The 64,802-nt window shown below is 55.9% G+C and overlaps 7 protein-coding genes and 1 non-coding gene across 14 annotated transcripts in view; 4 read left to right on the top strand and 4 right to left on the bottom strand.

Annotated features, from left to right (window-relative positions):
• Positions 1-14,846, top strand: part of LZTS1 (leucine zipper tumor suppressor 1) — a 16,070-nt gene extending 1,224 nt beyond the window's left edge. The window contains exons 2-4 of the mRNA XM_035562840.2: positions 9,787-10,277; positions 10,492-11,313; positions 12,358-14,846. Of these exons, the coding sequence (XP_035418733.1) occupies positions 9,927-10,277; positions 10,492-11,313; positions 12,358-13,026 (1,842 nt within the window). The 5' untranslated portion in view covers positions 9,787-9,926 and the 3' untranslated portion in view covers positions 13,027-14,846. The remainder of the gene's footprint in view (positions 1-9,786; positions 10,278-10,491; positions 11,314-12,357) is intronic.
• A 5,125-nt stretch (positions 14,847-19,971) lies between these two features.
• ATP6V1B2 (ATPase H+ transporting V1 subunit B2) lies at positions 19,972-28,999 on the bottom strand. Its single transcript, XM_035562787.2, has 14 exons — positions 28,851-28,999; positions 26,745-26,800; positions 26,257-26,355; positions 25,505-25,598; positions 25,327-25,404; positions 24,681-24,820; positions 24,458-24,559; positions 23,997-24,094; positions 23,627-23,750; positions 23,048-23,198; positions 22,596-22,678; positions 22,391-22,495; positions 21,781-21,910; positions 19,972-21,658 (listed from the first exon to the last, which is right to left on the bottom strand). Exons 1-14 carry the CDS (start codon positions 28,966-28,968, stop codon positions 21,516-21,518), a joined length of 1,521 nt encoding a protein of 506 aa, XP_035418680.1. The 5' UTR covers positions 28,969-28,999; the 3' UTR covers positions 19,972-21,515.
• A 4,783-nt stretch (positions 29,000-33,782) lies between these two features.
• Positions 33,783-39,911, top strand: SLC18A1 (solute carrier family 18 member A1). Its single transcript, XM_035562691.2, has 15 exons — positions 33,783-33,906; positions 34,106-34,466; positions 34,646-34,704; positions 34,996-35,079; positions 35,188-35,280; positions 35,438-35,527; positions 36,481-36,524; positions 36,644-36,704; positions 36,824-36,919; positions 38,438-38,516; positions 38,615-38,666; positions 38,896-38,959; positions 39,037-39,156; positions 39,357-39,490; positions 39,798-39,911. Exons 1-15 carry the CDS (start codon positions 33,783-33,785, stop codon positions 39,909-39,911), a joined length of 1,575 nt encoding a protein of 524 aa, XP_035418584.2.
• A 1,559-nt stretch (positions 39,912-41,470) lies between these two features.
• Positions 41,471-44,776, top strand: MAK16 (MAK16 homolog). Of its 2 annotated transcripts, none has more exons than XM_035562837.2 (10): positions 41,471-41,543; positions 41,939-41,988; positions 42,236-42,345; positions 42,498-42,562; positions 42,731-42,882; positions 43,184-43,238; positions 43,322-43,396; positions 43,789-43,908; positions 44,126-44,182; positions 44,445-44,776. In XM_035562837.2, exons 1-10 carry the CDS (start codon positions 41,529-41,531, stop codon positions 44,628-44,630), a joined length of 885 nt encoding a protein of 294 aa, XP_035418730.1. In that variant the 5' UTR covers positions 41,471-41,528; the 3' UTR covers positions 44,631-44,776. The 2 variants fall into 2 exon arrangements, with proteins under 2 accessions (XP_035418730.1, XP_035418731.1); XM_035562838.2 differs by having other exon boundaries at positions 41,485-41,543; positions 43,789-43,902.
• A 279-nt stretch (positions 44,777-45,055) lies between these two features.
• On the bottom strand, positions 45,056-48,333 carry TTI2 (TELO2 interacting protein 2). 3 transcript variants are annotated; one of them, XM_035562835.2, is made up of 7 exons: positions 47,602-48,333; positions 47,136-47,322; positions 46,846-46,938; positions 46,339-46,514; positions 46,138-46,254; positions 45,483-45,645; positions 45,056-45,193 (listed from the first exon to the last, which is right to left on the bottom strand). In XM_035562835.2, the coding sequence occupies exons 1-7, from the start codon at positions 48,213-48,215 to the stop codon at positions 45,113-45,115; spliced, it is 1,431 nt and encodes a 476-aa protein (XP_035418728.1). In that variant the 5' UTR covers positions 48,216-48,333; the 3' UTR covers positions 45,056-45,112. The 3 variants fall into 3 exon arrangements, with proteins under 3 accessions (XP_035418728.1, XP_035418726.1, XP_035418729.1); XM_035562833.2 differs by having other exon boundaries at positions 46,111-46,254; positions 47,602-48,329; XM_035562836.2 differs by lacking the exons at positions 45,056-45,193; positions 45,483-45,645 and adding an exon at positions 46,012-46,048 and having other exon boundaries at positions 47,602-48,331.
• Positions 48,334-48,634: 301 nt separating this feature from the next.
• On the top strand, positions 48,635-48,729 carry LOC118256127 (small nucleolar RNA U13). Its single transcript, XR_004781148.1, has one exon. It is a non-coding gene; the product is annotated as a small nucleolar RNA U13 (small nucleolar RNA).
• Positions 48,730-48,883: 154 nt separating this feature from the next.
• RNF122 (ring finger protein 122) lies at positions 48,884-55,909 on the bottom strand. 3 transcript variants are annotated; one of them, XM_035562731.1, is made up of 6 exons: positions 55,801-55,909; positions 51,203-51,359; positions 50,242-50,287; positions 49,818-49,859; positions 49,444-49,526; positions 48,884-49,369 (listed from the first exon to the last, which is right to left on the bottom strand). In XM_035562731.1, the coding sequence occupies exons 1-6, from the start codon at positions 55,823-55,825 to the stop codon at positions 49,255-49,257; spliced, it is 468 nt and encodes a 155-aa protein (XP_035418624.1). In that variant the 5' UTR covers positions 55,826-55,909; the 3' UTR covers positions 48,884-49,254. The 3 variants fall into 3 exon arrangements, with proteins under 3 accessions (XP_035418624.1, XP_035418625.1, XP_035418626.1); XM_035562732.1 differs by having other exon boundaries at positions 49,444-49,523; XM_035562733.1 differs by lacking the exon at positions 55,801-55,909 and adding an exon at positions 54,478-54,604.
• Positions 55,910-57,533: 1,624 nt separating this feature from the next.
• On the bottom strand, positions 57,534-63,181 carry DUSP26 (dual specificity phosphatase 26). Of its 2 annotated transcripts, XM_035562739.2 has the most exons (5): positions 63,075-63,181; positions 61,532-61,704; positions 59,325-59,600; positions 58,756-58,964; positions 57,565-58,311 (listed from the first exon to the last, which is right to left on the bottom strand). In XM_035562739.2, exons 3-5 carry the CDS (start codon positions 59,501-59,503, stop codon positions 58,112-58,114), a joined length of 588 nt encoding a protein of 195 aa, XP_035418632.1. In that variant the 5' UTR covers positions 59,504-59,600; positions 61,532-61,704; positions 63,075-63,181; the 3' UTR covers positions 57,565-58,111. The 2 variants fall into 2 exon arrangements, with proteins under 2 accessions (XP_050571728.1, XP_035418632.1); XM_050715771.1 differs by lacking the exon at positions 63,075-63,181 and having other exon boundaries at positions 57,534-58,311; positions 61,532-61,827.
• Between the last annotated feature and the right edge of the window lie 1,621 nt (positions 63,182-64,802).

The raw sequence follows: 64,802 nt of genomic DNA, 5'->3' as shown, positions 1-64,802 counted from the left end.
GCCACGGGTGCAGCTTCCCAGCGGGGTCCAACACGCGCAGCTTGGCCCAGGCTGGTGGAGGAGCCCCCGACAGCTCCCACCCGGCCCCACCAAGCACGGCCGTGCCCACACACCCCAGTCCCAGCTGCATCACTGCTACGAGCCCCTTTTCCCCTGGGTGTTCGCAGTTGATCTCCTGTCGTCCCCTTCTGCCAACACCCCCAGCGCTGGTGTCAGCCCCTTCCAGCTGTGCCATGCCCTGGGCACCTTCTCTCCTGAGGCTGCCGGAGCACCCCGGTGCCAGGAGTTCCTCTTTGCAGTGCTCACAAGTGAGCCGAGGCCTGTGCACCCCTCAGGGTGCTCGCAGCGACGGGAGCAGCACCCGGCCCATCTCCCTGAGCAGCTCCCGCGCCTGGCCGCATTCCTCCGGAGAGCCCGGAGAGCTTGTTTTCCTCTCCGAAGGCTGCGGCGAGTGCAGTGCAAGCAGGAAAAAGAGTCCTCGCGAGTCTCCGCTATCAGCCCTCCCGATAGCATCGCTCCAGACGCTGATTAACCTCCCTTTGAAATAATTGCCGGGGGAGAGCCTGCCCGGCTGCTCCCCGCCTGGACCCAGCCTCTCACACCGGCCCCGCAGCACCGACCTGCCCGGCTCGCGCCTATCGAGGGCTGGGCTCCTCCGAGGGTTTGCGGAGCCCCCCAGTACCCGTTTTGCAGTATCCCCTGTGCAATTAATCACCAGGGCCGTTAATCAGTGGGACAACGGCTTATAAGCGCGAAATCATCAGAGTGGGGGCAATAAATGGCAGCTGCAAGAGTGCACTCGGGAGAAAAACCGTGTGCTGGGGGGGGTTGGCAGCCCCTGCCGTGCCCCCAGCTGTGTCCGTGCCCCTCCCGCTCCCCGGTGACCCCCTCCTCCTGGCACCGTGGGCTGCTAAATTGGTCCCGAGTCGTTCCTTGCCACCCACCCCTTAGTCACTCTTCCCTGGCAGGCAGCGCTGCGGAGCGGTGGGAGGCAAACGAATGCGAGACTCGGGCAGGGAAAGGAGGTTTCAAGCAAAGCCGTGCGGGTGCAGGGACTTCCAGGGCAGGCGTCCCGTGCTGAGGGTGCAGGGGACAGACCCCGGTGGGGGTCACATCGGGCGCACGAGGAAGGAAAAGGGGGAGCCCAGCCCGTGCAGGTGCGGGGCAGAGGCAGGGATGCTGCCCCAGCCAGCCGCTGCTGCTCTCCCGTCCCGTGCCTCTCTCTGATGATATTGTTAGCCCTAAATCGTCGTTCTCCCCTCTTTGGAAGCCTTTCTCTTGCCACGGGCAGGTACAGTCCCGCTCAGCGCCCGCTCAGGTGAGGCATCCGCGGCACGCGGCGAGGTGGGCAGCTCTCAGCGCCACCGGGAGCAGAACCCAGCCGAGAGCTGGATCGCGTTCCCACCTTCCTCGAGACCATTCAGAAACCCGTCCCCGCCTGCGGCAGCGAGAGCCCAGCTCCAGGCACGCTCCGCAGGACGTTCGGTCACCCCCAGACACCCCGCGGTGCGAGGAGCTGCGTGGCCAAGTGTGAAGTGATAGTAGCACTGCTCCAAGCTGCTGCTACCGCCGCTTCCCAACCTCCTGAGCACCGTGTGTGCTTATAAATATTTTTCCTGGAGGTGGCCAAGCCTCTCCTTGCCTGATTTACCTCCCGGTGCGTGCTCACGGGGCTGCCCTGGGTGCGTGGTGGGCTGGCAGCAGCTGCAGCAGGGCGCACGGAGCGGGGCACGGCGAGCAGCGGTGCGGCAGGAGTGGGCAGGACCTGCGTGGATGGTTGCCATTAGGGATTAGTTAAAAATAGCAGGGAATGCACAAAGATTTGGCACGTGGGTCACCGAGGCTTTCCTGCACGGATTGTTCGCCGGCGGTGGGTTTTTGCGCGCGCTGACGTTAAGAGAAGCCCCCCCTCGGGCACGGTGCTCAGCGGGCTGGTGCTGGGGAGTGCCGGACGTGCGGACGCGTGGCCACTGCCTGGTTTTGGAGAGCAAAATCCAGGGCGGGGGGCACCCCGTGGCACTAGTAGGGCTGGGATTACACCAGAGCTGTGGCAGCGAGCCCCATCCCTGCTCCGCTGTGCAGCTGGGGGGGGGGGGCCTCAGGGCAGCAGCAGCGCCGTGGTTCGGACCTTCCTCTTCCTCTTCCTCACACGCCGAGTTCTCCTCCTGGGCTGGACGGGGATCTCGTTCACCTCCTCAGGCCTCCGAGCAAGCCGGCTCCTTCCAGCAGAGGGTAGCAATGCGTGTGCCTGCTCCCCTCCTTGCAAAAGGGGCTTCCTAATTATTTATCCTCCCCTGCTGAACCTCTCGCCCTGGACAAGTGGAGTTCCTCTCCCCCACCGCTGTTTTCTAAGGCGTTTATTGAGTTTTCCTACATGCAGAAGGGATAAACGTGGCCACTGGCCATATTGCACAAGCAAAGAAAAGGATGTCAGAGGTTGGAGCTCAGAAGTTGGAAGGAGCGTTTCGGTTTTTAATCGCCTTTTAGCGAGACTCCAGTGGTAACGGCAGCAAAAGCCAGAACCGCGCCAACAGAGAAACTGCCCTGAAATGCCAGCACCTGTGTTTATTTTTTTAAACAATTAAACGACATCTCCATAAACCAGTTATGGGCGATCTCGTTTAAAGGTTAATTGAGTATTCCTCGCAACTTTGAAGCGCATTTCTCTTTGGAGAGACTCGCTCCGTTTGGCAGCCAGGCATTAAAGGGGTGGTGTTCACAATGGGCCAAGGCTGAAAAAAAGAGGAGGAGGGAAATAGGAAGCGAGAACTGAATTTGCCTTTTTGTTTTCTTCCCCCTTCTGTGGTTGCTGCGCTGAAGCCTGGCTGAGCAGAGCAGGGCTGAGGACTTGTAACACTCTGGAGAGCAAGAGAAGGAGGTGAGGGAGGAGGAGAAGGCAGCGGCAGCACAGCAGATGCTTTGCACGGCAGGGACCGAGCCTGGCTTTTCATCAACAGGCAGAAGTTGCCTTTTCTCAGCTCCCTCTTGGCTGAGCATCACGCAGGGTACAAAAATACCCGGCATTTAGGCACATCACAGCACAACTGGTACCTCAAACAGGGAAGGACAGCGCCGAAATATTGCGTGGCTCCCTTCTGGAGCTCGGGCGCTGTGAAGCCGGGCACGGACCTGACCCGGAGAGGTTCAGCTCGGTGGCAGATCTCAATCGAGGTCCTACCTCGAGGCCAGGAGCAACGAGGGCCGTGCTCCTGGCTGCTTCTCAGCCGCCTGGGAGAGGGGGGGAGGCAGTAAGAGGCGAGAAGATTGCCAGCGGAGCCCCGTCTCCATGGCAGCCCGCAGCTCCACTTCTAAATTTTCCCCTGTGCACGGAGAGGATGCTTCTCCTCCGTGTGCTCCGGGGGGGCTGCGGCAGAAAGAGCCTCACTTGGGGTGTTTTCTGGCAGCCGGGGAGGGACTGGCTCGTGGAAGAAACCTGTGGCATCACCACCTTGTCATCACCTGGGGGGAACAGGCTCCCCATCCCTCGTTACTGCCCTATCCATAATTCGGGGACAGAGGGAGGGACGTGCAAAGCCCGTGGAAGCAGAAAGCTGGGAGGAGAAGTATCTAGGGCACATCTCGAGTTACGTGAAGTTCTTGCTATTTTGGGCTGGACCCTTTGCATCGACTAGACCCCGACGAAAGCACGTGGGAGATGTATAGGGCACCGGGGTCTGCAGCCCCTCGACGAGCTCGGGCATCCCGCAGGCATTAGGGGACGGTGCCTGCAGCTCCCAGCCCCGCTCGGAGGCACCTGCACGATGCACGGAGCCACTGAAGCTGCCTCGGGCACGCCAGCCCCTCACAACCATCCTTTTTGGCTGCCCCCCCACCCCCCCCCCAAATCTTCACACCCTGGCAGATTGTGTTTTACAGGGTCGGAAATAGATGCGCGAGAAGGGGCCTCGCAGATCCCAAGTGAAAGCCGGGCTCAGCTGTCACCCACCCCGGCACCAGCTGCCAGCCCCAGACGGTTCCCAAAATAAGCAGCACCGTGGCGGGGAGGCGAGGGCCCCCCCTCCCCGAGGCACGGAGCGGCCGCTTCCCACCTGCCAGCCTGGCGGGGACGGGCGGCGAGGGATGCGATCGCCTGCACGGTCCTCCCGGGACTGCGAGCTCCCGGGGACGCAAAAACCCTTCCCAAAAAGTTGCCCCGTTAGCAGAAGGGTGCTGCCAGGAGCCTCGGTGCGGAGCTGGTCCTGTCGCGGGCAGGGTGCTGATCCCCGGGCTGCAGGAGGTGGCCGTGCCCAGGTGTGCCCCAGCGAGCAGCAAACCTGCAGGAGACAACCCCCCGAGCTTTTCCGAGTTTCCAATTAGCAGGGCTTTAATTGCAGTATTAGTTGCTCATTAATGGGAAAAGCCAGATGCTCTGAAGTAAGCTGAAAAGATCTTTCTCCCCAGCCCGGGAATATTTAACCACGTCTCGTACAAGTGTTCCCTTTGTACCGGGAGCATGACTGAGCTGACTTGCGTGGGTGCTGCTGAATCACTGACGGGTGCCGAAATCTGCGCGAGGCTGCTGGCAGGAGCGGGATGGAGCCGCGAGGAGCTCCGGGTAGCTCCGGGGCCACAGGTGGTTTTCCTTCGCATGGAGGCAGGCGAAGGTTGGGAACTGGTTCCCTGCCATAAGCTCATGTAGAAAGGCAGCGCAGCCCTGAGCTGGAGGGCTCTGGGTTTAACCTAAACCAGGCTGAGAAACGTTCGGGCGCTGGTCTGAGCTGAGGGATGGGGACCTTGGGGCAGACCTGAGGTCACCGGCAGAAATAGGTGGCACAAGGAGCTCAGAGAAGAGCGACAGACCAGCCCCGGGTGGCAAGAGCAGGGCCAGCAGAGGATCAGGATCCTGGAGCGGCATGGGGACGTCCCAATGTCCCAATACCCCGATGTCCTGCTGTCCCCGTGCCCCGATGTCCTGCTGTCCCCGTGCCCTGATGTCCCGATGTCCCCATGCCCCGATGTCCCCATGCCTGGTTTGTCTCACTTCTCAGTCCCTCTCGGGCTAGGGAGGCAGCAAGAATAACGCACCGCTTTTTGCAGCCCGCGTGTTTGCTTGTGCTGTTACTTTGTGCTCGGGCCAACCGTCCGGTAAGCATTTGCTGCGAGGGAAGCACAAGGCTCTGCAGGAATGCGGACACTTGAAGTCGCGGGGCTTTGCTGACTCGCCCCGAATTTCTGCAGGTTGTGCAATCGTCCCCGGGCAGGGCCAGGAGCCTCCCTGCCTGGCCGGGGCTCCCGCTCAGGGAAACGCGGCGGTTTCCCCGCGCAGCGTGAAAGGAAGCTCTGCACAGCGGGCGTTGAGTCAATATCCTCTAAAGCTCGCTCTGCCAATATGATTCATTGTCGATTTGAGAAATTCCTCTTATCCTAGCACTGGTTTCCCCAAACGTAGCTTAAGCCAGGCGCCTACAACCTCACAGCGCCGCTTTGCCCTGCTCACCCACGAAGGCCACTTGTCGGCTCGCCCCAGCTCAGGACCGGGCTCTCCCTCTCCAGATGCCTTGCCCAGATGGGACACGGGTGCATGAAGCTCCTTTGAGCTCTTCTCAAAGCAGATGAAGAGTTCAGCAATGATATTTTGGCTTTCCCAGCAAGGCTGGCAGGAGCAAGTGGTGGGGAATAAGTGACACCCGAGCCGTTCTCCTGCAGGAGCTGGGTGCAAGGAGGCGACGCTTGGTGCTGCTGCTGGGTTTCAAGACGGGTACAGATTCCCTTTTGTTGCTTTTCTCCCCGTTGAGCAATCGAACCTTCACCTCCAGGGCCCGAGCGGGATCCCGGTAAGAGCCCAGCTGCCAGGGGACGCTGGCAGGCACGGCACAGCCTCCGACTGCCGCACTGGCACCGAGCCCACCCAAACCTCTGCCAAACCCTCTGCTGGCTCCTCTAACAAGCCCCAGCCAGGGGGTGTGAATTCTCTCAGTGTTCATTGAAATAACATTAAGTGTGATGGACTCCCGGGCTATTAGAGTGGATGTAACATGTAATTGAGGCTGGTTATTCTTCATCTGGAGTGTCCCCCTCCGCTAATGGCAAATCAGGGCAGAACACATGGTGCGTGCTTTGTGAGCCCCAATTCAATTCACCCGCTGCCTCCGATCAAAATGATCCCAATGAATGTCAGTGAATGAGCGGGGGACAATGAATCGGAGTGAATGAAAGCCTTGTAATGGGGCCCTGCGCCGGCACCGAGCCACAATTGAGCACCGCAAGGACGGCGGCTGCCTGGGCGGCGTTCGAATGCATTCCCATTAGCGCCATTAGGGCGAAGATTACGGGGTGGGGGCAAGGTCGGTGCCGCCGGTGGGGCTCTCCAAACCTCATTGCTTCCATTTCTTTGGAGACTGAACTGAGCAGGGCTGGAGGAGGGCACTGGGAGAGAGGGCTGAGCGGGAGAGCCCGAGCAGAGGAGCAGAGGCAGAGGGATGCTCACACAGCCCGGGGCAGCCCCTCTGTCACCAGCCTGGTGTTCGCCAGCATTGAGGACGCGGGGTCCTGTTTAATCCAGCAAATCCCGGTTTTGATTCCAGATCCCAAACCCGGCTCAGTGGGACTGCTGCTCTCCAAGTTTTGGATTAAGCCGCCTCTTCATAAAATCATTTAGTCAGATGCTCCAGGTAGCACGTGCATGGCTTTTCACCATGGAAATGCCCACATTTTTCCCCTGGGGCCACATTCTTAGCGTCTCAAAGACCCAAATCGTTGAGCGAAACAAGGGCACATCACCTGGCAGCGATCGAGGGAAAGAGGAAGGAGACTGCTCCTGGATCCAGCTCTTGGCAGCTGCTGCTGCTGCTTCTGTGTTATCTGTGCATCTCCCAACAAACACCCAAATGTGTGGGTGCATCTGCACAGAAACGATGAATAATAATGCAAGAGGGAAAAGGAGTAGGCGAGAGGGTGCAGGGGAGAAGGAAGCTCTCCCATACCAGGGGGAGAAGAACAGGATCAGCAGGGAGGGAGTTAGGCTGCAAAGCCCGTAGAGAAAACGAAGGCTCCCACTAAGGTGACCTGGCTGGGGAGAGCAGAGAGAGAGGAACTGCCTGTGAAAACTTCGCGAGGAAAAGGGAAAGGCTTCAAAGAAGCTGTGCTGCGAGGAGATAAGATTAAATTCCTGCAACAAGGGCAGCAACGGGAGAGTTGTTCTCCTGCGCATGATTGCAGGGCAGGCATGATTGGATTTGGGAAGGAATGTGGGACGCCGCTCGTTTTTTCTCCTCTTGCTGAAAAAGCAAGAGTGGGGCCAGCCCCGATCCCCCCTGCCCAGACAGCCTGGACCTGCTTTTGTCAGCAGCCTGTGCCCGGGGGGCTGCGTGGTGCTGTGCTGCCTCCAGCCCCCTGCCCACAGCTGCACGCTTGCACCCAGGGGTGCACAAGGCAGGGCACCCACCGCTGCTGGGGCGCTTGCATCACTCCTGTTTTTGTTTTTCCACCCCCATTTTACACTTTGCAGTATGCCTAACCTCGCTGAACCGTGGGGCTGCTGCCAAGCACGCAACCCCCGCCTTGATATCTCTCTCTCTATGCATATGCATACACACACATGCATATATATATGCTTATACGTATATAACGAGTAGTTTTCGGTCGGCTCAGCAAACCAATCTGGCTCCCTGTAGCATCACACGGTCACTAGATTTGACGCAGGGGAAGCCACAAGCACACAGGGAGGCTGAGCAAGGCAGGGGACAAATTCAGTCCCCCCTGGGAGCACCAGCCCGTGCCCTCTGCTCGCCCGGCACGCTGCTGTGCTCCCAGCCCCGCTGCCTCCAGCACCTTTTGCTTTCTGCTAACGCTGTACGGTTGAATGCCAACTCCTCCACGGCTTTCAAAGTGCTCATTTTTAAATCGAAAGAGGGAAGGAGAAGAAAAAGACGTGCCCGGCCCTCCCAGGCATGCGTAGGAGGGCTGGGATTGATTGAAACGCCTCCTGCCAAGAGACTGGAAAGTCCCAGCTCTCCCTCCCCAGCGTTTCTCCCATCTTCTGCAGGCACCCAAAAAAAAAAAAAAAAAAAAAAATATTAAAAAAATCAAGGCGGCAGCAGCCCAAGGGACACCCACAAGGTGCTCAGGAGCTGCGGACCTGCTCCGTAGGGCACCAAAGCTCCCCGACACCTCTGCCATCGGTGTGCGTGAATAGACCGCTGCCTTCCCCTCGCTGGCTCACACATGTTGAACGCTGTCTCCGAGATGCCACAGCGAGAGCTGGCAGCTTTTGTGCTGTGACACTGCCTTTTTTCTTCGGCAGGCAGATACACACAGGTGCCGTGTCGGGAACACGCCGGCGGAGCAGCCTTCTGTGCCAATTATCCTGTTCCCTGCAGCGCTTCCTCCCCCCTCCGCGCACATTATGCCTCTTACCCTGTAAAAATGAATGAATCCGAAGTCATCGATCACTTTTAACATAGCAGCAGCCAGGCAGCAGCTCAGACCCCGCTCCTCGCTTACTTCTTTAATCTTTCGAAAATGGATTTAGGGATTAAAGCGGATATTCTGTCTTTCTGGGACTTTTGGTTGATACTTAATCAATCTGGGTCCTCAGGGCACGGAGGAAAAGAAAACAAATAAAGCTGAGGGAAGAGCACAGGTTGTAGTTGTCCTGCCCAGGGTGCAGAGGAGCCAGCACAGGATCCCGGCGGAAGGTCAGGACAGGAGGAAACTGGGGGAAACGTGGGAGCAGCTCCCTAGGGCTGTCAGGATGTGGCTGCATGGTACAAGCAGGCAGCACCCAACCCATGCCATTGACCCCATCCTGTGGGTGCTGAGCACCCCGGCGCAGAGCCCAGCAGCATTGAGCAGTTTGCAGGCAGCGGGGAGGTTTCCGATTGTTCACGCTCCCCAAGTGACTCAGCCACCAAACAATTCCCCTTTTCTCTCCCGGCTTCCTATGCAACCTGGATTTAGCTCACTTTGATTGTGCTCTAATTTCTGCCTACCAGCAGCTCATCCCCCTTCTCCCCACCTCACCCTTTAATTACCCAGCTGGAAGGTGCATCTCCATTATCTTCCTGACACGGGGAGCCAAGCACTGCACAGGCCACCAGGAGCTGGGATTTTTTCTCTCCCCCCGCTAACAAAGAGAATTAATGCAGAGCCCTGCATACCTCCGAACCGTAATCACAGCGCTCAGCACACACACACAACGCCTCTCGCCGTCTTAAGTGCTGCACTGGCATTAAGCGTAATTAAGCCTCACAGCATCCCTTTTCAGGCAGGTTAAGAGGAGCACTGGAAATTGGAGAGAAATCCGGGAGCCAGAGGCTGCTGCAGGAGTGGCGCTGAGCGTGGCTGTCGGGAGACCAGATCCATCCTGCAGGGCACAAGCGAGTGTTGAAATCGGGGCCTAACAGGCACCGAAGATCTCTCTAAATCCTTATTTTCAGAGCTTGCCATGCAGCCCCATGAGGCTCCTCGTGTGCCCCTGCACCTGGCAGCCCCCTTCCAGCACCCAGGCATGGGGCAGGAGGCACCCAGCCGTGCCGTGGTGGGTGCCAGCCAGCCTCGGGGAGGCAGAGAGGCTTCTGGAGCTGTCCCCATGTGCTGGGGAAAGCCTTGCTCCTCCCTTAGCCCTACTGTGAGCATCCCTATCCCTTTGCACACACCCAAGGAGCACACATGCCCGTTGCACAAGCCCTTCCAGCTGCCCGTGCCAGCTTGCACCCGAACACGCATGCACTCGCGTCGGCACCAATCCAGCTCGGCCCATGGGTGCAGGATTGGCCTGGGGGTGCAGAATCCCACCCGTCTTCCCCCCCCCCCCCGCCTTGCTCACCCCTCTCTTTACCCCCGCAGGACCTCAGCTCCGGGGCGCAGCGAGATCTTTGCTATGATTGCAGCAGCGGCCGGCTCTGCCTGCCGCCTGGACGCCCCCCCAGCGCGCCGCCCCGCCGGGCCCCGCTCCCCCCGCCGCGTGCCCCCCGCCCGGGAGCAGCATGGGCAGCGTCAGTAGCCTCATCTCCGGCCACAGCTTCCACAGCAAGCACTGCCGAGCCTCCCAGTACAAGCTCCGCAAGTCGTCCCACCTGAAGAAGCTCAACAGGTACTCGGACGGGCTGCTCCGCTTCGGCTTCTCGCAGGACTCCAGCCACAAATCCGGCTCCAAAAGCAGCAAGAATGAGGACTTCTTTTACATCAAGGTCAGCCAGAAGGCGCACGGCTCCCACCGCCCGGACTACACCTCGCTCGCCGGCGGGGAGCTGGGCGGCCAAGCCGGCACCAGCGGCGTGGACTTCGGGACGCCCACGCCGCAGAAGCTGATGCCCTTCCCCGGTCAGCTGGACGTGGTCAGTAGGGGACAGGGTGCCCCAGATGTGTGGGTCCCTGCCCCATGGTGGCAGCAATTACGGGGTGGGGAAGTGTGTGGGGCTGGTTGCTGATGGGTTTTATCACAAGGCTGCAGCTGGGGGGGTTTCTGTGCTTTGGGGGGAGGCAGAAGGGATGAGGGAAAGATGCTTACGTGGTGTGGGTTTGTGCTGACGGGATCTGCTCTTCCCACAGGGCGCAGAGAAGCCCGCTGCGCGACCCACCGCCTTCAAGCCGGTGCTGCCCCGCTCCGGCGCCATCCTCCACTCCTCCCCGGAGAACGGGGGGCACCTTCCCCAGCAGCTGCACCCCCCGGACAAAGGCAAGGAGCAAGAGCTGAAGCCGGTGCCGTGCTCGGGGGGGCTGTCCGACTCGGGCAGGAACTCCATGTCCAGCCTCCCGACGCACAGCACCAGCAGCAGCTACCAGCTCGACCCCCTCGTCGCCCCCCTGGGGCCCATCAGCCGTTTCGGGGGCTCGGCGCACAACATCATGCAGTGCGCCGTCATCCAGGACAGCAACATGATGAGCCTCAAGGCCATGTCCTTCTCTGACGGGGGCAACAAGATCATCAACCCCAGCAAAGCCCCCCACCACCACGCCGCCGAGAAGACCACTTGCATCCGATCGCCCATCTCCACGGACGAGTCCACCATCCAGGAGCTGGAGCAGAAGCTTCTGGAGAGGGAGGGAGAGCTGCAGGAGCTGCAGCTGAGCTTCGAGGAGAAGGAAATCAGCTCCTGCCAGGCCTACGAGGAGAAGCAGCGGCGCTGCAAGGAGGAGCTGGAGGGCCTCAAGCAGAAATGCAACAGCAAGCTCAAGCAAACCTCGCAGAAAACCCAGCGGACGCAGCAGGTCCTCCACCTCCAGGTGTTCCAGCTGCAGCAGGAGAAGAAGCAGCTCCGGGAGGAGCTGGAGAACCTGATGAAAGAGCAAAACCTGCTGGAGACCAAGCTGAGGTCCTACGAGAAGGAGAAGACCAGCTTCGCCCCGGCGCTGGAGGAGACTCAATGGGAGGTAAGTGGCAGTGGGACAGGGCCGAAAGCAGAGGCTGCACGGGGGAGGAGATGGCTCCAGCACCGGCAGCAAACCAGCAGCTCTTCCCCATTTTATACCCACACCTTTAGCAGCACGGGGGGGCTGAGCAGTGCGGGGGGGGCATGCACCCAGCCCATGCACCCTCCATACCCAGGAGGTAGATATTTAAGCCAAGGGGAGCCCCAGTCTGTCACCTGGCGGCTCTAAGCTGTGGCTCACTGACCCTTTAACCCCTCAGCACTTCACATCGTATGAGGAAAAAACTTCCACATTAAATAATAATTAAATAATATTAAAATAATATTTAAAATAATTTAAATTATTTAAATTTAAAATTATTTAAATAATTTTAAAAAATAATGTTTAAAATAATATTAAAATAATTAAATAATAAACTCAGTCATTAAAATAACTCAGTGCTTCCAACCTCCAGCGCAGGGACTTCCAGGCTGCCTGCCCCAAGGGAGCAGTAAGGGGCTGCCTTCCCATGGAGTCTTGGCCTTGCTGTGGTCATTTATTGAAAAGCAGTAAAACCTCTCACCCCATGCCAAAGCTTAATTGTCTTACTGATTGGGTGTCGCTGAGCAAAGACTGTTAAACAGCTGAAAAGTCAGATCACCCATTGAATAAAATTCACCAATACACGTTCCCTGTGACTGCGCAGGGAGGCGTGCAGCTCTTGCCCGCTGTGCTTCGAGGAGCTTGGTGTTCTCCTTGGCTCCCTTTCAGGCAAGGGTTTACCATACAGCTTGCAAAGACACCACAAGTTATAGGATATGATCACCATCCCCTCCCCGTAAGCCCCGCCGCTGTCCCACCCACAGGGTCCCACCAAGAGTAGCTGATGCTGATACCCAAAAGCCATCCCCGGGATCATCAGTCCCAGCCCTGATGGGGCAGAGGGGGGGAGCTCAGTGGGATTTCCCTGCCCTGCTCCCATGGGTGCCCCAATCCCATGGGGTTCAGCCCCACCGTGGGTGCTCCCCGAGCACCCTAACCCGGGTGCTGCCTCCCTGCCCGCAGGTGTGCCAGAAGTCGGGGGAGATCTCCCTGCTGAAGCAGCAGCTGAAGGAGTCCCAGACTGAGCTCAACACCAAGACCTCCGAGATCCTCAGCCTGAAGGCTCAGCTGAAGGAGGTGAGGGCCAAGATGGACGGGCTGGAGATGAAGACCCAGGACCTGGAGGGCTCCCTGCGCACCAAAGCCATGGAGCTGGAGGTGTGCGAGAACGAGCTCCAGCGCAAGAAGAACGAGTCCGAGCTGCTGAGGGAGAAGGTGAACCTGCTGGAGCAGGAGATCGTGGACCTGCGGACGGAGCTGGCCGTCCTCAAGGAGCAGCTGAACGAGGCCCGGGACGGGGCCAGGCCCTGCCAGGCCATGGCGGACGATGCGCAGGCCCTGCAGGGAGAGGTGGAGAGGCTGAGGGCCGAGCTGAAGGCGGAGCGGGACAACAACGAGCAGATGACCTCCGGCTTCCAGCACGAGCGGCAGACGTGGAAGGAGGAGAAGGAGAAGGTGATTCACTACCAGAAGCAGTTGCAGCAGAGCTACCTGCACATGTACAAGAGGAACCAGAACCTGGAGAAGATGCTCCAGCAGCTCGCTGCAGGGGACGACGGCAAGGAGCCCATCGAGCTGGACATACCCGGCGCCGACGTCCCCTACGAGGACATCATCGCCACCGAGATCTGACCCAGGTCTGCCTTCTCCTCCTTGTACAGTTGAGATGAGCCATGTATTTATTAGCGGAGCTGGCGGCCTGGCCAGCTCCTCTCCCTCCCCGCGTCGCCCCGCGGCGTGCCCGTCGCTGCCTGTCGTGTTGCAGAGGTGAAGAAGCCACTCGTGCCAATGGTGACGTGCCAGCAGCCCCCCTCACCTCCCCCCTGCCCCCCGGTAGGACCGAGAAGCTGGTGATGGGGGCAGGCAGGGCAGCAAACGCTCGGGTAACGGAATGATGCAAAATTCCCAGGACCCCCGTGGTGGCACGGCTCTGGGGACGGGGACATCACCAGCTTCAAGAGGAGAAAGCCCCCAGCACATCGCTGCCACAGCCTGGGGAAAGCACGGAGCTGCTCTTGTGTTATTTCTCTTTTACCAGCTGATGTTGGGCACACCAGGAGCCACGGAGCCAGCCCATGTGCCCCAGCTCAGGCTGGAAGCCCCGACCCCCTCCTCCTGTCCTCCAGCTCCTGCAGTGCCTCGGGAAGGACCCTGCACACACACACACACACTGATTTGCACCCATGGACGGGAGCGACCCTCGGTGTGCCCCATGCACAGGGGGAAGCACCAGCTCCCAGAGGGACTCACGGCCGTCAGCTCGCCCGAGGCACCTGCCAAGAGGTGCCCGGTCTCCAGAGGTGCCTCTCGGGAAGCAAAACGCCTTCCAGCTTCAGGGAGCAGAAGGTGGAAGTAGCCAGAAATCAGCAGGGATTTCTATTTTTAAAGAAAATCCAGAGTTAAATGCTTCCCGCCTTCTCTGTATCTTTTTAGAGTTGCAGCAACCAAAAATGCAGATTTTTCCCCCTATTCTCCCATCACAGCAGTCACTCCTGCCCCATGCTGAGCCAGCACCCAGCACCAAGCCCCTTACACCCAACACCCACATCAGCATCACCTCCCACCCATGACCACCGTACCCCTGCACGTCCCTTGTCCCCATATCCTCACCCTAAGCCCCGCAGTCCCTGCTGTGGAGCGCAGGGACCCTCTGGCATGCCCACAACACAGCTCAGTGCCCCTCGCCCTGCTCCAGCCAGCCGGCACACACAACACACAGAAACCAGTCTGTGCCTTCTGTACCACCCCAGCACCCCGGCACGTCCCTGCTGAGCCCAAGCCACGGCTTGCTGGAGAAGAGCAAACCCCAGACTCCAAATCTGGCCCTCGAGATGCAGGGCAGGGATGGCCACCGCGTTGGGATGGCCACCGCATCGGGACGGCCACCCTGTGCCCAGTTTAGGAGAGCCAAAAGAGCAGGGGACAAGGGATGGCTCCCAGTGCCTAATGCACCGGCTCCGCACCCAGCCCCTCTCCAGCTGGGATTTTCTGCATCACCCAAGCCATATCCTTGCCCCGAGCGGGTCTGTCCCCCCCGCACACCCCGCGTCCGAGCCGGAGCCCCTCTCCCACGAGCTTTTTCCGTGCCAAACGCGCAGGCGGGAGCGGAGAGCCCTGCCCAGCCTCCCAGCCCCGTTCCTGCCCGTCCCCGTCCCCGTCACCCCATCCCCGCGTCCTCAGCAGCCAGCGCTGTACGATGTGATCGCCCGGAGGCGTCGCCGTGCTGCCTTTGCACAACGCTGTGTGTGACCGTATGCATCGCAGATGTGTCGCTCCCCGGTGTGAGTAGCGGCTGCCCTGCCCCACGGCCGCAGCCTGTACATATAATTATTTTTCTGCAGGTTTTTCTGTTTTTCTTTTTTTTTTTTTTTTTTTGGATGTTATTTCTGGTGACTGATGTAAACTACTGGTAATTTTATGGTTTTATTTATAAATAAATTTTTTAAAACTTACCTCGTGCTCTCCGAGTGCCTGCTTCGGCGGCGGTCAGAGCGCTTCTGCCGCCGGTGAGCACCCGAATTTCTCCCTGCCCCTCTCCAGGGCACATCACCCCCCGATCAATGCACCATCTATCACGGCAGGCACCACGGTCCCCTTTGGGGACATCCTTCCACCTGGCCCTGCTCCTTTCCAGCCCTGCCAGTGCTTTCCTGCATGGGCAAGCGGCGTTATCTCTGCTTTGCAGCTGGGATAACCCATGCATGGCAAAACAGCGAGCGAGCGCGGGGGTGCTGGAAATGAGGAGATAATCCCCCCACGTGCTGCCGTCCTTGCCCTCCCAGCGCTGCAGACGGGTCGATTTTTGTCCCTCCCCAGCGATGGAGCCAGAGAAAACAATTACAGAGAGATACAGGGAAAACACCTTGGCAAAAGCCGGCACATGTTTTGACTATTTAACACTGTTTTCCCCCAAAACTGGGAGCACAAAACAAGGGGAGCACTCCAACTGCAGACAGCACCACTCGTCCCAACCCACCAGGCTGCTCCCACGGGGCCCGAGCCACGCACGGGCTGCTCCGTGCCCCAAAACCTTGGTCGGTACCAGCCCCAGCCCCGCTTTCCAGGGAAACCTTGGCATCGCCGGCGCTGCCTGGGGCGCGAGGCAGGTTTATTTTTAGAGCCTTTGAAAACTGCCGAGGAGAAAGGAGATAGAAAGCCGTGCGTGCGAGCCCGCTCTTCCCCGAGCGGCACCTTCTGCTGCAAAACACCTCCGGGTGCCGCCAGCTCAGCCGGGCTTATCCCGTGTTTGGGTTTAGGGCAGCAGCAGGGAGGAGCCCCCGGGCCGGCTGCTGTCCCATCTCGTCCCAAGTTATCCCAGGGAACGTCCCCAGCCCACGGAGGACACAACAACAGGGCAGCACAGCGGGGACTTAACGGGGCCACCTTTGTCCCAAAGCAGTGCTGTGTCCCCGCTGTGGTGACAGCCCAGCAGCCAGGGCAGGGAGAGGGGAAATGGGAGAGAGATGGAGGGAGCGGAGATCTCAAACGTCCAGGGCAGCCCTAAGGAAGCTGCTGGTGAGAAAAAAGCTGTGCCAACCCCGCAGGAGGGCTGGGAGCATCCCCTGCCTCAGGTGGCAGCAGGAGCAGGGCAGCGGCACCCACCAGGACCCCGAGGGGTTGTGTTAGGGTGCTGTGGGACTGCAGGGAGAGCCAAATAGCAGAAAGAGCCACGGCCAGGACACCGCTGTTGCTGCACGCCCAGGAGGAGTGCAGGAAGGAGCACAAAGCCCCGGTGATATGGGTAAAGCCATTTCCCAACCCTTTCTGCTGGACATGAGCGGGGCAGCATCGGGGTGTCGAGCACCAAGCACGGGGTGCAGCTGGCTTGGGAGATGGGGGCATAGGGAGAGAAGCACCAATAGCTCCTGCATCGCCCCACAGGCGCTCGGGTTCCCTGCTCTACGTTAGCGCTGCTCCAGCTGCCCCAGCCTAACCATCAACAGAAGGAGTTTGAATTAGCTGTTGAACTAATCAGCGGATGCAAATAAGCTTGGAGACAGAGGAAAGCTGATTTGCATCTTCTCTTAACACCCCGGTGCCACTGCACCAGTTTCTGGCTGGGGGGGGGGGGGGGCCTGAGTCAGTCCCAAAATCTCAGCAGGGACAGGACCAGAGCTGCCTTTGAAAGAGCAATTAAAGCGAGCCACCTTGCGCGGGCAGGGCGATGGAGGGTCGGAGGCAAAGCTGCTTTTGATGTGCAAATAACCTGCAGCAGCTCTCCCCACCAGCCCCTGCCTTGCATCTGCCAGGCGGGCTGAAAACCCGAGGGCCAGGGTGGGGGAAACGCGTCCAATGTTTGCTCTCCTCCCTTCCTGAACCAGACGACAGCTGTCGTGTGCTGCTCGAGCTGTCGTGTGCTTCTCCGAGGGACCCAACTGGCTGAAATCAGGCGGTGAAGGGGGGATAAGACCCCCAGGCAGTCCTCATTAGTCATTACTCAGAAAACAAAACAAAAAAAAAAAAAAAAGAAAAGAAAAACACTGTGTAAACGCACTAGGGCGGCAGCTGTGAGATCAGCACGTCCCATTTAGCACGGTACCTGCTGTCTCCATGCGGTGAAATATTGCTGTTTGCTCAGCACCCGGCTAAGCGCCGTGTCGGGGGATGTGGCCTCACGGCAGAGCGTCCCTCGCCTGCAGACGGCCCAAACCCGGGTTCCCTCTGTGGGGTTTCTAAAGCTCTCACCCCCCGGGGATGTGTTGATCCTAGACCATCACCTCGTGCCCGGGTCTCCTTTGCTGCCTGGCCCTTGGTGGGGCGGGCAGGAGGAGAGCTGGCAGAGAGCATCGCTTTGGGGACGAGCGAAGCTCCAGGGCCGGCCAGGCTGGGGGACACCCCCATTTCTATGCACATTTCTGTGGCTGGTGCCACCAACTGCAGCCCCTCGTCCCCATTTGTCTTGGGGTCAGGGTGCCCAGAGAGGCTTTGCCCACACTCAGACAGGAGCCCGCTGCCGGCTCGCAGAGGGACGCCCCATCCAAATGCCCTTTGGCTTTCCCTTCCCTTTGAGCTGGAGGAAGGGCCACGTTCCCAGCGCCGTGCTAAAATAGCCGAGCTGCAAGCCCCAGCCTGCTCCCGGGGCCTCTGGCTGATGCTAGCTGAAGCTATTTTTGTCCTTCCCCTCTCGCAGGGCCCCGCCACAGGCTCGGGCTGTTCGCTACCTGCAGGACAGGCTGTCGTAAGCCAGGGGACCTGCTGGTGAGCACAGGTCGCAGCGATGCTGTGCCCGCGCTGGCAGCTGCATTTCCTCTAGCACCGGGAGTCGGGAGGAAGACAGAGTCTCCTCTGCCTGGACTCGTGCCTCCAGAGCCAGCTCAGGTGTGCTTGGCCAGGAGCAGCACAACCTGGGTGCTCACCTGCACGAATCTGGGGCAGATCAGAGCTGGACGCTGCCACCAAACGTGCCTCGTTAAACCAGAGTTCGTAGCGGTTCGAACAGCAAACGAACCTGAATTAGCTCCCCCAGGTAGGAGCTGGAGAGCCCCAGCAGGCTGGTTTTGTGTCTGAAAGCACAACCCTCGACCTTACAAAACCAGAACCAGCCCTGATACACGCATGCCCCGTTCAGAAGCTCTGCATTTACAGTCAGTGGCTGGCCAAGAAGCATCACCGCTTCAGCGCTGCTTCCAGCAGGTCTTGTAATTTCTGAAGCACTTCTTGCACTGCTAAATATTTAATAGAAAAAAAAAAAAGCATCATTTCCAGGTGGCGCAGGACCCAAAGCAGCCCTGCCTTGGGAAGTGCAGTAACAGGGCTGGTGCAGGAGCTGCAGGCAGCAGCTGGCTCCGTCCCCTCTCCACTCGCCCAGGCAGGGCAGGCAGTGCCGCTGCGTGGCTGCCGCGCTCCACCGCAGCCTCTCCCAGCGAGCAGAGTGCTCCGGCATGCTGCAGGCAGCGGCTACTTCATCCCCAGCACAGAGCCTCCTTGGCGTTTACATCCAACCCAAACCTCCGTCTGGCCCAAAGGAGCCACGGGCAGGGCAGGCTCGCCCGCGTGGCTGAGCCTTTTGCTTCTCCTTCTTTCCCCCGTGCTCCCACCGGCTGCGAGTTAGCAGGGCGTAATCGCAGGGGATATTAACATAATGGCAAAATTCCTTTCATTTCGCTCTGAATGCTTGCGAGGGCCAGGAGCCCCGTTACTGGTGCACGCGTACTTGCAGGTATCTTGTGAGAGGCAGCTGCCTGCTGCGCCGCGCTTACCCGCCCTCGGGAATGCCTGCGCAACCTTTGTCCCCCGCACACGCCGCCCACCGAAGGATTTCAGGACTCCACTGGACTTTGGAATTTCTCCTCTTCCTCCTGTTCTCAAAACCTGGGCTAAGCGCTCAGAGTGCTGCCCCCTGCTAATGAAGTTACTCACATGCCTCAACCACAGGGCTCCCTCAAGAGAGGGCTGTAAGCTGAGCTGGTGAGTGGGTAGAAAGCATCAAGGCTTTGCCCTGATTTTTTTTGGAAGCCATCACATGTGCTTAGTATACTACATCCTCCTTCCTCCTCCTCCACAGCTTTAAACAAACACCATCTTCCAAGCTGCGGGACGATCACAAGGCCATTATTAATGCTGAGGACATGGGATTTGTAACTGAGCATCGCTCTTGGTGAAAAACCTACTGTCAGAACCAGCTTGGACATTTAAATGAATTTTTAAAAAAAGAGGTAACGTCTTCATCTACCCCCAAGGACTTCTTGTACTGCCACACAAGCAACAGCTTGAGCTGTAGCATAGCAGAATAGTTAATAAGCGAAGACCCAAGACAGCCTCAGGCTTTTATCAGTCAGAACAAACTCTTGTTTACAGAGCCAGTGTCAGAACAGCTCAGGAAGCCGGGGCACAACTCTTGAAAGATGAACGGCAACATCAGCAGAAAGGAAAGGCACTCCTGCCTCATTTCTTAAGCGACCAGATGCAGACCGTTTTCGATGTGCGTGCGTTCAGCAAAGGAAGGGATGCTTGGGTTAACCCCAGCTCTCTGGGTTACATCAGGAAGAATCCCAGATCTCCCCGTTTCACACTGCTCTCAACACCTCTCACCTTCGCCAGCCTCCAGCAGGGAAATACTTAGGGCGGTTAATTCATGTAAAGGGACTTGCACCAGGGATTTTTGCACCAGGGATTTACGCAGTCATGCCCCAAGCTGTCTGTGCACAATGCCAGAACAAAACTACCCAGGCCACAGCTCCCCCTCACCCTTAAAGTCAACACGCCCCCTAAGATCACTTCCAAGAAGCCTTTTAAGGTTTCTTTTAAGGTTTCCCAGCCTCCCGCAGCACAAACTGCCAATTGAGATTCGTGTGGAAACTCCGGGATCACGTTGTGATTGCAACAGCCACCCACTCAGCCAGCACAAAGCATTCAGTCGCGAAGCTGAAGGCCAAATCCTGCTCACCAGAAGCCACCAGCTCCAGTAATAACATGGCACGTGGCTCAAGCGGCCTTCGCTGCAGACAGAATTGAAAAGTGTTGGGTTTCAGCAGATTATCTATTTCTGTTTGTGTAAAGAGGAACCTCAGCGACAAAGGACATCTTAGCCACTGCAGAAAGACCCCAGGTTGTTTTTAATCACAGAACCACAAAAACTTGTGTTTTGTTCAACACCTTTCATATTTAATTTATTTAGATATTCTCTACATTAAAGTATTCTCATGCCAACACTTCCAACCTCCCATCCCTACCTCAAGAAAAATAGACTTGACACAGCTTTAGAGTGGAATGCACTGGAATAAAGTTGCTATTGCGTCCAAGTTACAGAGAACACTGAACAAATCATAGGAAGAACTGCACATAGGAAACAACAGGGAAAGCTGGAATTAGCACACTATCATTCAAGTCATGTTAGCACCTTCCCAGACAAGCACCGAAGGCATTTAGAGAGGTGCAACATGCTTTGGTTAGCTAGACCAGCGCTTAGACTACATTATGCCTGGAAAAAAGCACGAAAGCCTGCCAGCACGGGGCTCTGAGCCTCATCTGAACCACTTTAAAATAAAATAAAAATATCACACTGAAGTGACTAGCCAAGCTTGCTGTGTTTGGGAATGCTGAGCTCTCCTGACTAGCCAAATCTGTGCCTGGAGTGCAAACCACAACGGTTTCAAACACGACTCAGGACCCAGTGCCACCTAGAGCATGCTTTATAGCAGAATTCAAAATATCCATTCGTACGTTAGGTTGCTTTCTCCTGTTGCGTTGTTTAGTATGAACGTTTTAAAAGCTGACCTCCCACCAGTACAACTGTGTCAGGTGTAAGAGTTTTCACATCACACAATCCCCTTCGGTAGCAGCATGAAGCCTTGAATTACCTACAGACTTGCCCACTGGGACACTACTGATTTCAGAATGCTTTAGCTGCTCTTACACATCTCTGGCATTTCCAGAATTCGAAAAAAAAAAAAGTTAAGTAGGAAATTTACTCTGCAAACATCAATTTAAAAACCTTTAATTCAGCAACTGAGCCTCAGCATACTGCCTTCAGGTAGCAACCCACTGGCCTGTGACCTCTGAAAAAGACCCTTTATTAGTAGAAAAGCGCCTGGTGTGCTCACTAGTGTCCTTAGCTCATGCATACCTCTACAAATCTTACGCCACAGTTAAAAAACAGTGGCTTGCACTTTTCAGAGAGGTACACTGTTGCGCACCGCACTTTCCACATATTACCCTGGTCTTCAGGCACAACAGCAGGACAGCAGCGTACCATCTGCTCTACCAGCAGCAAGGCAACTGCATATGATCAGACAGAGCAGATGCTTTGGACAAAGGAAGTCGCATTTGCTCTTTCATGTTTTCTAAACCACGTGCTCCTGGTTTGAAAGCAAAGATCTGCAGTTTCTGGTAATCCTCAAGACATTCCCTTGAAATGTCTAGAAAAGGTCCAGTTCAAAAAAAAAAAAAACGCTTCGTGATAGCTATTGCACATTTGTAAGAGCTGGCCTAAAGGTTTTCCTGAAGACCCAGGCTTTGGAAGAAGGGATATTTTAAAAACTGGTATCAGTGTACATTGGAACACTGGCACAAATGTCACCTACTCTTGGTTTTAATTATAAGGGCAACAAGTAAACACCAACACATGAAAAAAGAAAACAAACAGCATTTCACAGAGCAAGGAGCTAGAGATGAAGCTGTGGCTAGTGTTTTGCAGTTGAATCTCGAGGATAGAATTCAGCCAGCGTTGTCTGAGGAATTCTCTTCAACATCTCCTTGGGGAAGATTCGCAAAAGCTGCCATCCAATGTCCAAGGTCTCGTAAACAGTGCGATTTTCGTAAGGACCTACAGAAATTAACCACAGACTGAAACATGTGGCAGGAAAGTATCTCGCTAACAGGGAGGTCTGCAAACAAGACCTCCCAGGTGTTAATGCAGACCATGATGTTCTTGAAACAGACACTTACCCTGAGCAATGAAGTTCTTCTCAAATTTCTGCAGAAACTCCAGATAAAGAAGATCATCTGAGGTAAGAGCTTCCTCGCCAACTACAGCCTTCATAGCCTGTACATCCTTCCCAATAGCATAGCAGGCGTACTAAAAAGGGACGGAAACATTAGTGCTTTTACTTTGGTAACTAAACTACATCCTTAGTTTAACAGCAAAAGAGGCGCTCATTTGGAAGGATGACATTTGGGGTCCTTCAGATAGCTGAGTCTCCTGTGTCTGCCATCACAGCATTGTTACCGTATTGCACAGTGACCAATACACTAAGACTGAATCTACCTACATTTAATACAGAAAAGAGCAATTTATACAACATCGAACATTCTCAGCACTTACTGCATACCATACAGCACACACACTTCGTGGTGCAGAGAATCTCGTGCAGGTGACTCACATGGCTCCACGGCACCCATGCAAACATTTCTGTTCAAAACCCAGACAAGGGTTCCCCTAATCACTCAGTGCTTTAAAGCAGCCTCAGGAGTGTTCTGGGCCCCAAGTGTTTGGCTGCATAGTGAGAGAGGTATATTTGAAATATGCTTCTGCTTCTCTGAAGGGGTTTTTACATACCAGCTGGTTGGATACATCTGCATGATCCTTCCTTGTCATGCCCTCTCCAATAGCTGACTTCATCAGTCGAGACAAGGAGGGCAAGACATTAATAGGCGGGTAAATCTGAAGAAAGAAAAGGACATCAAAAAGAAAAAAGTCAACAATAATACTTCAAAAAGCACAGAAATGATCTTAAACAGGTCCCAACCACTGTGGTACACACCTGTCTGTTGTGCAGCTGCCTGTCCACATAGATTTGTCCCTCAGTGATGTATCCAGTCAAGTCAGGGATAGGATGAGTAATATCTTTGGGAAAAAAAATGGTTTGACAGTTTTCAGACCTTTTAGATTCATTCTAGCAGTGATGTGCCAGCTTTTTCAAACACTTAAATAACTTCTAAAGTAAAATGCCATCAGTTAGTACCCTCATATATCACTAAGTGACTTTATGCAAGAGCTGTAAGCACTCCTGACAGAGCTGGAGAACAGTCCTGAAGTCTTAAATGGGCAAAGTATTTCTCCTAACTATACAGAGAAGACAGCCAACAACTGCACTACCCAAATGAAAACCTAAAGGCCACAGGACCAGTCTTGCTGTGCATCAGAAATAGGGCAGCCTGGTCTAAAGGAGTCCTTAAAGTGCTAGTTATTAAAAAACATTTGAAAATAACTCACCATCATTGGGCATGGTAAGAATAGGAATCTGAGTAATGGAACCATTTCTGCCTTCCACACGCCCAGCACGCTCGTATATGGTGGCCAAGTCCGTGTACATGTAACCTGGGAAGCCACGACGGCCAGGGACTTCCTCTCTAGCCGCTGAAACCTGAGAGTCAAGAGAAGCATTTGAGGAAACCAGAGCACTCGCACACACCTGCCATCTCCCCTAATTAATCCATACTAGTCACTCAAAGGACCTGTTCCCACAGGTGATACTGAAAGACAGCCACATAAACCACTAGTAAGAGAAATGTCACCCCAGCTGTGTATGACAAGACAAGATGCCAAGGCAAATCAGAAACTATTGAGCTGCTGAATGCCACTAGTCAAAGAAGTTTAGCTATGAAAAAAGCAATAGCTTTTTGACTGCTGAATATAATTCTAGGCAATAAATGAATAACTAAAAGCCTCACTGGCTAATTTAAGACCATTGTAAGGAATATTAATTGTAACAGCTTGAGCACAAATTTATATTCACTTTATACTATGAACCCTTTCTGCCAACACCCAGCATACGAGTTAATAAATGCATACCTCTCGCAGAGCTTCAGCATAGGAGCTCATATCTGTCAGAATGACCAGCACATGCTTCTCACACTGATATGCCAAGAACTCTGCTGTTGTTAGAGCTAGACGAGGCGTGATAATGCGTTCAATGCTGAAACAGAACAGCACGGCCTATTTATGACAGGTACTTTAAGGCCGCAAAGTAACAGCTTGAAGTTACATACATTAAAACCCTCTGAAAAGTCTACTGCATGCACTGAGTGGAGCACCAGCACTGCAAATTACGCTTCGCTGCAAAATGTCAACCTAAGTGACACCTGGCAGGTCAACGGTGAGGCTCTGGCTTCCAGTTCATTTGTTCTTCTCAGCCTTTTCCCAGCCAACGCAGGCAACTTACGTTGGATCGTTGGCCAAATTCAAGAACAGGCACACGTTGTCCATGGACCCGTTTTCCTCAAAGTCCGATTTGAAGAACCGAGCAGTTTCCATGTTCACCTGAATCATAATATTAAAGCATCAGTTCCAGACCAGATTTTAGCATCCTGCAGATCTAAACACCTTATTACTAATCCATAAGCAAAGCTCTTTATACCACGAAGACTCCCCTGCAATCCCAACTGAATGAATTATTTCTACAGAAGTCCACCCAAGGGACAAAGTTTAATATTTTATCCTGACCAGAGAATCACTCAGTTACACTACTACCATCTATTTGAGATTTCCAGCCATTCAGCCAATTTAGTATCGTTTGGTTACACACACGACCTACCCAGAACACTTTCAAAAAAGCAACGTTCAGCTACTCGCAGCACTGTCTTATTACTTGAGCATCATTTTCCTCCAATAATATTGACTTACACCCATAGCAGCAAACACGATGGCAAAGTTTTCTTCACTGTAGTCCATCACATCTTTGGATTTCTTCACCAAGCCAGCCTGGCGACATATCTGAGCTGCAATCTAAAGGAGAAAGCTTATTAGTCCATCTGCATATTTGATGCAGAATTTAACTTGCTTGCTTTTTAACCCCAGTGAAATGCAAATTGCTTTAGCAGTTTTAAGAACAGCACTGAATACCCACCTCATTGTGGGGCAAGCCAGCAGCTGAGAATATTGGGATTTTCTGCCCCCTGGCAATACTGTTCATACCATCTATAGCAGAAATGCCAGTCTGGATCATTTCTTCTGGATAGATTCGACACTGGGGGTTAATTGGCTGACCTGTTATGTTTATAGAGAACACGTTATTCCACATACATGTTTGAACCTTGATCGAACTATCGCTGATTTTCAGTACTGATCTAAGGCTCATGTCAGAAGCTAGAAACCGCACCTTTAGGCCCACAAATCTTTAGATACATCTGGTTAAGTCTGAGCCTTTTGTTGATCTCAAGACTCTGGCATTCTACTTTCATGCGAATGCTAAGAGTGCTTTCAAGAAAAGTCTGTCAGGTTATTACCTTTTTATCTCTGGAGGCTATACAGTTAAGAGTCTACATATACTTCTCTGAACAGGTTTCAAGCATCACTAAAGACAGTTACCTTCTTCTACCCTAACCACCTGCACTTATATGAATTTGATTCGAGTTTGATGCTGCACAGAAAAATAAAAATAAAGATTAAACTCCTTCTAATGTTTAGATCCTATGTTCAAAAACAAATCTATTGTAACATTCAGAAAACAGAAACAACAGATGCAACTCCATACCAGAAATGGATTAACATACCCATTATGTCAAGGAAATCTTCAGCCAAAACAATGGGGCCTCTGTCTATAGGTTTTCCTGATCCATTAAATACTCTGCCTACAAGAAGCAGCAATAAAATAGACGTGTAAGTTACTGCGAAAGTAAGTTAGTGGGTAGTAAGTCTGTTCACTCTTCAAAGCAAGACGCAAGTACTTACCAAGCATATCTTCAGAGACAGGGGTTCGAAGAATATCCCCAGTAAATTCACAAGATGTTTTCTTAGCATCAATACCTGAAGTTCCCTCAAATACCTGTAAAAATACCAGGAAAAAAAAAAGAAGCACAAGAAAAAGTAGTATTGTGTTTTACAAAATAATGCACGAGAATGCTGCCTCACAGCTTGAGAATTTGATCAGCCGGAGGGAAGAAAAGCAAGGCAGTCCCCTGCTAGCAGAGGATTTCAGAAGCAGCTCACTAGTACAAAACATGACATAAAAACCTACTTTAAACAAAATTCATGAGGTATATCATCAGCAACCAACAAACCCAGTGCCATTCTTTTGATCTCAAGTATTTTCCTTTGCCAACGGAGTAAAGTTCTTCAGATAAGAAGAACTGTTATTAACAGGAAACAGCTGCCTAGAAGACATACCTGCATCTACATATCAGAGGAGCTGATCCTGAACCTAACGCTGTACAAACATAGTATGATTCCCTTAATCTAGCTGCAAGGGAATCAGGGTGTTGAGAGAGTGCAAATAGAAAAAGATGTCATTCTCCGCTCTAGTCTTCAATCTTCTGAAATTATTCATACCATTTGCACTTGGAATAAGTGGATTTTTATTTTTTTTTTTTTTTTACTTACAGTACAAAAAATGCATCACAAGACATCTGACAAAGTTCAAACACACACTGATTAATAAAACATTTTTCTGTTGCATCCAGAGACAATACAGTCCCTAGTCTTACCTGAACAACAGCTTTGGAGCCACTGACTTCCAAAACCTGTCCACTTCTTCTTGTGCCATCAGGAAGAGTCAAGTGGACAATCTCTGCATATCGAGGAAACTGAAAATGAGCAAGAAAGATCCATTAAAACTGTTTATAGTTCCCTTTTTAATGGCACTATTATAATAACAAAAAGATCAAGAACAAAGTGATTATATATGTTTCTTCATTTAAGTTTGACAACATTTGGGGGAGTTTGGCAGAACTGGAATGTTTCCTTTCCTTCTCCTCAACAGCTTCAGCTACTCATCCCTTTCTTCTGGCACTGGGACAACTCTTTAGCTTGAATACCAATGTGCTTATTTTCTTTTATTTCAGCAGTCAAAAGCATATCTAGCATTTAAATTACTCAGGCAACCCGCAAATTTCACAACAGTCTGCATTTAAACTCTTGCAGCTTACCCTGGAAAATATCCCTCAACAACTTCATTAAGAATCTTTGTCTTTACCTTAACTTGATCCAAGATAACCAGGGGACCATTCACACCCGAAACAGTTTTATAAGCTGGAAGAAAAAGCCACAAGTCAGGTACTTCCTCAAAACATCGGAAATATCCCACATCGCGTTCTCAAAGTCTCACTCTTATCACCAGCCTCAGTTTTGCAGATTATGGGCTCAGCTCTGCGTTGCTTCTCTGTTCGTTATGAGCTCCACAAGAAGGACTCGGTGCTGAGCTGTGTTGCCAGCATTTTGCCACTACTCACAAAGCAGCGGAGGTAACATTAAGATACACGATTTTGCCATTTTCTTGTCTGTCACAAATTCATTGATGCAAGCCTGTATCTGGGGATAACCAGAACGCTGTTGAAGTTCACCCTGCCACCAGAAACACCACTACAATGTAAAGATGTCATTTTAAAACAAAGAGAAACATTTTTTTTTTAAACCACAGAAGAGTCCTGCCCCGTGACGCTGAAATTACCCAGATGAAAGCCTGCGAGTAGCCAAGCAAGCAGGTCTTGCGTTTAAATGCTGCCAGCACAACTTCTATTGTAAGTTGCACTTTTTTTGGCACACTGAAAACATTACTGCTGAGATGAAACCTTTTCATACCTTTTCTGTCTCCCAGGAAGGACCAACGGATTATACTATAAAAAAATTGAACTCTGCTTTAGCCAAGCTCCTCCTACTTTTAAGCTATCCCACGTTGGCTTAAGGATTGACACCGGATACAAGGCCACAGCTCACCGGTGCACCACTAGGCTCATGCCTTAAACATTAGCAGCTCAGCACTATATACATCTTTCCAAGGTACCAGTGTGCCCAGAAGTTAGAATTCATTACTCCGCTATCAGCACCGCAGAAAAGCTGTGGAAACAGTGATAAACCCTGCTGTGCTCCAAGGACACGCGAGCATCCCAGCATCACTTGATCCAGGCAGAAGTAACGCCGAGTCAGAGCTTTATCAGGGTCACAAGGGAGCAGTGACCCGGAGCGATTGTTAATCACTTGTCCCTGGGGGGAAAAAATGAGCAAGTGGAGCCATTCACAGCACACGAAAGACAGCGGCACCCGTCCCTGGTCATGCTGCAAGGCAGGGGAAACGGACGCCACAGAAAGGTCACAAATCCCACCGAGGCCAAGCTGCAGGGAATTACCTGCCTTAGGCACTCTGCAGCGTCGCCCAGGTTTGGCGCACACTCCTTGCGTTGTATTGACCATCGACAGAGCGATGTTTACACCTAAGCAAACTGTTTGAACTGTTGCAATATAATCCCTTAACTGCGACAATCAAAGCTGCATTAGATAAGGTCTGTGGGTGATGGGGCACACAAGGAGGCCTAAGGCTGGAACTCCCCCGTCTCAGTTTTAGCACTTGTCTGACATTGTTCGGCAGGATTTTGATATTACAAAATCGGCCTTAATCAAAAGCACAACGGGCTGCTCCTTTCACCTGGGCAAGGAGAATTACACGGGCTTCAGCCTGAGGAGAGGCCTCTGCATGGCCTGCGAAGGCTGGCAGCACAGCAAGAAGTGGGAAACACCATCTTGAGCAACACGTCTCATCCCATGACAGCCTTGTGAGCACTTCTTCCTCATTTCCCTCTGCCTTGACCACCAGAAAACTTCCCTGACACCAAAAAGCACCAAGCCCCCCGGGAGCAGCTCGCCGCTGACTCCAAACCCCCATCCCCAGGCAGACCAACCCGCACCATGACAACCCAAAAGGAACCGAAATACCACATTTCCCACATGCAGACGACAGCAATGGCAGTTTGGGCAAAAGCCAAACCTGCAGCACAAAATGCGAATTGTGCAGGAAGCCACGGCGGCTCCAGCCCTGACTGAAACCTTCGCTCCAGGGACGAGCCGAGCAGCAGGCTTGTGGTGGGAGGACTTTTACGGATCGGTTTGGATTTTACACCAAATGGAAGCGTTCGGGAAATAAACAGCACGGCCTAGGGAGCGCTCGCAGCGCTTCAGGGCCCGGCTCGCCCCGCACCCAGCCGCCTCCCGCAGCACCCCGCGACATTACAGCGCCCCGCGGCTCCCCTCCTTCCTTCCTTCCTTCCACCCGATCCCCGGCCCCCTCTGAAAGGCCGTGCCCACTCACTGAGGCGCGGCTGGCTCACGAAGTCCCGCACCAGGACCGCCGCCTGTTCGCGGGCCCCGCCGGGCCCGGCGCCGTTGGGCAGCCCCCGGCCCGCCGCCGCCGCCCGCACCGCCGCCATCTTGTGCGTCCTGCGCCGCCCGGGCCCGGCGCGCTGCGCATGCGGCCATATAGGGGAGGGAGGGGCCGGCGGGGGGAGGGAGCTGGCCAGGGTGCTGCGGGGGGGGGGGGAGGGTAAGGGAAAAGGGAAAAAAAGGAAAAGGAAATAAGGGGGGGAAAAAGTAAATAAAAAAGAGGAAAAGGAAAAAAAGGAAAAAAGGAAAAACAAAAGGAAAAGGAAATAAAGGAAAAAATAAAAGGAAATAAAAAGGAAGAAAAGGAAAAAAGGAAAAAAGGAAAAATAAAAGGAAAAGGAAATAAAGGAAAAAAATAAAAAGAAATAAAAAAGAAGAAAAGGAAATAAAGGAAAAAATAAAAGGAAATAAAAAAGAGGAAAAGGATAAAAGGAAAAAAGGAAAAATAAAAGGAAAAGGAAATAAAGGAAAAAAAGGAAATAAAAAAGAGGAAAAGGAAATAAAGGAAAAAATAAAAGGAAATAAAAAAGAGGAAAAGGAAAAAAGGAAAAAGGAAAAATAAAAGGAAAAGGAAATAAAGAAAAAATAAAAGGAAATAAAAAAGAGGAAAAGGAAATAAAGGAAAAAATAAAAGGAAATAAAAAAGAGGAAAAGGAAAAATGGAAGAGGAAAAGGAAAAAATAAAAGGAAAAAGGGAAGAGGAAAAGGAAATAAAGGGAAAAAAAAGAAAAGGAAAAGGAGAATTAGGGAAAGAATAAAGAAAAATTAAAAAAAGGAAAGTCTTGCTCCTAGACCTTTGCTTTAATAAAAAAGATAGTGGATTATTTGCAAGCTTTTTTTTTTTTTTTCCCCCCCAGGAAACCATTAGTCTGTCAACCTTCTATTTCCTTATGGATTATTTGTCTCTTCATACGTGTTAAATGTTAATTGTTGGTGTTTGTTCTCCTCCCCATGACAGAACTATGTGATGTTACAAAACAACATTCCATCTCTTTCTGTGCTAACACTAGAAATATTTGGGGGAAATATTCAAAGAGACATTGGCAATTCTGTGCTGGTCTGGAGGAGAAACAAAGTACCAGGGACTGGCGAGGCTGACGGAAAAAACTAAACAATGGCACAAGAAATTCTTTAGCTAATGGGGGAGAGAACACCATAAAAAAAAAAAACAGACAAAGGGACAACGCAGTGGAGTGGATTGAGTGTAAAACTGGGAGGTTTTGGCCAGGTTTCAGCTCTCCTAATGCACATTACCTTGTGCTCCTGCTCGTTAACGGCCGACAGGGCCTAACGAAGCCCGGGCCTGACGGGCGCTGCAAGCCACAGCTGCCTCTGCCCGCTCGCAAGGCCCCTGGGATCCCAGAGCTCAAACTCCAATTGCTCAAAACCAATCATTTTGTATTCTAAATGCTTTTATTCCCTTCTGACCGGTCCCACAGGCTGAGGAAATTCACCTTGTAAAATGCTGCCTGGTGCTGAGCAGAGTAGAGCCTGCAGCGGCCTCTAATGTTCACGGGGAATGAATTTGGCCCATGGAGCCGGCAGGAGGCCTGTGGTCACCCACTACTCTCAGGTCCACATCCTCTGGGGGCTAGAGGCAGCCCATCAGTCCTCGTGTCCAGCTCTCTGCATCAGAAACGTTTGCTCTGCCGCCCTGCGTTGGGCCGGCCCTGACTACCTCAGGCCACACTCATTTTGTTTCCGTACAGTTTTTGAAAGAAAAAAAATCATGGAAAACATTTATCATGGTTAAAAAAAATAAATACTAAAAGAGAACTGCCTGGAAAAACCTCATGGGCACGTGGAAATGCTTCCAAAGCACGTCTGAGCAAGGTTTCCCATCAGCTCTGCAGAGCAAGCGACATGACATTGCGGTCTCCTTCGGCCAAACGAGATGGTGCCTGACCTTGGGGCCCACAAGAGAATGAGATAACAACAATAATGTCTCCACAAGCCCCTCTTCACCTGAAGGAGAATCTGAAGTATTTTCTGCACAAAGCCCAAGTACAGCTGAGCAATTCTGAGCTCCCTCAGTAGATGGTAGTGGTGCACTGCTCATCCGCTGTTTACTCTGTAGATACTTAGAAAGTAATTTCCAGGCCTAGACGTTCAATTCTCAGCTCACAAAATGTATTTAAAGGCTTCAGCTTCTGCTGTAATGCACAACCAGGGAATTCCTCGGTGGGATGCGCTATTCTCACGTTATTGGCAATAGTTTTGGGCCATGCAGAAGCCAGACAAATAGCTTCAGTGGCAGATTTACATGTCAACAGAGAAAAGGTGAATATGTTTGGGATTTATTTTCTTTTACTGCAGTAAATCTCTGTATCCTGAATGAATGATGGTATCAGTTTGGGTTTAAAAAAGAAATGAAGGAGCTTTATGTCAAAAGTTTAAGAAGATAGAAATGATGGAAGAAAAGAGATCACATTTTAAATAATATTTGCAGTACCTCAATCATGCATGGATATAATTTTCCATCCGGCTTTGCTTACGGGAAACCAGCCTTGTTAGTCTGAGAAATAGCTGGCTCCTGTCCCTGGAGATGAAGCAGGCAGGGTAAAAGTGCAGGGGAAGGCTGTGCTCGAAGCTCGACGCTGCCAGCGTCCTTCTGGATACAGGCAACGGCAGAATGTCAGATGCAGAGGGACCACAACTGCTTGGACCACAGCTGCTCAGGGATCGTGGCCTGGATCAGTGGATTTTGGCCTTAAAAGTACTTCCGTCCACTATGAACACTTATCATCACACTTTTAGTTTTGGAAATCCTGTGATGATTTGCATTGTGGACTGGGTAAAGGCAGCTTGGCAGTGCCTTGTGGACCAGCCACAGCCCGAGGGCCAGGGAACCAGATATTTCTATATTCCTTCCGAGAAAGAGCTTTCACTCAGTTTATTCTCCTTCTGATGTTAAAAACATTCAGTACAAAAAGGGAAAAACAAGCTGAGAAGCGATTCCTTGGAGGGAGCTGCTTGTACCACCTCCCACGGGAGAAGCTCTTGTACAAGCAGCTGTGGGGATTGCTCGACACACGGCTCTTTTCCCTCCCTTTGTAGGTTGTAAAGCAAAGCAGAGCTCACTGCAAAGCCTCCACAAAACCCACAGCTGCTGCCTTTCCAGCCGGGTATCCTGCAGAAGCATCTCCCACCTGCACAGGGAGTCCCTCCCCACCCCACTGCTGGTGTGGCTCCTTCACCACACGCCTGCTGGGGGAGAGGGGATACAACCCCCGTCTTTCTTCACATCGGGCTCCCCGAGTGACTGATGACAGTTAACCCAACATCCCTGGGGTGCATCAGGTCTTGCTGCTGACACCTGCCTGCATTTATTCCAGGATGTACAACACAGAGCCAAAGCTGGAGAGAGGAGAGATGCACCAGGGCCAAGCAGCTTTGGGCAGTGAGAAAATGGCCAGCAGCCACGGGAGGGTAGTCCAAGACCTAGATTATGACCTGTTTTAAAAATTTATTTCCTGTGGCCATTTAACAACGTTATCCTTTCCTCCCAGCCATGAATCCACACACTGTTATTCCACGGGGGCAGAGCAGGCTTGCCTCAAAGAACAGAGGGTCCCCAGGCAGCGGGCTCGGTGTGCTCAGACCCAGGCTGGCAGGGAGATGAGCATCACTGAGAGCCTGGCTAAATGCTTCTGAGATAAACGCTCCCGCCTCTCTCCCTGTCCCTCCGGTCCTGCTCTGACGCAGGGGGAGCTGCAGGGCTGAAGGAAACTTGTTTGAGGTCCTAATTACATCTCCATGGAAGAGGGACACTCATATCCTCTTCTGATAAAAGGCAGCGATAAATCCTCCGGGAGCAGCGGCTCCAGAGCACACTGCTGCCCGCCGCCGCCAGCTCCTCGCTCCGGGATGCGCCCAGGGGTAAGGGGTTGTTTCACCCTGCTCCGTGCAACAGGATTGCACTGAGGGGGGCCAGGGCTTGTGCCTTGCGATCTGGGGGCTTCTTTACTCTGCTTGTCTTTATTTTCCATACTTTCTTACTCCTCCTCTCTCCCTGTTACTTTATACATATATATATCTATTCTCTTACATTCATTTTATTATTTTGTCTTTGCTCTTACCAGCTTAGTGACTCGTGTGGCACTCAGATCAGATGATAGAGGGTCTGGAGGTTTTGCTCTGTTTTTTTATTGAAAATTGATAAATAACATTGCCTGGGATTTCAGGAAACCACAGGAGTATCGGAAAGAATGATAGTTCAGGCTCAGCTCTGTTCATTTTGCTGCTCAGTCGCTCAAGTTGCTACCAGCTATAAAAACAAAAAGGGCTAATTGGTTGGTTGGTTTAGCACAAATTTCTGTCTGATGTTTTCAGTGTGACCGAGCAAGTGATCTTCTCTCAGCCCCTCTGAAGCCCTGATCTTAATCACATATGTTAGGCTTTCAAGTCCTGTATCTTGCCATGACATTTCAATTAGGTCAAATGAAAAGACACACAAGGTAAATGAATTTTCTTTGAGACCTAATTTAATCTCCAAAGAACAAACAGGGAAGAAAAGATGTAGAGATTACCACAGATAAGCTACTGGCCTGATTTGTGCTTTGAGTCTTTCAAAGACGACTTAAGTGATGCCTTGAAGCAGAGACGAGATGTCTCGGGAGAGTGGAAAGGGACTGTAGAGCGCTGCGTCTCTTGGCCTCGACTTTAAATGTGAGATTGATGAAAATATGGTTTTTGATAGCAAAACCGGCGCTCGCAGGGCACAGACGCTGAGCTATCTTAGGCAGGAGGGAGAAGCCTTGAACTCTCAGGAGGTGCTAACCCACTGCGTCTCCTGCAAAGGTGGCGGGACACCCCCAGCCCTGAGCACCGGGAGGGAGCCAGAGGACCGAGACCCCCGGCGATGCCCCCGGATGCCATCCCCGCGCCCCGGCGCTGGCTGGCGGAGGGCAGGGCGTCGCGGAGGCTGGCGCTGGCGGTGGTGTTCGTGGCGCTGCTGCTGGACAACATGCTGCTGACTGTCGTGGGTAGGGCTCCGTGCCGCCTCGGGGGGGTCCTGCGCGCGGGGACGGCTGCAGTTGGCCTCCAGCCCGTGCTGGAAGGGGACAGCCACGGGGAGGGATGGGTGAGGGGGCTGCCAGGGCACCGGCGTCGAGCCAGCATCCAGTTCAGCTGCCACAAAAACAACTAAAATCACTAAAACCCTCCCTTTTTTTTTTTTTCTAGTACCGATCATCCCCACCTTCCTTTATACAACAGAGTACAAAGGTGCTAACAGCTCTGCTGCCCCTCGCCAGCCTGAGTCGGCTCCTTCAGCCGAGGACGCTTCTCCTTTCTCCTCCGTGTTCTCCTATTTTGACAACAGCACTGTGACCGTCTCAGGCTCCACCAGCACCACAGAGCCACTGAATGGGACCATGAGCGGGCACACGCTGCAGCCCCCCACAAGCCCCCCACCACCACCGAGCGGCTGCCTGGAGGGCGAGGAGTTCCTCGCCAACGAAAACGTCCGCGTGGGGCTGCTCTTTGCCTCCAAGGCTCTCGTCCAGCTCATGGTCAACCCCTTTGTGGGTCTCCTGACCAACAGGTACGTCTGAGATCTGCTCAGCACAGCCCTTTGGGGACGGCATATTTCCCCGTTCACACGTTCAGGAGATATTTACAGACCCTCAGAGATGTGCGCGGCAAGGCTGGGCAGCAAGGCCAGGTCTCCGCCAGGAAAAGAGCAATCCTCGGTGAGATCCTGCCTCTTTTCTCCCATTCCAGGATAGGATACCACATCCCCATGTTCATCGGCTTCATCATCATGTTCCTCTCCACAGTCAGTGAGTATTGCCCTCCGGCCTGCCCTTCGCATGCAGCAGGATGCTGGGCCCTTGCCCCAGCCACTGACCTGAAATAAAAGCAGCACGGGAGAAAATGCACCGGCTGTGTGCCCATGCATGAGAAACGAGAGAGAGCAGAGCAGCTGCCTCAGAAACTGGAGACAGGAACGGATGAGCAGCACCCTGCACCCAGCAGCACCCAAGCTGGGCTCAAGCAGAGGCTGCTCTGACCCTTGGCAGGGTTTTAGATCTGCAGCACTGCCTGACGCTCTGTTTCTCCTTCCTCCACAGTGTTTGCCTTCTCCGGCACCTACACCTTGCTGTTCGTTGCCCGAGCTCTCCAAGGTGTCGGTTCCTCGTTCTCATCGGTCGCAGGTGAATGTTTTAGCTCACTGCATGCTGCTACACCCGGCCTTGGCTCCTGCCCTACACCGCAGTGTCTGCGTTAGGTCAGTGATCAACTTGGGTTCCCTCTGCCCCCAGGCTTGGGCATGCTGGCCAGCATCTACACGGACGACTTTGAGAGGGGCAACGCCATGGGCATCGCTCTCGGAGGCTTGGCCTTGGGTGTGCTGAGTAAGGACACTTTGTTGGGCTTTTCACCAACAGCATCTCCATCACACGCTGCTTTTGTTGGGCTGAGCATCCCCAGCTCAGCCCCGCAGGCGTCCCCGGCCCCTGCGCTTCAGGGGCTGGATGCCTGCTGCTGCGTGACGCAGCCTTTCCCTTGCAGTCGGGGCCCCCTTCGGAAGCGTGATGTACGAATTCATGGGGAAAGCCTCTCCCTTCCTGGTCCTGGCATTCTTAGCCCTGCTGGATGGAGGTGAGGAGCCGAGTGGTTTAATCCAACCGAAAACCCAAAGCCCGTGGCAGACACAAACGCTGCCATCTCGGGAAGGATCTCACAGGGCTCGTGTGAAGGCAGAGGCAGATTAATGCAGCATGGGTGCTATCATCAGCACCGGTTATTCTGTTATTGCTAAATCATATGTTTTCTACCGCCAGATGCATGACACAGCAATACAGTAAGAATTAGTCCCTCATTACTTAATAAACCCTTTGATTGCTTTAATGGCTTGAATAGCACACTCAGTAAAGCTCTCTGAACAGAGTGTTCTCTGTAGAAGGCACACGTGGTGCTGTCTGCAGCCTCTTCACCGTACCACAAAGGGATCGGACTTTGCCGGTGTGAATGGGGATCCGTGTTCTTTCTCAGACAGAGGTACTACAAATCCAGGCCGTGACAGCATTCAGAGCGCAACAGCAAAGTTAGAGATAGCAGAAATGTGCATTTTTAGTGGAGAGCATTAAGCTAATTAAATTACAGTCACAGTTACCATCTTTGCCTAGATGTAATGTAAGACATGCTTAATGAAGCGTGTAAGAGCCTTTGGAAAATGAAATATAGGTTCCCCACACTTTAAACTTTTTTTTTTTCATCCTATTCTTTTCCACATCTAATTTCTGCCATGCTCCATTTGTGGCTCGATGGTGGGCAGCTCAGAGCCCGACAGCGAGCATTTCCAGATCTGTTTCGTGCACGGATAAACCACTTGTAGCACACTCGCTGGCTCCCGCTCCCACTTCAGCCGATGGGAGCTCCCGCAGGGGCAGGGCTGGCACCCAGCTCCCCCCACGGTGTCCCACGGGCGCAGCTCCCGCTTCCCCGGGGGCTCTGCCGACGGTCAGCACCCCACTGAAGGAAAAGCCAGAGGGAGACATGGCCTGAAATGCTGCCACCCCAGAATTAGGCTAACAGCAGCGTTTCCTTCCCAGCTTTGCAGCTTTGCATTCTGCAGCCCTCCAAGATCTCCCCCGAGGTGAGTACAGACGTGTGTGCGTGTGCCTGATCCCGCGGCAGGCACTGTGAGCAACGCGGGTGGGAGGGCAGCTCGTGCCCCCCCTGCCCACGGCACCTGTGACCCCCCCGTCTCCACAGAGCACCCAGGGCACGCCGGTGTTCACCCTGCTGCGGGACCCCTACATCCTGGTGGCTGCGGGTAAGGGCGATGGCACCGCGCGCCTCTCCGCACCCACGTCTGCCGATCCGCTCCTGCCTGCTCCGAACGGCAGCAGGAGCAGCCCGAAGCAGAGCGTTTCTCCCTTTTCTCCCCACCAGGAGCCCTCTGCTTCTCCAACATGGGGGTGGCCATGCTCGAACCCACCTTGCCCATCTGGATGATGCAAACCATGTGCTCCCCGAAATGGCAGCTCGGTAGGCGCCTCGCTTTGCAGTCCTCGCTCCTCAGCTGGTGCTTGGTAGAGTTCAGCTAGAGCAGGTCTGGCTTTGGCCCTGCGAGATGGCTTGAATAATCTCGTGTATCATTTTGCACTGCGAGATGGCTTGAATAATCTCTTATATCATTTTAAAAAGAAGAAAACATATACCCTCAGCTGCACAGAGTGAGCGATCCCAGGCTGTGTGCTGCTCCAATTTCAGCTGGAAATGTCCTTAGTGGTGGCTATACAATGTGTTTTTCCCTATTATTGAAAAAATTGTATAGAATCAGGCTCCCCACAACAGCAATAACGGCGGAAGGAAGGCAGTTTCGTGCACATGAAGCCTGTCGAATCCTCTGTTCTGCCGGGCAGATAATTGTGTTGTGCTGGGCTGGAATCATGGCAGCCAGATGGGTTTTGCAGAGGCAGCTCTGAGTAAAACAAAGCCATTTTGAGAGTCCCACAGAGGGCAGGGTGGTACATGCTAATTACCAGCTGCCTCGAAAATGTGATATGGAGATAGCATTGTCTGTCTTTGCTACAAAAATAAAAACTAATTGTTATAAGACCCGATTGGCTGGGGAATGACCTGGGGGATGCCCCAGGCTACACTTAGATCCCAAATTGAATTGCAGCCTGGGAGCAGCAGGGCCGAGAAAGCCCCTAATCGAGTTATTCTCTGCTCAGGCAGGAGCATCCATCCCTATAAGAGCTCGTGATGCTTCGCCTGAGCAAGTGAGGGGGCAAGGGTGGGCGAGGGTAAAGCAGCGTCCCAGGGCTGCCAGCTGCAGCCTCGCTGCTGGTAACTGCACGAGGCACTGGCTGAGAACCGCACTCAGAGCTGCTCCCGTCACCGCTGAGCTCAAGGGGAATCTTTGGGGTGACAGGTTTAACTGTGTTCTGCAGCTGTTAAAGAGGGGAAAGAAAATTAAACATGCCTGTGTGTTTCAATAAGGAAGTTGTCTTAGTGAAATACAGGTGGTTGGTTTTATTTCTAGTCGGCAGGAGAGTATATTAAAAATAAACAACTGGTAAATCAGCACACAGTTCAAATATTTACTTTTGACTACATAATGATCACTGAGCTTTACACTTAAAGCAGTTCTTTTATTCCTCTGTATTTGGTGAGCCAAAAGCAGAAGCAAGGGGAGAGAGGTGGAAGAGGAAGAAGATCTGACAGGAGAGGAGGCCGAAAGCAGTGGGGCCGAACAGTTCTGATTTTGCTGCTGGTTGTCTCAGGTCTCCTGGGTGACTTACAGCACCCTGGGGTGCAGCCGTGCCTCCCTCTGGCTTCACAGGGGCACCAGAGAGGCTGGGACAAAGGGTGATGGCAATGGAGGATGAGGAGAGCACCACAGCACGCGTGCCGGGCACTATTTTGCCATGCCTGGCTCCCATCATATTCCACAAATGAGAGAGGCAGTCAGTGAAGGGAACACTTTTGCAAATTCTTGCCGATTCCCTGCATTTCCTGGAGGATTACACACACTTTTTTATTCTTTCTGTCTCCTAGGGATGGCGTTCCTTCCTGCCAGCATATCCTACCTCATCGGCACCAACCTCTTTGGGGTCCTGGCTAACAAAATGGGCCGGTAAGTGGAAGGGGCCCGGCCCTGCTTTGGCACGGACTCTGTTCGTGGTGCTGCGACACCGAGAGCGTCGCCCTGTGCTAACTGCGGCCTCGTTGCAGGTGGCTGTGCTCCCTGATCGGCATGGCCGTGGTGGGAATCAGTCTCCTTTGTGTGAGTAGCACAAGACAATTCCAAGAGCGTTCTGTAGAAGAATCAGCAGGGGTGCGGGGGTGAGAGTATGGACGATCCCCTCCGCAGGGAGGGGACAGCAAAGCCCCAGAATCTGCAACCAGACATTCAGAGCGTGCACCCGTGGGTCTGTTTCACAAGTCCAGGTTATGCCCCCTTCCCCTCAGAGCCCTTCTGGCCCCATTCACACGTTCTCTCTTTCTTCTCAAAGGTGCCTCTGGCCAAAAGCATTTACGGGCTGATCGGCCCAAACGGCGGGCTGGGCTTTGCCATAGGTAAGCTGCCAGCGCTCGGTCTGCAAAGGCAGCTCGGAGAAGGCGATGACTGACGAGGCTGTCCTTGCTTTGGGCAGGAATGGTGGACTCCTCCATGATGCCTATCATGGGCTACCTCGTGGACCTTCGCCACACCTCCATCTACGGCAATGTCTACGCCATAGCCGATGTCGCCTTCTGCATGGGCTTTGCGATTGGTATGGCCCAACTCTGACCCACGCGGCGACGCACTCGGAGTGCATCTTCACCCCGTTTATCACCCCCTCTCCGCCCCCTGTTCACTGGCAGCAACTGAGTCTGCAGCCCAGCTGCCGCAGTTATAGATCCCCTCCAAACTGGAAAGGCAAATTTTGTTCTTTTTCTGTCATCTGACCTTTTTCACTTTTTAAACATGCAGGTCCATCCACAGGCGGTGCGATTGTGCGAGCTGTCGGGTTTCCCTGGCTGATGGTCATCATCGGAGTTATCAACATTGCCTACGCCCCGCTCTGTTGGTACTTGCGCAGCCCTCCCGCTAGGGAGGAGAAGATCGTGAGTTTAAGTTTATTTTATTCCCTTAAAGTATAGGGGCTTGATAATCCAGAGGCTTGTGGCAGATCAGAATAAATTTGTCAGGGACTGTGTCCTCCCTTTTGGGTTCTACTGCGCCCTCAACAAAGGGACAGAACACTCAGACAACAAAACCAGAAAAGTTTGGAGCTACGGTCCTTCTCCTAACTCACAGCTTGTGTTCTCTGGGCAAAAGTTGTTGGCTGCTTTGGCTTTCTCTGGAAGTGGTAATGCTCCTATTCATTATTAATCACCATTTTTACTGAAGTTTGACTTCTTTCTCATCCAGGCCATCTTAAGCCAGGAATGCCCCATGCAAACCAAAAGCTATACCACTCAGAAGCCCCTGCGAGACTTCCCTCTCACAGATGACAGTGACGTGGAGGCAGAAAATGAGGAATAGGAAGTGCAAGGATGCGTGTCCTGTTTGAAGCTTAAGTTTACAGCCATGGATGTGATTGCACCCAAGAATAACTCCGACTCCCCAAGACTCGTGACACAGGATGAACGTGGGCTGTGTTGTTCTGTTCTCCAGGCCATGCAACCCCCATCAGGGACAAGGGACCCAGGATTTGGAGGCTCTGTCTGTTTAGCTGTGCTGCTCCTTTGCTATGTGACTTCCAGGCAAGTCACCCAAATTACATCTCATCTGTAAAGAACTTATGAAGATGGAATGAACTGTATCATCCTGTCCTGCAAAACAACGCTGTCCTGGGCACAGTCTGCCCACGTAGCGTAGGATAAGACAACACCTCTCCCAGATGAGTCCAGTGGCATTTGCTGATGTCTTTGTAGTGCTTACTGCTCTTGAAAGAAAAGCACCAGGGAAAACTGAAATGAAATCAGCAGCAACATTTATTTCTCCAGAATGCCACTGTAATTCCCGTCGTGAAACCTTTCTGTAACAACAGGGCCCCCTCCACCTGTGTCACTGCCAGTCTGCCAATAAAGATATCTTCGTACTGTTAATGTGCTCTGTGCTCATCTGAAGACAGCTAAAAAAGAAGTTCATTGTTGTCTCGGTATAGCTTGATGTGTTTTGCCATTTATGTGCTGTTTATGGCTTCTTGTGTGTTCCTTCTACCATTCATGAAATTTAAGATCTCTTTAAGAGATTCAGGTAGAAATAAGGCTGAAAGCAGTTTTAAAATCAGACAAAGATTCAACAAAGCTACTTCGCTCCCTTGTATGGGTGAGATGGGGCAACAGCCTGTTTGTGACCCAGACCCATTGCAACGAGCAGTACAGTAGGCTGATTTAATTGCCATTTTTCAATTTCCTGGCCCTGAGTTTAGAAAGAGAACAGCTGTACTGTTTACAATAATGAAGTATAATAATCTTTAAAAGTACGGAAGTGATGTAGAGAGAGTTAGGTAATAAAAGTTGCCAAATAATTATATAACTGTGAAAGGAATTCACATGATCTTTTTTTTTGCCAGGGAAACCACAAACTTGCACCTCCTCTGGCTCCACAGTTGGCAGTTTATGAACTCATTTCTGCATTGAACGAGCAGGTGTGTACGGAAGGTGACTCCACTTGCCAGGAAGAACAGTTAACTCTGCTCTGGAGCCCCAGCAGCACAATGCTCTTGCCAGGGGGAAACGGGATAATAACAATTAATCATCATTTGACACCTCATGACTCATTCCCAAAGGTCACAGGGCTATTGTCAGGGAACCGCACGTTCCCGGTGTGAAACCCTCGCCTTGCACGTACAGAATGAAATTGTATTTCTTAGGCTGACTGGAAATGACTAAGGCTAAGCCTGCGCTAAATAAAAAATGGCTATTTTTATCTTCCACCTGCTTTCCTGCCTCGCCAAGAATACAAGGAAAGCGCTCGCCGTCAGCAGCGGCAGCCGCCATTTTGTGTCACCCCGGCGACCCGCCGCCATGACGCCCCCCCCGCCACCGCCGCGACAACCCACCCCCCTCGTTGCCATGGCAACCACCCGCCGCTCTCGCGAGACGCCGCTCGCCCCGCCCCTTCCGGTGATGGCCGCGCGGCCGGCGCAGCAGCATGCACTCCGACGACGTGAGTCCGCCGCTTGCTTCGGTCCCGTCCGCCGCCGCCAGGCAGCCGCGCCGCAGCCAATCAGCGCCCGCCCCGCCGTTGGGTCGGCTGCGTCCGGCCGGGGCAGCGCCCCCCCCCCCCCCTTGGGGGGGGGCAGCCACGTGGGGGCAGATTTGGGGGGGGGGGGGGGGGAATAACGGGAATAGGGCAGGGACTGGGGGGGGGAAGGGGAATTTGGGGGCAGCCAGGGGGTGGCCCTGCGCGTCCTCTCCCTGCCCCCATTAGGTCGGGGGGCGATCTGTTACAGCCTGGCTGGGGGGGGCGCGGATCGGGGTGGGGGTGGGGGGGGGTCGGTAATGGGGTCGGGGGGCGCAGGGTGCTGGGGGGTGTCCCTGATTGGGGTTTCGTCCCCGCAGGTTGTGTGGGACACGCTGGGGAACAAGCAGTTCTGCTCCTACAAGATCAGGTGAGCGCGTGCGGGACGGGCAGCAGAGCCCAGCGCCGGCCTCGGGGGCTGATGTCTATTGGGGGGGGGGGGGGGGGGGCGTGGGGGGAGGAAATTTGGGCGCCCCGAGGTGCCAGCGCGCTCCCTGCGAGCCGCCTTTCCCTCGCCCCTGTGCCACCCGCCACGAGGCGCGAGGGCTCCGCGTAACCCAGCGGGTGAGAAAGCGCAGGGGCAGCGCTTCAGGTCGCCTGGCGGCTCTCGCTTGCAGGACGAAGACGCAGAGCTTCTGCCGCAATGAGTACAACCTGACCGGGCTCTGCAACCGCTCCTCCTGCCCGCTGGCCAACAGCCAGTACGCCACCGTCAGGGAGGAGAAAGGTGAGCGCCGGGCACCCGCCTCCGCTCCCGCCCGGGGTTGGGGGGGGGGGAATTACCTGGCGCGAGCGCCCGGCTCTGTCCCCCAACGCAGCCGAGGGTTCGGTGCCTCGGGGGGGGGGGGTCACCTTCCTCCTCTCCTCTTCCCCTTCCAGGCCGCTGTTACCTCTACATGAAGACGATCGAGCGGGCGCCTTTTCCCAGCCGACTGTGGGAGCGGGTGAGTTGGGAGCAGGCTGCTGCCCGCGTGCGCTCTGACCTCCTGCACCGAAGGACAGGGGGGATCAGACTTCCCCCCCCTCCCCCCCAAGCACAGAAGCGTCCCCCGGGGCGTTGCTGCTCTGGATTTCAACCCCGGCCCTTCTTCCCCCCCCCCCCCCCCCCCCAGGTCCTGCTGAGCAAGAACTATGAGAAAGCACTGGAGGAGATAGACGAGAATCTCATCTACTGGCCCCGCTTCATCCGGCACAAATGCAAGCAGCGCTTCACCAAGATAACGCAGTACCTCATCCGCATCCGGAAGCTGACGCTGAAGCGACAGTAAGCGGCGCTGCGAGCGAGCGATCGCCTTGGGTTTCTGCACGCGGAGCCCTTTCCTGGCTCCGGTGCACCTCCAGGCAGTTGGTGTTTTCCTGCAGGATGCGGGTTTTGGCAGGCTCGTAAACAAACGCCGTTAAAAATCGACGTAACTGCGGCGTAATGTGCTTTTATGGCTGCACCTGAGCCAGTTGCAGCCCCATTTCCAAGGCTGCGGCCACTGGTTTTTGCCCCGAGTGAGCCATTTGCTCATGTGCTGCAGAGGAGGCTGAAAGATTCCCTAAGTTGTTCTTGTTCCCTGCAGGAGGAAAATCGTTCCCTTAAGCAGAAAGATTGAAAGGCGGGAGAAAAGAAGAGAGGTAACGTGACAGTGCCGTGCGCTCTCCCGTCTGTTGCTTCTGTTCTCTGAGCGCGCTGACGCGAGGCCTCTTTGCTCCGGCAGGAGAAAGCCCTGGTCGCCGCTCAGCTGGACAACGCCATCGAGAAGGAATTGCTGGAGAGACTGAAGCAGGACACGGTGAGGATCACCCCCGGCAGAGCGCAGCAGTAAAACCGCTCCCCCTGCCCTCCGTCCCGCTGCTTCTCCGGGGAAGGGGCGGGGGGAGGCGCGTGTTGGTACGAAGGGGAGGCAGCGCCTGCGGAGGAGGGCAGGGGCTGACTGCCGAGGGGGTTTGGAGCAGGCTGGAGAAGTTGCTCCCCAAAACGCAGAGCCCCTCCATCTCCCTGAAGCGCGAATGTTCTTTAGAACAGAAAATTCTCTTTTCTGTGAGGCGCCTGCCTCGGAATTAGGAAGGGGGTGAACCTCCAGCGGAGCCTGGCTTGATGCCACCTCTGTGCAGGCCTGAGCCGACCCTACCAGCGCCGGCTGTTTCCCCTCGGTACCTCACAGAACGTTGCTTTCCTTTTCAGTACGGAGACATTTACAACTTCCCCATCCACGCCTTCGACAAAGCTCTGCAGCAGCAAGACGCAGAAAGCGAGAGCGAGTCCGACGTGGAAAAGGACGAGGAAGACGACGAGGAGGTAACGGTAACGCTCCCCCCCGCAGCGCCACGCTTAATCCTTCCCTGCCCCCGTGCACCACTGAGCAGCGCGGTGTGAACGTCGCCAGGGTGAGAACAGAGCAGCAGAGGGGAACTCGGGAAAATCGTGTGTGCGCGCGCAGGTTCGAGGGCTGTTGTGGTGCGAGCTGTGATGTTGTCGTGCTCAGCGCGCACGTCCTAGCTCCCGACTTTATTTCTTACAGGAAAGAGATGAAAGGGAGTTTGTGGAAGCAGATGACAGCGACATCAGTGACTTTGAGGTAGGTGCAGCACCAGGTGTAAGCTGTCAGGCGAAGCTGTTTGGAAGTGACCTCCGCCAGCCTGGGGTCGGGATAGGAGCCGGTGAAAGGGGGTTTGTGGAACACGAGACAGAGCCAGGCTGCTCCGCTGCACCCCAGCTGCTCTGGCCGGCCAGCTGGGACCAGGACTTAGGAAGGGGGATTGGACACACAGGATAATTTTGCAGAAAGCGGAGGTTTAGTTAGCCTGCTGTGATACTACACGCGCCTCTTCCTCTCTCAGGACATGGACAAGTTGGAGGCGAGTAGCGAAGAGGAGCAGGAAGATGAGGAAGAAACAGAGAAGAAAGCGCACTCCAACTCCAAGGGAAAAACCCCCCTGAAAGGACCAACCAGAAGAAAACGTCCCCACCTTGAAATCGAGTATGAAAAAGAAACAGAGCCAGCGGCCAAGACTAAAGCCTCCTGACTCCCTCCCGGACTGGCATCGTTTTACTGACTGGCAGCACACCACGTCTGTCCTCCGGAACTCCTCCAGCTTCACCACTCTGAGCGCAGCCATCAGAAGTTACTTGTCCAATATTCCAGAGTAATAACTCCCTCTTTTTTTTTTTTTTTAAAAAAGGAAATAAGGGTTCCAGACGTCAGGGTTTCTGTCCTGACCCCAGGCGGTTGCGCTAGCTTCGTACAGCTCTGCACAAAGTGCAGTTTTAAGGAAGAAGCCTCCCCACAACCACGTGAGGCTCAGCTCGGGCTGCTCCAGGGAAGAACCTGGACTCAGAACGCTGCTGCTGCGCTCTAAAGCTGGAGCGCCCGCGGGCGGCTCGCAGAGACACAAGCGAACCTCGTTCGGGGCAGGTATGAGGCTAACGGGGCAGAGATGAGAAAGGCGGCTTAAAATAAATAAAATATTTTACTGTACAAAGCCGGTGAGCGCTCAGCCACGCCTCCTCACGTGTTCTCCCGCACTTCCCTGAGGCAGTCCCGCACGCAGCTCTCCTCGCAGCTGCCGTCCACGCCCTCCAGCAGGATCTGGAACAGAAAGCCCCGCGGTGCTTTGCGGTGCCCTGGCACGCCGAGGCTTACAGCGTTACCAGCCCCGCGCAGCGGCCTGCTGGAAGGGAGCGCCACAAATCCCGTCCCGCTCTCGTCGCGCGTAAAGCCCCCCGTCAGTTAGGTCAGACACCGACTGTGGAGCGGGTGGAAGCCGGTGCTTTGCAGATGTTGCTTTACTGAAGCGGGCTCTTGCCCGTAGCGTGCTGCCGCTTCCTTTTAAGGGGGACGAGAGCAGAGCTGAAGCAGCGCCAGGTCCCCGGCTCACCTTCACCTGCCCTCCAGAGCAGCGATCCAGCAGGATGAGGCACTCGGTGGCCCCCCGGAGCAGGGCAGCTGTCACCGGCTCCGGCGTTGGGCCTCGGTCAGCGTGGACATCCCACATCATCCTCAGCAGGGCCTTGAGGAGCACAGGGAGCCTGCGTGGCATCCTGAAAAGGGAACGGGCACGTGCAGCTTGCCGTAAATCCTCTTTGCGAGCCGGGTGAAGCGCAGCCCTGCTCGGCAGTTCCGGCCACCGACGCGTGAAGCAAAACTGCAGCTGGGCTGGGAGGGAAACGGAGAAGGCGTAACACGAACGCCTGCCAGCACAGGCGGCCTGCTTAGCAGCACGGGGCTTATTGCACAGCTCTGCCGTGCAGAGAAGGTGGATTCAGCTTTTAGCCAACGCTATTTTCACCTGACTTTTTCCTGCTCTAGAAGCACGAGGGCCCAGCGTAACTTTCGGGCAAGGTTTTTTCCCCAGGAGAGCAGCAATGCTAACGATTGTTCCCTGTCGGAGAGCTTCCCCTCAAGGTTTTGGGGCCTCTTCCTCAAATAAGAGTAACTTCGGCTCTGGAAGAGCCGCATCCGTTTAGGACGCGCTTCCTAAAGCGCCTTTCACCCCAGCCCAGTACCTGGGCCAAGCGTGCTCTATGGTGCACCTCAGTGTCTCCAGGATCCCCAGCCTGGCTTCCTCCTCGGGGCCGTCGCAGACCTCCAGGTAGCCCACGATCACTCGCTCCAGCCTCTTCAGGTGCCGCGCCACCAGGATGCCAAGCCTGCCGCCACACAGCACGCGCTGAGGAGGGGGACGCGCACCAGGGATGAAGCGCGTCCCTGCGGGGCGCGGGTGCTGCTCTCACCTCCGCACGAAGGCGGGCAGGGTCCCGGCGTACACGCGCCGCAGCGCCAGGCGATGCTCTGCCTCCATGTGGGTCAGGAGCAGCCGCAGCACCTCGTCGCAGCGGGTGGGAGCTCTGGGCTGCCGCTGCCCCCTCTCCAGGACCGGCAGCAAGTCCAGCAGGCACAGCAGCACTGCCTGGGGCGGGACAGGACACCGGGGTGGTCGCCCAGCAGTCCCCCCACCGTACCAGCAGCTTCCAGCCCCCCCCCCCCCTCCCAGTTCACCTGGGGGACTGCCCCTGCCTGCGTCCCCCGAGGCTGGCCCCCTTCAGCAAGGCTGCCACCTCCTTTGAGTAGTCCCTGAAATCTGCTGCGTTACTCCTGGCCACAAGCATCGGCCGTTAACAGCCTGAAGCTACACCCGGGGTGCCCGTGAGCACTCCTCCTCGGGCCTTCAGCTGCCTGTCCCTTGTGGGATTGCTACACAACACCGCGAGGCACCGAAGAATTAGGTTCTGCTGCCCTACCTGGATGAGAGGGGCCTCTCGTGAGTAGAGGTGGTTGTAGAGGGCGTGGTACACGACCTGAGCCCTGTTGAACTGGCACAGATCAGCACCTGGCTGCCACAGGAGAGAGCTACGTTATTCCCGTGCAGCGCCTCCGCTGCCCACTTGCCTCGTGCTACTGAGCACAGGGCAAAATTGCGAGGTTAATGGAAGAACCAGGAACAGAAGTTAGGAAATCCAACAGGCGCCCAACCCCCGCCCCCTTCCTTCGAACAACGCCCACAGAGGGATCTGACTTCCCAGCCCCTCACCACGTTGAGAACGATGTGATGCAGGCAGCGCACACCCAGGATTTTGTTCTCCTCACGGTAATCGTCCGAGATGAGCAGCGACGGGGGGAGGACGCTCTCCAGGTAGCGGCTGAGCCAGGGACGCGTGACGTGAGGCAGCGTCCAGGAGAAGACGTGCTTCATGGCAGGGTTACGCTTCCAAGTGTCTCTGGAAACACAAACAGAAGCTCAGTGAATGCTGGAACCGAGGAACTCTCGTTTCCTATAACTTGTACCTCTAGGCTGACGGTAAGCTCTGATTTCCCTTCCTCCCGCCCCATTATCGGGGTGCTTGCAAAGTTCTTGGTCCCATGTTTATCAACTACTGCTTGTAACACGGGCGCTCACAGCTGCACCAGCACGCTTCCCGAAAGCTTCCAGTATTTCCTACATGGAGACCGGCCAAACACGCCACCCTCTCCGCTGCTGCCCTCCCCTTCCTACTCACTTGGTCAACTCCTGTTTCAGCAGCCCCATCACCGCCGCGAATCTCCCCTCCTCGTCCTCCTTCTTCCCCCGCAGAAATTCCGCCACCGACCCGCAGTCCGCAGCCCGAACCAGCGACTCCAGCAGCTCCCTGGCCACCGACCGAGACCTCGCGCTCGTCCAGGGCCCGTCCACGACGTGTGTTACCGCGAAGACATAGACGGGTGCTGCCACACGGCGCAGGATAGGACCCACCGCGGGGTCACCCAGAGTCTCCTCGGTCCTGGCAGCCTCCAGCTCGGCGAGGAGGCGCAGGAGCACGGCGCCCACCTCCGCCGCCCGCTCAGCGACGGCCTCGTACGCGCCGTCCTTGCCGGGCAGCTCGGCAGCCTCCTGCTGCTGCTCGGGGGGAGCCGCGAAGCGGCTCAGCGAGGCCACCAGCTCGCCCAGCGCGGCGGGGCTCACGTCCCCGAAGAGCCGGCGGCTGCCCGCGGCCTCCAGGAGCGCCCCCAGCTCGCCGAGCGCCCCGGGACCCTCGGGGGGGAGCTGGCGCTGCACCCGCTCGGCCGGCGGCGGGGCGGGGGGAGGCCGCTCCCCGGGCAGCTGCGGGGGCTGCACGAAGCCGGGGAGCTCCATGACCCCTCCTCCGGCTCCCCAAGCCCTTTAAGCCCTCCCCAAGCCCTTTAAGGGCCCCCCCAAGCCCCCCGGCAGGGAGAAGCCGCGACGCTCCCCAGCGCTCCCCTCATACACAGCCCGCCGCCGTAAAGCGCGCCGCCAAGCACGCAGCTGTCGCAACAACCCAACTGCCGTAAAAGCGGGAGCGAGTGGGCGTGGCGCGGCGTGAATAAATCAGCATGGGTAATGAGGCACCGGGTGGCGCTGCCGAGGGGCTTTTTGGCCCCGAAATGGCTCAAAACGAGGAGCAGCGAGCGCAGAGCTGTGGTGGGCACCGGTTTGAGTCCGAAAAGGGCGGAAGCGCTGGGACGGTCGCAGCTCGCCCTGACCACGGGATCAGTGGCACGGCGTTGGGTTCGGGCGCGGAAGGACCAAACCCGATCCTTCCGGTTCATAGCGCATGATGAATGGGAGCGGCACGCGGCTGCGTGACGTGTGCGCCCTGCGTTACGACGTGGCACAGTCCCTTCTGAGCGCCGGGGGGGTCGCTGGCGTCATTGATGACGTCAGTTCGGGCGTTCACGTATTTTTGGGGGAAGGATCAGGGAACATCGGGTTCACCCGTCCTGCTTCCCAGCCCAGCACTGAGCTGCCGCAGCCTCTTCTAAAACACGCCCCCAACGCCCACGCCGGCTGAGAAACCATCGGTTTAATCACTGCTTTACACAAAGCTGTGCGCTCCCTCCCAAAAACGGGGAGCTACGAGTCCGGAGGGGGTCAGGTACAAAAATACTCCGCGCAGCGAGGGGGGAGCAGGGGGGGGCGCAGCCCTGCCCGTGCCGTGGGCTCTGCCTTCCGTGGGCAAGCCCAGGCGGTGCCGGTGGAGCACGTCCGGGGGTGGCATAAAAAACGACCACCCCCCAAGACCAACGCAACGCCCCGCGAGATAAAAACCCCAGCTCCGAAATCCCGAATCCTTCGAGACGAAGCGTTCGTTCCCCCGGGACGCGGGGCCGGGCGATGGCGCGTGCAGGATCCGGCCGGCGGGGAGCGGGGCCGCTCACACCAGCTCGTCCAGGAGCGTGCCGATGCCGGCGCGGGGCTGTGCCGGACCCGCCATGGGCTTGTTGCACATGGGGCACACGCAGCGCACCTCCAGCCACTTCACCAGGCACCTGCGGGGGGGAAACGTGAGGATGAAAAACCCCGTGGGGAGGAAAGCCCCGCTGCCCTCTGCCGCTGTACTCACTTTCGGTGGAAGGCGTGCTGGCACGGCAGCACCCCCAGCTCCTCCTTCACCTTGAAATCCTCCAGGCAGACGGCACAGGTCTGCTGCGGGAGACGAGATGGGGGGCGAGGGAGGGTGAGAACGCGCAGGACCCTATACAATACTCACGCACGGCCCCACTCCTGCGGGGATGCTGTGGCCAGGGAAAGCCCAGGGCGGTGGGGCCTCTTCCCAGGTATTTCTGGCAGGGAGTTTCCCTCCCGATTTCCAACCCATGCTGTTGCTGCCAGCCACGCGGTGCTGGCACGTCCCTGTCCCGCCTCGGGGAGCAGAGGGGACCCAAAGCACCATCCCCGTGAGCCCCAGCTCAGCCCCAGAGGTGGTTCTGCGCTCACCCCGTGCACGTTCAGCCTCCGGGCATCGCCTTTCAAAACCACCTGCGGGAGAAAAGGAGACAGATGAGGATCGGGAGCAGCCGGGACTGATCTGGGCAGTGGGTTTCACTGCAGCAAGCACTGAGCTGGCAAAAGTCCAGGCTGGACGGGCAGCGACCGCGTGTCCAGGCTGCTCACCAACCACCCCGAGCAGGGCTCCTGGATCCCATCGGGATTTTGCCAATGGGAGCCAAAATGAGCCAGGCAAGGGCAGGTCGAGCTCGGGCACAGCAGCAGTGTGTCCCATCACGCTGCCTTTGAATATCTCAGGTCAGCTGGGGACGAGGAGCATCAGCCCCTGCTGCTTCCCCACCTGCCTGCGCCCACCTCCCGCTCGGCCCCAGATCGATGTGTGTGTGTGTGTAGGAAACAGCCATGACTTTACCTCCTTGTACCCGAATCTCTCGCTCTGAGCCTGGTGCCGCAGTTTGCTAAAGAGGGAGAGAAAAAAGCACCGTGAGCTTTACGGCACCCTCAAGAGCCACCTCTGAGCAGCACAACCCCGAAGTTTCAGGAGGCACCGGGGCAGCGCAGCCCTGCCCAGCCTGCTCGGCCCAGGGACAGGATTTGGGGATGAGCTGTGCTGGGGCAGGACCCGGTCCCGCAGCGCCTGCGGAGCCGGCAGGAATCGGCAGCAGGGAGCGATAACGGCCGGCAGCCCCGATTGTTTGCCTTAGGAAGTCGTTGGTGGCGCAGGAAGCGCTCCATTTCCAGCGCTCGCCCGCCGGCAGCTCCCAGCCCCGCCGCGACCTTGGCCGAGGCGAGGGCGCTGGGGAAAGCCGCCTCGGAGAGAAACCCGGCGAGGCACTGGGGGGGGGGGCGGGGGGGGGGGCAGGGGACCGCTCGCTTGTTGCCTTTGCTCCTCCTCCATGCCAGGCACCGAGACGTCCTTCTGCAGCCCCCCAGAACGGCTGAGAGATGCTGAGGATGGCAGCAGAGAGCTGGGGGCATCCCGCAGCGAAGGGCTCGAGGCCCACAGAAACGCCAGCTGCTGCCTCCGAGTTTAAAAATAGCCCTGCCTGAGCAGGGAGGGCAACGCGAAGACATCCTCCGCCGCGCGGCGCCGCTCCTCCCCCTGCCCGACACAATGCGTCCCTCACGCACGGGGCCCTGGAAAGCAGGAGCCCCTTCCTGCGCTTCCTGCCCTGCTCCGCCGCGGGGACCACGGGGGCTGCGATCGCGCCCGGCCCCGCTCCGGGGTCGGATCCTCGTGGCGAGAGGCTCCTGCGGTGTGGGACGCAACAATGGGGCGCGGGGAAGGGCAAGGTGGAGGCACCTACGGGACTGGGATGGCCCCGGGGGACGCCAACCCGCTGCCACGGCCCCGCGGAGGGTGCCCGGCTCACCTGATGAAGTAGCAGCAGAAGATGAGGCTGAGCACAAAGACGAAGATGCCGGTGCCGAAAATGACCATGTAGATGTTGAGTGGCAGGTCCTGGAACGTGACGGGGGGCATCGTGCAGGGTTTACTGGTATAAATCAGGCCCAGACTGCAGGAGCACCCTTGGGGGAGGAAAGAGAAGTCAGCGCTTAGAATGGAAGAGGAGGAGAAGAGCCCCTGGCAGCAGCGCCAGCGCTGGCTGCGGTCACCTCTGCGCTTCCGCGGTCACAAAACCCTTTTGCAGCAGCACGAACGTGAGGCAGAATCCCGGTGTCTGGAAGGAGAGGAGGCCCCGGCCCCAGGCCTCCATCTCCACACAAATACAGGGGAGCCAGGAGGGGATTCAGGGAGGGATGGAGCTTGCAAAACCAGAGCAGCCGGCGCCTGTCAGTGCTTGGCGGGAGCCAGGAGCAGCGCCGGGAGAAGCACCGGGGCTGGTGCTGGGTGGCACGGAGACCAAATCGGGCAGGAGGGCATCACACAGGGGTGGTGGCAGCACGGGGAGAGCGGCGGGGTGCCCGCCCAGCGAAGCGGGACAGGGGCACGGGGAAGCACCAAGCCCACTGCCCCTGCCGCTCCCGGCAGCTGAGGCAAAGTCGGAGTCTGGCACCGAGAGAGCGCTGCTGCTTGTTTCGGAATGGTGCTGACCCCACAAAAGCCGGAGCTTTGATTTCCCATCGGATCTGGCTCACACGGGACTTCAAAGGAGAGCGGAGGCCCCGTCTGTGCTCTGCGGAGCATCTGCCCTTGATGCGCAGCGCGGGAACAGAGGGTGCCGGGCGAGCTCATCAAAAAGCTCCTACAGAAACACTTCTGGGTTTAATTACAGCCCGCTAAAATCCTCCGCCTGTTTCTCATGAGAGGATGAAAATTGCTTTCCACCAGGACAGCAGAGACAGGAAGGGAGCCCGGCACGGCGCAAGAAAGCTCTGCACGAGCGGCGAGGTCCCCGGGGAGCAGCAGGGGCCGGTGGTGCACACCCATGCCCCCGTGCAACGTCGTGCTCCCGGCTGGGCTTCTGCCGGGGGTCTGCTTCCTCACGCACGTTGAATTTACTCTGAATTTACACGTGGTGTGCTGGCCAAACCCTGCGTGGCTGGAGAGAGGCACCCGGCTCTGGGATCTGTGCTTTGTTGCTGTGTAGCACCAGGCAAAGCGCCTGGGCTGTAGGAAATGGGGTTTTCCCGCAGGGAGCCGCTCGCTGGCCTCCTGTCATCGCTGGACACGCTGCATCTGCCTCCTCACCCACACAGCGGGAAAGGGAGGATTTGTTTGTCGGGTCCTGCTCTCCCAGCCTTCTGCTCTCAAGACCACCAGGTGCAGAGGAGGACAATAAGTTTTGGTTGCTTTTTTTTTTTTTTTTTTTTTTTTTTCCCATTTCCCTACTGGAAATGATCGAGAAATGCCCGGAAAATAGAATTAGAAAAAAAAAAAAAAAAAAAAACCCACACCACAAGTCAATGAGGTAATGCTGGTGTGCGTGGTGGGGCACCACTCAGCAGCCGTCGACGGACGGAGGTGGCAACCCCTGAGCACCGCCCCCGGACCCCGTGCCCCTCGTGTACACCCAAACCCACGGTCCCCGCTCCCTGCCCAGCTGTGCAGGGACTGCTCCGTGTTTCGTGCCCACGTTCCCCACGGGTGGCCGTAGCTGTGCCTAAAAGCCCCCCTGCACGGGCACCCGAGGGGCAGCAAAAGCAGCAGCGGGGGGAAAAGGCGAGGTGGAAGAAGAGAAGCCACAAGTCCCGGCCCTGTACCGAAGAGGAGCTGGTCTAACACGTCCCCGCCAGCCGCAGCACAGCTGGCAAGGCTAATTTTAGGCTCACCAGCTCAGCAAGGCTCATTCCTGCTACGGAGGCTTTCCAGCCCTCACTGCTCCGGGCAGCACGGCCCCGGGGCAGAGCCACGGGCTGGGAGGCGAAGCTGCTGCCAGGGGAAGCCCTCGAGCAGCGGGTCCCAGGGGGGAGATGCGACCCCCTCCCCAAACCTGCGTCCTCCCGACCCTGGCCGGCCCCTTCCAGCTCCCCCCAGCGAGAGTTCAGCAGCAGGGTGGGCGCTGGCTCGGCTGTGGTTTTAATTAGCACAACCCCCTTCGCCTGACAAAGGCTTTCATATTTTTAGCTCGAGAGGAACAGAGCGAAGCCGGTTTTAATACAATGAAGGCCTGAGGGGCACCAACCCCAAACCGAAGCAACCCGTGTCACCAGCGTAAGTCCACCCGGGACCAGTTTTACACCTGAAGCCAGGAGCCTCGAAAGCGGCGTGCTCAAACAATTATTTAGTTGAAAAAGGAGAAAAGAGGGGTCGCTGGACATCTGCAGAAGGGCTACAGACACACGCTGACTTTCCCCACCCTTCTCCCTGCCAGAAGGACGCTCGGGGAGGCGGTGCGCCCCGCCAGCAGAGTGTTTTCTCATGCCAACAGCAAAAGCTCCCCTGTGTAAGCAGGAAAGGTGCAGTCCGACCTGTCGGGGCACTGGGGTTGCGCCACCTCCTCCTCCAACCCCGGCAGATGCCGGCAGATTTAGGCCGCCCGGCGGATTTAGGTGCTGAGCTGGCCCAAATAACAGCGCACACAGTACTGACCCCATCCTGCTCCCCCGGCCAGGATTAACTCCTCTGGGACACGCAGCCGGGAGCAGGGACGCTTCTCAAGGTCCGAGCGATCCGTCTCACTGGCCTGGAGAAAAACTACAGGGGAAAACCAGACGCCTAACTGCGTCCCCGTCCGATTACAGCCCTGATGCTGCAACACCACCGGGAACGCGCCCGAGAGCCCCAGGGATAATTTCTGCCACCAAACAACCAAAGAACGGATGCACGGTCCGAAAAATGCCCCCCCACATCCAGGTCTATGCCCTGCAAAGTGCCAGGCTGAAGTCAGGAGGCCCTGCGGCATCCGGGGTCGACCAGCACACCTTCCACCACCGTGACACAGCAGCGTGCAGGATTTGAAACCAGGACAGACACAAGCTCCGCGCGGGCACGGGGTTTTTGCTGAGCAGAGCTTCTCCCTCACCCCAATTCTTGTTCAATACAACAAATGGAAAACTCAGCAGGTCATTAAATAAAACCATTCTTTCCACTCCCACACAAAAGCCGTGGGCTTTGCATCATGAAATTGAATGCAGCTTCCATGTAATTTTTGCTGTGATGCAGGAATGGGCTTCCTGCAGAAGTCTCCCCTGCGCCAAGCGGCTCGCAGAGGGGGATAGCCAGGTCCCCGCCAGACCAAGTTACCTGCAAAGTGCCTGGCGACTGCAAAGTGCCCCAAACTACAGCTGAGCAACAGGAGGAGCTGCGATGTGAAAGAGGAGCTGCAATTCCAAGCCAGCACAGCGCATTCCTTCTGTTCAGACGTTTGGAATATGCCTATTAATGGCGAAAATTTCATTTCTTTACTGGGCATCGGACTTACTCACGCCACCGGCCCCTGGTTCTTGCAAGGGTCCTCAGCAGCACGCAGCTCAGCAATTTTGCTGCACTCTGCTGATGTGAATACTTGTGGGGTCAGGGCTCGAAGCCAAGACGCCCGAGCCAGATGCCCACGGGCAGCCTCCCAAACCCACGCCTTGGCCTCCGCACAAGGGCGGGCTCTGTCCTCCGAGCCCTGGGGAGCCGGGGAGAGCTGCGGCCGCTCGGAGCCTCTAAAAGCCCCCAGCTCTTACCGGGGATGTTTCCCTGACGCTGCCAAGTTTGCATTTTCTGCTGAGGAGCATTTAGAGCACCGAAGGAACTCCCTGCCCTCCCCACGAGGCCAGGCTAACTGCTGCTCACCCCCCAAGCCGCATGAGAGCACCCGAGGTGCGCGTTGCAGGAGGGGAAGCCACCGGTTGCACGTTTAGCTTCAAAGGCCGCAAACCTTTCGCAAATTAAAACAACCCGGCCTTTGTTGCTGAGGCAGGGCTTTGATGGTGGAATTCCCAGCGCAGCTTCCCAGCTCCTTACTCAGAAAGAGAACCACTTCGTGCTCAGCCACCCCCCCCCCGCCACGGGCAAGCTCAGCGCCACGTTCCCAGGGATTTTGGGGGGCTGGCAGGAGAGCAGGGGGCCAGGGCCCTGCCTGGGGGCCCTCGGAGCGATGCCCACACCACCGACATGGACACACGGGTGGGGGGCTTCGCTCCCACCACCACAACCAGCCCAGCCGCCCCCTGGCTGGGGCTCGCTGCTGGGGAGCTGGCGGCTTCCCCTGGCCCCGGGGGGGGGGGGGGGGGTGACACCGGGGGGGACCTCACAGAGCACAGCACCCCCTGCCTGGGGGGCGAAACTTATTGGGGTGCTTGTTGGAGGCTGCCCGCTCCCCAGCATTGGTTTCCCTCCAGCTCCCAGGAGGGGCAGCAGCCCCCCGACCCCAAAACCCCCCCCTGACCCCCCAAACCCCCCCGACCCCCCAAACCCCTCCTGCCCCCCCAACCCCTCCTGTCCTCCCCCCGACCCCTCCTGGCCCCCCTAAACCCCTCCTGTTCCCCTCCCAGCCCCCCCAAACCTCTCCTGCCGCCCCCCCCAGGACACCCCCAAGCCCCTTCCCGCCCCCCCCCAAGCCCCCGGCCCCGCTCTCACCGTGGCACCACTGGAACGGGGGCATCCGGGAGCCGCTCCGCGGGGCCGGGCCGGCTCCGCCGTGCGCGGCTCGGGGCCATGGCCGGGAGCGGGGCCGGGCCGGGCGCCGGGGAACGGGGCCGGGCCGCAAACCCCGCCCCGGGCCGGGCCCCCAACTCCCGGGGCCGCCCCCGAGCTGCGGGGGGAAACCGGCGAGGGGCTCCGGGATCCCCCCCCCCCCCCCGGGCATGGGGAGGCCGCTGTCAGCAGCACCGGGCTGGGGCCCACACGCAGCGTGGGGACCCCTGGGGCGTGGGGACCCCGGCCCCACGGAGCCCCCCCCGGCCCCAAGCAGCTTCCCCTGGGGGCAGGCTGAGGGCTGGGGGTGTGCGGCCCCCAGAAGGGAAAGCTCCGGGCAGGAGGGCTCCAGGAAAGCTGGGGAGGGTCTCTCTGTTGGGAAGCGCAGGGATGGGACGGGGGTAATGGCTTTCTACTAAAAGAGCGGGGATTTAGGTTAGATGTAAGGAAGAAATTCTTCACTCTGAGGGTGGTGAGGTGGTGGCACAGGCTGCCTGGAGGAGCTGGGGGTGCCCCATCCCTGGCAGTGCCCAAGGCCCGGCTGGGTGGGCTTTGGGCAACCTGGGCTGGGGGCGGGGGGTTGGAATGAGATTATCTTTAAGGTCTCTTCCAACCCAAACCATCCTGTGATTCTGTGCAGCAGCCCTTTTGGGAGCCTTGCTGAAGGCGCTGAGCTCCCAGTGTCTCTCAGCCTGGTGCAGGAGGTTTTGGACACCATCAGCATCCCCAGCCAAGCCAGGAAGCCTGCAGGTGACCGTGAGGGCAGCAGGACTGACAGTGCCTGTGCCAGGGACAGCCGTAGGGTGGGCTCTGTGCGCCCTCCTCAACAGCCACCCAGGGGATGGGATCAGGCAGCTTGGTGCCACCAGGGGCTGGGGCTGTGCTGACCCCCCGAGGTCTGGGTGCTTCCCACACTACACCCCGATCTCCCAACACAGGTGCCCGGCCACTGCCAGCACGGGGTAGGGCACAGCACGCCTGTGATTTTACTCTCTGGCTCAGTTTGCTGATCCCCCAAACAAACTCTTCGCATCCAGAGCCTCCCTGATCCCAGCTTTGTCAGCCAACAGCCGCGCTCTGCATTTGGGTCTGACTGGCAGCAGGCTGCACAAAGGGAGCTGCACGGCAGCAAGGAGCACAAAGGAGAACTGCAAAAATCAGGCAGGAGGCGATCTGCAGCCCCCAGGACATTGCACAGCCTGCAGCCCAGCAGCAGGGGCAGCACACACACAGGATGCCACCACAGATGGTTGCCCCGGCCGCTCTCGCTTGCCCATCCAGCCCTTCTGCAAGTGCAAAGGCAGCTTTTGCAGGCCCTGGTGGCCAGCCGGCCTTTCTGCGAGCCTGGTGGGTAGCTCCGTGTCTGCCTGCCTTCGGGAGACCAATATCGCCACCTCCTGATGGATGCTGACCTGGTGACTGCCAGCCCAGCTCTGCTTCCCAGCAGGAGCCCACCCTTCCTCTTTCTGTTCCCGCAGCTGGAAAAAAGGAGTGTGGGGGGGGGCTCAGCAGGGGCACTGGCCACCAGGAGGGCTGACAAGTCCTGGCCCGAGGATCTGGGAGGATTTGGGCCCATCTCAGCCCAGAACACCCAGGGCAAGGCTTTTCCACCAACTCAGATCCCAGCCTGAACAAAAAGTCTGTCCCAAAGCACACAAGGGGTGGCCAGACTTCTTCCTTAGCGCTGTCTTTATTTTCACAGGTTAACACTAGGCATGGAGGACATCCAAACACTGTGACAAAAGGCCTGTTTGCCAGAGCCCACACACCAGACCTAATTCACGTTGCTACACAGACCAAAAACAAATGGGAAACAAGAGAAGGAACACACACAGCTTCAGTCTCCTGGGAGGGAGGGACGGGACCGGCTTGGCAAATGCGTCTGCCACGTGGGAGAGCCAACCCTTGAAGGCTTCCTGGAGCCAAATCGGGAAGGGAGTAACCTGAAACATGGGGCTGAGTCCCTCCAGAGGCATCTCTGAGCGAGCAGGCTGGGAAGGAGGCGATACGTTAGGCCTACCTAAGTGCCGAGATTGCAGGTTGAGGGCCTAGACTTTACCACTAGGAAGAGCTCGCATGTCTGGGGACCCCCCCTCAGCTGAGGGGGGGGGGCCAGGGCTGGTTGCACGGGACCCATTAGCTGCCAAGCATCTGCACTGGGAGGAAAGGCCTACCCCTACCACACAGCAGGCACCAGGGGCAGGTGGGCGCCATACACACGCTGCTCCCACCGCACAACCCCGCTCGTCCTCCATCACGAACTCCTCTTCAGCCTCAGGGCATTGTCCAGGGCGACCAGCTGGCGCAAGAACCCCCGGTTGGGGATGATACCGCGGTGGTCCTTCACCGTCTTTATGGCTTCTACAAGGGGCATGTGGTGGCGGATCATGAGGTAGGCGAGGACCAAGGTGGCCGACCTGCTCACCCCGACAGCACAGTGCACAAGGATCCTTCCTGGGGGCAAAACACAGGGGCTGTGTCACAGCAGACCAAATATCCCAATTAAAAAAAAAAATTGAAGAGGACCCAGCAGTTTGTCATGGTGTGTCCTGGCACTGCAGTCAGGTGTGCAGCCTCCAGGGTCAGATGTAGGGCCCCAAGTTTAATGGGAGTGTGATGCACTGAGGTCCTCCTCTTGGCAAAGGGTGCTAGTGCATCAGGATCTCCCAAAACAGTCTGAACAGGAGCTGGTCACAGGCTGATGCTGAGATTTATGGGGCCAGTAATCTAATTTAGCCCTCCTCCTATTTGGAGCAGGTGGTCCAGAGCAGAAGACACCATACCAGTCTAGAAAGATGTTTTCTAGGATGCTGAGCAATAGGATGTTGATCCAGCTTTCCACCCACCAAAGGGAGCTTCTCCCCTCCCTGCTTCGTCCCACCAGTCTTTACCACTGACCTTCATTCAGCGCCTGGTGGATGAAGTCAGCTGCAGGGTAGAAGTAGGGGCTCATGTCAAAGGAAGGAGAGTCGTGGGCCTCGATGCCCAGGTAGCGGATGCCCGTGCCCTCGTAGTACTCAGCGCCCCCCCTCCACTTGCTGTGCGAGGCGTTGAGGATGTGGGTGATGCGCAGGTGGGCCAGCTCGCGGCGGTTGGCTGCTATATCTCTGCAGGGAGGGAGGAACAGAGCAGAGATGTGCAAGTTTAGAAAAGTTCAACATTAAAGAAGATTTCCCAAGGACGGTGTAAGGGCTGTCCTGGTCAAACATTTTCATCAGAGGGAAAGGAAAGATGCCAGACTCAGACTCCAGAATTTTAAGTCAATGTCACAGACTCCTTGGGCACACCACCTCCACCCGCCCCCCCCAAGCAGCTCTCCAATCTCTCAGCACAGCTGTGCTCACATCCGTCCTCCTCTTCCGACCCATCGTGTCCTCCTCTCCCTCACATTTCCAGCTTTCCTCTCCCAGACCTCTGCATTTCAAATACCCCTCAGCCCCCCATTGCTGTCCCCCTCCGATACATACTGATCGCCCAGGTAGAGGCCTGGCCAGACCTCATCGGCATGGTTGCAGGCTGTCTTCCCCGTGTACAGCAGCCTTTCCAGCTCGAAGACGCTGAGGATGGGGTGGTTGTTGCGCTCCTCCCGCGAGCCCCGGCTCGGCGACCTGGTGCCGTTCCTGGAGAACCTGGACAGGAAAGCCATGGGAGCTGCCGAGACCCACAAGGCATACCTGTGGGTTCGCGAAGGCCGGAGGGGGGCCGGGAGGTCTCTTCTGCTGCTGCTGCTGCCACCCACGGTCCTGTTACAGAAGCAGAGGAGATGCCGTTAGAAGAGCCGGGGACCTCTCGCTCCAGCCCTTTTGTAGAAATGCTGGCCCGAAGCAGCCAAGCCTGACCTTCCTGGCGAGAGGGCTGTGTCGAGCCAGCTTCCCAGCGGCTCCCGCTGTGAGACACGCTCACCTGCGCTCCCTTCCAAGAAGCAATGCTGCTGGGGAGCGGCTTACGGTGCCAGGGCTGGTGAGGGAAGCTGGAGAGGCAGCCAGATTGCTGAGTCTCCGCGGGCTGAGGTTTTGCTCCAGCCCCATGAGTTGGGTTGAGGCCATATTGGCAAGAGGTGCTCTGTACAGGACCACCTTCCTTCTGAGCTGGCTCGGGGGCTTTGCCTGCCAGCGGGACGATGCCAGCTCGAGAACTGATGCTGCCAACCTATGATCAGAAGCAGTGAAAGGCGGCCAGCTCTGGGCAAGCCACCAGGATCGGGGAGGAAAAACCCCAAACAGGTGGAGGATTCCATATGGCACCACGCAGAGTCTGGCTGGGGCCCAGACTCCTGTGGACCAGGCACAAAAGCCTGCGGGGAGGGAGAGGCAGCGTTAACCCCTCTGAGCACAGCAGTCCTGCTGCTGCATTTGAACACCCAGGACAGGTTTGGGGTGGGAAAGAGTTAATTTCAGGGGATGTGAGAGCCCGTTTTACAGAGCCCATCCTCTGGGACACAGCTCTGCTCTCAGCCCATTAGATGATGCCGATACTTGTCAGGAAACCTCCCTGCCCAGCCTCGGAGCAGTGACAGTCCCTGCGGCCAGGCAGTAGGCAGAGCCCCCTGGTTTTGCTCACTGGCTGCTGCCCCACCGGCTTGAAGAAACCCCTACACGAGCAGATCGTTTCCCTTCCTGCCCTGGAGGGGCTGGGAGGTGTCCAAAACGCATCCCACTGCAGCCACCCAGCGCTGGCACCCTTGGGCCAGCCGGGCTGGCTCAGCTCAGCCTGCCTGCTCTGCCATCTCGCCCAAGGCGCCGGCCAGCAGCCAACGGCGCAGAAGGAAGAAGCCTCCGGCCATTTCTTGGCAATGAACGGAGGAGGAAAACATTGCAAGGGCATGAGGCAGCTCAAGGGGAGACCAGAGACACTGCACGTCTCCCTCTCTCCCCTGTTCTGCGGGGGGAGCAGCTCAGGCCCTGCCTGGCACCCTGGGGTGCTGCCCAGGCTGCTCGCCCCCAGCACAGAGCACGGGCCACCTCCCCTGCCTGACGAATTTTGGACTCCTTCTCACTGGGCATTCCGACTTGGCAAAACCCACCTGGACAAGGCATTTGGCACGGCCGCGTGCCGGGCCCTTAAACCTTGGGTGACCTTGGCTGCAGCACAGCCACACGCCACCAGCCCCGGGCAGCATTAGGGAACAAGCAGCAGGGGGGTCTGAAAAACCACCACATCCCCAGTACGAGACTGTAAAGAGCCAGACAGACCCTCGTATTGCTACAGCTGGCTGGTAAAACAGCAGCCCGGACCTATCACGGGATGTAGCTCATGAAACCTCAGGCCCAAAGCTGGCCTCCAGCATTCCACCCCCCCCCAGCACACCACCACGCCAGCCCCCCCAGGTGCTGCAGGGGAAGAGAAACTGCCCCCGTCCATGTCCTCCGAACAGACCCCCCAGCACTCCTGGCACCCCAACCCCTCCCAAGCACCACCTGCATCCCCCCCTGCGGGTGCCAAGCCTGGGGGGGCTGGCTCCCCACTCTCCCAAGCAGGCTCCTGGCTGTCCCCGGAGCCCCTCTGGCAGCCGTGCAGTGCTCAGAGGGAGGGGAGAACCAGCCAGAGGCTGCCTGGGCGCAGAGCAAGCTCCGAAGAGGCATCGCCGAGCGAGCACAGGCTGCTCAGCCCCGCACGCTCACGGAGACAGACAGACAGACACGGGGAGGAAGGAGACGCCCCCCCCGTACTCTACCTTTGCGAGGGCTGAGGCTTCCCTGCTCAGAGCGAGGGTGGCAGGCAGATCCAGTCGGCCATGTCTTCCTGCTGCTGCCGCCGCCGCTGTAGAAAGGCTGATGTATGAACATCTATTTTAAGCCATGACATGTCCAGAGGCAGGTTTGTTTATATCATGCTGTGCATGGATGGCTAAGGGAGGAACGAGGGAGACGGGCACAGAGTCAGAGATCGCATGCAGGCATGCACAGGCACACACGCAGATGCCCATTACTATGCAGACGAAAACAGCAGCAACAACACCACCACCAAAATACCGCTGCCAGCTTTGCTTTCACTCCTCCTCCAGCAAACCAAAAGCCACAGGCATGCAGAGAAGGAGAGAAGAAAAAGCCGATAAAGTGGTGCTGATGACATGGTTACCTACATCGTAACTCTGTAGCTGTCTCTAGAGGATGCTCTTTCATTTCTTTTTTATAATTGACCCTGTCCAACCCCCTCACTTAGGGTCAGTTTGGCAGAGCCAGGGCTTGGTGACATTTTCTTCGTTTGCTAAGAAAATAAGCCTGGGGGTGGAGATGCGTGGTATCTATTTACAAATTCATGGCAAAGTCAGGGAATACCTTTTTTTTTTCCTGGAAATAAAAATTCAAAAAATTGAAGCTTTTTGTTTTGACATTTTCTAAATGACACCATTCATTTCAGAAGTGCTGCAATATTTTACTTAAGCATTTTCCAGGCAGAATATTCTCCATCCCCTTAGAAGTGCTGGCATTCAATTTAAAAGTTTGACTCAAATCAGAAAGTTGGAGTGTGGTGGGAAAAACAATCTGAGGAAGAGTCGAAACACGCTGTTCCAGGCCAAACGACACATCCTAAGGTTTATGGTGTTCCCTGCCTCCCTCCGATTCAATTAAACAGGAACGTTTTCTGTTTTGTTTTCAGCTGGACTTGTAATCGTCTCAGGATGCAACCTCAGAAGCTTTGGGCACAAACTCAGCATCACCACCAACCTGTCCTGTCCCGTATACCGGGTACAGACGTGGGGAGGTTTAGCTGGGCATTTCCACAGCCAGCACGGACTGCGCAGGTCCTGGGAGTGCAGCCTCAAAGGGGCTCATGACTTCGGGCACATCACAGACCTGGGCATTTTTTCCCCATGGTGCTAAATGAAAGGACAGTGTTAGAGCAGTGCAGTGAGCTAACAGCATGTGCAGGCTTGTAAGGACTTTGGACACACCTGGAGGACTGATCTCAGCCTTCACTGTGAAGTTTTGGATATAGCTTTACCCTAGGAATCCACAACAGCCCAGAAGCTGGAGGACGTGCCCAGGGAAGGCATTTGGGATGCGCCCTGCTCTTTTCCCAAACAGTAACTGCCGGCTGCTGTAGGAGCAGGGTACCAGGCATGAGGGACTCGGTCTGTTCCAGTCCTTTTGCACCTTCCGAAATATTCACCCAGTGCTAACAAGTCCCAAGAGAGCCCCGCGCACAAGGCGAACAGACCTGTGAGAGCGGCAGGTCCAGGCAGCCCCCACACCCCTCCTGCCCACCACACTCACCCGATCCTCAGGGAACCCAGGCTCCAGCTGCCTCCGTCCCAAACGCCCACTACCAAGTGGCTGCGCTGCACGAGCGCCCCAGGGGGACTGGCTCCACGTCCCTCAGCCACACACCAAGGAATTGCAGTCCCAGTAGTCTGAAAAACATGCTTCTACACGGAAGCGCCTACAACCCTCATCACAAAAGGTTAAATCTGCGTAAGAAAAAACCAACATGAAATAAAATTAGACGGATAAATGTTTTGGCAGAGAGTTGCCCGCAGGGAACTTACTGGCCATTTAAACAGAGGATTAGTAGTTGGTATGTTTTTACTCCAATAATAATACTGGAATTGCTTTGTAAAGCAGCCAGAAGTCCCCAGCAAAGCCAGTGACTGCTTCTTCGATAATGAAATCTCAGACGCTTTGGAATGCCTGGGCAGCTGCAGCAAGGAAAAGTGTCAGCAATCTGTCTTTTTATAAGGGAAGTTTCTCAGACACACAACTGACCTCCCTGACTCGCCTCCTCTCCTTGTTTTCCATAAACATCGGTGTTGTAGCAGAGACTGACTCACTCCTTGCTCCCTGACAGCATTTATCAGCTCAGTGTGTCCCTTCTGAAGCACCTGTCCTTGAAGGCAGGAGGCGACCCAAAGCACTGCAACGGGTCCGCAGGCTCGGAGGGGGCACAAACACCGCTGGGGGGTTGAAACCTCTCTCCCACCAGCGGTGACCCCCAAAGCTGCTCCCCCGGGAAGTATCCAGCTGCAGGACCAGCCCCAAAGATGTCCTGCAACCCCGCTTTCCTCTGAGCTTTATCACCCCGTGATGCTGAGCCCCCTGACTGAGCAGGGCCATTGGTCCTGGGCAGCTAAAGCACAGCTGTGGGCACCCAGGAGAGGTGAGGGCCAGCTCTCCCCAGCCACGGGCACCACCACAGACTGCTGTAGGGCTGGACAGTTTAAGGATAGCACCGGCATGGATTTCCTACATCCCCTAGCTGGCAGACTTGCTTGCTGTGGGGTGCTGCTGTTACTACAGGGGTGGGATGCTGGCACAGGCAGCCACCACATCCCCGTGTCTCAGCTAGCGTCAAAAACTGCTGCGTGCAGCAGGCCTGCAGCAGCGAGGACAGAGCAGCTGTTTTCAGCTCCATTAGGAGTGGAATCGGCTCCCAGCAGAACAAGCAGGGCACCCGCTGCTCCCAGCTGTCCCCTTCTCACCAAGCCGGAGCTCGGAGCAGGGAGGAATCGGGGTTGGGGTTCTGCAAAACCCGCAAGCGAGCTACAATAAAGGGCAGCTTGGAAAAGTTCGCAGCTCCAACCACTGGAGGCTGCTCTGGTAATACATAAATCACCACCACGCGCATTGTCAAACATGGAAAACTCAGCCCAAGGAAATAAAGGGCAGGGGTTAGAGAGTTTCAGAGCCGCTATTTCCTGGATTTATACTCCACATGCATGCAAATTCACCACGGTCTTCACAGCTCTATTTTAAAGATCAGAGATCAATCACTTCACGCACTAAATGCTGCATGTCCAAAAGCCACCTGGAAGGCAGAGGAGCCAGAGTTTATTATACTCAATCATAAACAGAAAGAATATGTATTTCATCCAACGTGTGCCATTTGATAGACCCGCTGCAGAGGAGGGTGGCAGACGGAGGGAGCACAGAGGGCAGAGAGAGCTGCAGAATAACCACAGAAAATTAAGCCTCTTCACAGTAATGGTCAGGGTAGGAAGGTGGCGT

This window comes from Cygnus atratus, chromosome 27, assembly GCF_013377495.2.
Source record: "Cygnus atratus isolate AKBS03 ecotype Queensland, Australia chromosome 27, CAtr_DNAZoo_HiC_assembly, whole genome shotgun sequence".
In the NCBI taxonomy this organism is placed as follows: Eukaryota; Metazoa; Chordata; class Aves; order Anseriformes; family Anatidae; genus Cygnus; species Cygnus atratus.
This window is presented reverse-complemented; position numbering and strand designations above follow the sequence as displayed.

What these genes read in the sequence shown, in the direction of transcription:
- ATP6V1B2 (XM_035562787.2), bottom strand. Translation starts at nt 28,968, where the DNA reads ATGGCGGCGGTGCGGGCGGCGGCGGCGGGCCGGGGGCTGCCCAACGGC. An exon ending in GGCAGCTGCACAACAGACAG is followed by an intron (nt 22,496 to 22,595) that starts GTGTGTACCACA and finishes TTCTTTCTTCAG; the next exon opens with ATTTACCCGCCTATTAATGT. An exon ending in CAGATGTATCCAACCAGCTG is followed by an intron (nt 21,911 to 22,390) that starts GTATGTAAAAAC and finishes GTCCCTTTTTAG; the next exon opens with TACGCCTGCTATGCTATTGG.
- SLC18A1 (XM_035562691.2), top strand. Translation starts at nt 33,783, where the DNA reads ATGCCCCCGGATGCCATCCCCGCGCCCCGGCGCTGGCTGGCGGAGGGC. An exon ending in CTTGGCCTTGGGTGTGCTGA is followed by an intron (nt 35,281 to 35,437) that starts GTAAGGACACTT and finishes TTTCCCTTGCAG; the next exon opens with TCGGGGCCCCCTTCGGAAGC. An exon ending in CTGGCTAACAAAATGGGCCG is followed by an intron (nt 38,517 to 38,614) that starts GTAAGTGGAAGG and finishes GCCTCGTTGCAG; the next exon opens with GTGGCTGTGCTCCCTGATCG.
- MAK16 (XM_035562837.2), top strand. An exon ending in CCAGCCGACTGTGGGAGCGG is followed by an intron (nt 42,563 to 42,730) that starts GTGAGTTGGGAG and finishes CCCCCCCCCCAG; the next exon opens with GTCCTGCTGAGCAAGAACTA. An exon ending in AGAGACTGAAGCAGGACACG is followed by an intron (nt 43,397 to 43,788) that starts GTGAGGATCACC and finishes TTTCCTTTTCAG; the next exon opens with TACGGAGACATTTACAACTT.
- TTI2 (XM_035562833.2), bottom strand. Translation starts at nt 48,215, where the DNA reads ATGGAGCTCCCCGGCTTCGTGCAGCCCCCGCAGCTGCCCGGGGAGCGG. An exon ending in ATCACATCGTTCTCAACGTG is followed by an intron (nt 46,939 to 47,135) that starts GTGAGGGGCTGG and finishes CTCCTGTGGCAG; the next exon opens with CCAGGTGCTGATCTGTGCCA. An exon ending in ATAGAGCACGCTTGGCCCAG is followed by an intron (nt 45,646 to 46,110) that starts GTACTGGGCTGG and finishes TTCCCTTTTCAG; the next exon opens with GATGCCACGCAGGCTCCCTG.
- RNF122 (XM_035562731.1), bottom strand. Translation starts at nt 55,825, where the DNA reads ATGCCCCCGTTCCAGTGGTGCCACG. An exon ending in CCCGTTCCAGTGGTGCCACG is followed by an intron (nt 51,360 to 55,800) that starts GTGAGAGCGGGG and finishes TCCTCCCCCAAG; the next exon opens with GGTGCTCCTGCAGTCTGGGC. An exon ending in CAGCACGCCTTCCACCGAAA is followed by an intron (nt 49,370 to 49,443) that starts GTGAGTACAGCG and finishes TCCCCCCCGCAG; the next exon opens with GTGCCTGGTGAAGTGGCTGG.
- DUSP26 (XM_035562739.2), bottom strand. Translation starts at nt 59,503, where the DNA reads ATGGCTTTCCTGTCCAGGTTCTCCAGGAACGGCACCAGGTCGCCGAGC. An exon ending in GGCCTCTACCTGGGCGATCA is followed by an intron (nt 58,965 to 59,324) that starts GTATGTATCGGA and finishes CCCTCCCTGCAG; the next exon opens with AGATATAGCAGCCAACCGCC. An exon ending in CCACCAGGCGCTGAATGAAG is followed by an intron (nt 58,312 to 58,755) that starts GTCAGTGGTAAA and finishes TTTTGCCCCCAG; the next exon opens with GAAGGATCCTTGTGCACTGT.